The following is a 71,319-nucleotide window of genomic DNA, read 5'->3' on the forward strand; positions in this document are numbered from 1 at the left end:
ATCCACCAACAGGATCTTTTAAATATTCTTTCGGTTGGTGCTAAGGACAGAACATCTGTGTCCTCCCGCCCCCCAAATTCATATGCAGAACCTTGATTCCTAGTATGATGATATTTGGAAGTGAAGCCTTTGGGAGGTGATTAAGTCCGGAGGGTGCAGTCCTGACCAATGGGACGCCTGCGCTTATAATAGACCCCAAAGAGCTCCCTTGTCCCTTCTGCCTGGTGAGGGTAAACTGACAACTTGGCAGTTTGCAGCCAGGTTCTCACTGGACATAGAATCTGCAGGGGCCCTCTTCTTGGACTTCCTAGCCTCCAGAACTATGAGCAATAAATTACTATTGCTTCTATGCCATCTAGTCTATGGCATTCTGTTACAGCAGCCTGAATGGACCAACACAATTGGATTCAAACTCAGGATGACTGCCACGACTAAAACAAATCCAAAATCAATGGGTCAAAATCAGTTGTTTAATTCATGAGGCAGTTAAAGAAACGTGCATTTGAAAGGATATGATACAAAAATGAAACTGAAAGCTCAGAAACTTACAGAGGAAAAAGAAAAAACTAGAAGCGTCAAGCCACGGCGCACCTACTGTTTTGTTGAGCAATATGAAGGTGGCACAAGAACTCACCATAATTCACCTTGTTTGTTTTCAGTGAGCAGGGACATAGAAAAGCATGTCTGAGGCCTAAGGCCATAGGTTCTAAGCGAAGCCCTCCATTCTCCTGGATCCCATCTGCTGGTTTTTTGTCAAAGCCTGAGGTTCCTCCAGTCACCCTCGACTTACAGTTTCGTTTTACTTTTTCTGTGAGCAGCAGCTGGGCAGAGAATTCTTCTCCCTTAGTCAAGCACCAGGAAAGGGAGTATTTGTTTTATCTTCACCTGACAAATCTCACTTCTGGAGTGTTCTTTCAAGCAGTCATAGAAGCTGGGTTGACACTGGCAGGGTGGGATTGCATGGTTTCTACTGAATGATGACCAAATTGCCGGAAGTCACCGAGCAGTGGAAGCTGGGTGTTTTCTATTTCTCAAGGCCTAAATTCAAGGAATCTTAAATTCATGTAGTCTTCCTATTTAGTACATTTTTTTTTTTATTGTTACACAGATCTACTCTAGAACTTTCCTCAAGGGAGAAATAACTAAATTCTGTACGGTCCTGCCTCTAATTATTATTAAGTGACATGAGTTTTTTTCTCACTATAGTTATGAGTCATGATGGTTTGGGGTCATGGTTAAGGACATAGACCCTGAAGCCAGAATGTCTGGGTTTGAGCAACCTTCTAGCTGTGCGACTGTGAGCAGGTTATGTGCTGGTTTTCCTCACCTGCCAAATGGGGATAATGTGTGATTTTTGCTCTATTATTATTGCCTCAGGTCCACAAGACAGAGACCCCATTATGAAGGAAATGCCCAGTGCATCTCTGAACTTCATCTTTAACTCTTGCTGATCAGAGGTCTACTTGTTCCTGACTAATAACTAGTTAAAAGAATGTCAATAAGTCCACATTCTCTATTTTCTTGTTGTTCTGTCTCTTTCCACAAAGTCTTTCTTGTTTCATCTCTCTCTCTCTCTCTCTCTCTCTTTTAATAAAAACTCTAGCAAGGTCTCCAAGAGCCCATGTATTTTTTTTTTTTTTTTAAGATTTCATTTATTTAGGACACCTGGATGGCTCAGTTGGTTAAGCATCTGCCTTTGGCTGAGGTTATGATCCCAGGTTCCTGGGATGCAGTCCCACAGCAGGGACCCTGCTCAGTGGGGAGTCTGCTTCTCCCACTACTTCTCCCCGCTGTTCATGGTCTCTGGCACTCTCAAATAAGTAAAATCTTAAAAAAAAAAAAAAAAAAAAAGGAAAGAAACAAAGAAAGAAAAGAAATGGGTTATTTAGGAGCAGGGGGAAACTAAGTATCAAGCAATCCAGCAGTTGTATTCCTGGGCATTTATCCCAGAGAAGTAAAGACTTATGTTTGCAAAAAACCTGTACATGAATGTGCATAGCAGATTTATTTGTTACAACCGTAAAATGGAAACAACCCAGATGTCCTTAAAAGGATGAATAAACAAGCTGTATATCCATACCATGGAATACTACTCATCACTATATAGAAATTAACTATCAGTATATCCAACATGGATCTAAAGAGCATTAGGCCAAATGAGAAAAAACAACCCCAAAAGGGAATATACTAAAGATTCCATTTATACAATATTCTTGAAATGATGAAATTATAGAACACAGGAACAAATCAGTGCTTGCCTGGGAGGGAGTGAGGGTGAGAAAGGAGTGGGCATGGCCATAAAAGAGCAGTATGAAGGGGGCACCTGGGTGGCTCAGTGCTTGAGTGTCTGCCTTCAGGTTAGGGCATGATCCTGGGGTCCCAGGATGGAGTCCTGCATCGGGTTCTCCTTGAGGAGCCTGCTTCTCCCTCTGCCTGTGTCTCTGCCTCTCTCTGTGTGACTCTCATGACTAAATAAAAAAAAATCTTAAAAAAAAAAAAAAAAAAAAAAGAGCAGTATGAAGGCTGGGATGTTCTGTATCTTGACTCTATCCTGGTTTTGATATTATACTGGAATGTTGCAATGTTACCACTGGGGGGGAACCTGAGTATAGAGTAAACTTGGTCTCTGTATTATTTCTGTGTATTTTGTCAACTGGATGTGAATCAGCAGTTATCAGGAAAAAAAGCTTCTGGAAAACTATTTGTGAATTTTTATTTGCCCTTTCTATTTTATTTTCCTTGTGGATTACTTTGCATATTATATATATTATACCTTTTACTTATTATTATAATTCTACATTGTCTCATTTTTTCTAAAAAAAAAAGGATTCTTTTAAGCTGGGTACCTTTGTTACATTTAGAAGAATACGAATATATACAAATATAAACACACGGTGATTTCCCCTGGTAGTTTTGACCTACCTTTTCAAAGTTCCTCTATCTTTACTCATATTTTTAATTTTGTTTGTCATCTATTTTAGTACTTATAAAATCATAAAATGAGGAAGGGGCAAAGTTGGCTTTGTACAAAGTTGTCTGTCAGCATGTATTAAAAGCAATGTGTTCAGGAATGGAGGCAAAAACCTCTCACCAGAAAGCCTTGAATCTTCACGTTGACCTTGATCTCTGACAGTCAACAGCACTGGTGGTCTGAGCTATATCAGGGCTCGGGCTGGATCCTGGGGAGCTCAGTGCTGTGCCCCAGCTGGGAGCAGCAGCACCCACCACCACCCTGCTGTAGCAGAGGCCCGCGCAGCAGCGGTGAGAACTCCAGGTGTTCCCTGGCAGGTTGGCCACTGGTCTGAGGGCTGGTGCAGCAGGTCAGGGTCACCCCCAGTCCTGGTTCTGTCCTGGGAAGTGGGTGGGCAGAGAGCTGGGTGACCGGCTACTCATGCACGCAGGCACTGGACCACCCTCTGGAGTGCTCACAACAAAGAGATTTCGAGGGAGGAGGGCAATAAGAGTTCATGGATTTGTGAAGGTTCAATTCTGGCAATGAATGTCGAACAGTTTTCCAAACAGTTATGGTTGCCCTCTGTCATTACCACCTCCATCACCCTTTGAATTTCTTTTTATTCTGGTGGTGTGAAAGGGCATCCCATCTCGGGTTATTTTGCCCCTTCAGGATTTTTTACTCCTATTCTTCCACATTTCACTATGAGGCACCATCTTCCACCCACAGCTTCAAGTCAAAATCTCCAGTCATCCTGAATTCCTCTTCCCTCCGTTCACATGAGTAGGTCCTGTTGGTTCCACTTCCAAAACACATCTTTTACACTCCATCTCCACCACTGCCTCCATGGTCCAAACTACCGTGTCTCTCAAGGCTCTCACAGATCTCCCTCTATCCCTGCTAATTTGCATCCCCACTCAAGTGCACAAGCAGAGACCATGACCTTCCTGAGACATAAGTCAAATTCTGGCATCCCCTGTTGAGAAGCTGGCTCCTCTCTACCTCCCAAACCTCCCGTTTACTAGATTTCAGCCACATGAGCATAGGTGTCATCTTTGACCATGTCAATCCCTTCTGCATATGCAAAGGAAGGCTTTCCCTCAGGATGACTGCCTCACTCTATCCTTTTAGGACTCAGTTCAAAAGTCTCACCTCCATGGAGAGGTCTTATCTATGTTAGGACCCCACACCTAACTACTGCAGCCACTTACTCTTGAGTATCACTGTGTTTTTCCCTTCACCGCAACTCTGTAAGATAATGGGAGATTCTGGTGTTCATTCATAGTTTGTCCATTCCACCAGAATATAAGTAGACATAAGGCAGACATTGTGTTATTTTTATCACAGCTAAGTTCCCAGTACCTCGCAGAGCATCAGAGAAGTCATTCAATAAAAGTTTTTGAATTAATACATAGATAAAACCATTTCTTTATTTTTTAAAAAAAAGTGTAAATGTGGCTACCACAGCATGAAAACACACCAGAAGGTATGAGAATGACATGATAAGGATTCACTCATTTCAAGCAATGACATGAATTTCACACGAAGTCAGATGAACACCTTCCCTCAAATATAATGAGCATTCCTGTGGGCTCACTTGCTCTGGGAATAGTATACATCTATAAGGAGTATGTTTTTTATAAAAACAACAACAACAACAACAAAAAGATAGTAGAACTGAAATAGGGACATTCAAGGAAATGAATAATGTTATACTAATCATTGTTTATAAATCCAAGTCCTAATCCAAAGTATGTTACAAAAGGGAAGTCAAAAGTAATGTTATTTTTATACCTCTCACACAAACAAAACTTCTAGAAGAGCTGAGAGCCTGGGAATTTTAAAGCTTTTGCACAAGAGGCAGGAATTTTATCTTTTGAACGAGAACAAAAATCTTAGGACACACAGAAAGCATGGCTTTTAAAAACTGATTTTCACAGTAATTATTCTATCCATTTTTAGTAATCTTTATATTACTTTTAAGCATATCAAATTAATTCATGTATTTCCCTGTTAATAAAGAAAAGGTACATTCACAGAATTAGTGCACTTAAAATAAAAAGTAAACAAAGAAAACAGGAGACCTACAGTCCATAACCTCTTTAAGGCCAAGTTTGATCACCTAAAAAAACAAACTTTTGCTGATTTTACAACTGTTCTCATTCTTCATGTTGCAAATATGGCTGGTTTAGCAGGCCAGCTTTTTAGGGCAGCCTAACACAGGATCATCCAAAAATATGCTGAGACTTTCAGGATGCTGTTATAGAGTCCATGGAATTTTGTGTGTAATGTTAAGAAAACCTTTTCAACTTTGACGTTCACCCCAGGAGCATCCATCTCCCAATGGGTATCGACCCAGGACTCTTAAGGCTGGATTTCATCAGGTAAGAGGGCAGTCCGTTCCTCCTCTGTGCCCAGGATATTTTCGAGCTTAGATCTACATTGAAGGAAAAAAGCACAGAACCTCAATATTCCTCATCTTAAAAAAACAAAACAAAACAAAACAAAAACCCAATACTACACTCTACCTTCCCCCTCAAATGTATCTACAAAGTAATGAGGCTTAGAATGCCCAGAAATCTCCTGACTGGAAGAATGGGTAGGAGATGGTTATTTCTTTTCCACTCCCATAGGCTGATTTTTAAAAGGTAAAAGGAATTGACCATACCTTCTTCTCTGTGAGTGCTCCCACAGATAAAACAAGCCCATTGTCACTCCCTTTAACACAAGTGAAGAAGACTAATTAATGTCAATTCTCCAAGTCACGTTTCTCCACAAATGTAAGGAAGATAAAAATAAAAGACTGACTACTCACGCTTGTCATAGCCCAAAGACCCTGTACAGCAGCTGCCCATTCAAAACCAATTTTCTCATACAGAAATCCACCCAGGGTTGGTCCTAAGAAAGCACTAACAATGAAAAGGAGGAAGAATATTAAATAGAATTTTTTTAAAAAATAACTACTTCCTAAAGTCTGCAACGATCCCTGAATCATGATCTTCATTAAACTGCAAGTAGATGTACTAAGGACAAAAGCCAATTCCTGGACAGAGCACTGGGTGGAGAAAAAAACAGTATCTGAAAATAAAGATGTCCAAAGTTTTTAAACAATTCTAAGGATGCCTGGGTGACTCCGTGGTTGAGCATCTGCCTTCGGCTCAGGGCAAGATCCCAGGTCCCGGGATCAAGTCCTGCATTGGGATCCCCACAGGGAGCCTGCTTCTCCCTCTTCCCGTGTCTCTGCCTCTCTGTATGTCTCTCATGAATAAATAAAATAAAATCTCATAAAAAATAAACAATTCTAAAATTATAATAACTGTTTCTGAAAATTTTCACAAAAATTTTTAAAAGTGACACACCCTCAAAAGAATCTTTATACTATTCTCTCTCTGCTTCTCCACATTTGTATTTAAAATAACTTAATTCAGTACATATATATATTGAGATATACTATACAGTACCAGCACACAGCTATCCCTCAGGTACAGCAAAGAGTAAAAAGTAAATGAATGAAGAAATGAATAAATTTTTAAGACTTGAGACATGATCCTATTAAAAAGATTTAGAAAGAGAACTTTAAAAAGACAAAACAGGGACGCCTGGATGGCTCAGTGGTTGAGCGTCTGCCTTTGGCTCAGGTAGTAATCCTGGGGTCCTGGGATTGAGCCTCATATCGGGCTCCCTGAGGGGGGCCTGCTTCTTCCTCTGCCTATGTCTCTGCCTCTCTCTCTGTGTCTCTCATGGATAAACAAATAAAATCTGTTAAAAAAAATTTTTAAAAAGAAAGAAAAACATAGAAGACCATTTTGATGATGTTTTAAGACCACTGGTATAACCACCGACCTGGGAGCTGGAGGGTATGGGTTAGGACTCCAACTCTGCTCTAAATGAATTAGGTGCCTTTGGGCAACCCACTGGACTTCTCAGTATCAATTTCTTCATGGAAATGAAGATAGTATTTTCCATCTCGCAGGTATGAATCAAATGTCTACTCACCCAACTGACCACATTGCGCTGAAGAGACCTGACACAAGTCCCAAGGTACTTAATCCCTCTTCAAAACCATTTTCACTGCAGAGACACAAGAGTAGATCTGCTATGAAAGGGGAAACCTACATGAAAGCAAAGAGTATGTGACAGAGAAGTTAAAATAGATTGGAAACGATCTGAACAAAACCAACAGCCAGGACACTGCATTTCTAATATGAAAAGCTAATCTAATTCGAAGGAATTTTCATAGTTGTGTTTCCTCCATGGTTTTCTAAAAAAAATTTTATTGCATATATAAAGCATGATATTAAGAGTCATGACCCATTTGCATGAAGTCTCATAAAAATATATAATTAATGAAGAAATTCTTAAAATGAGATGAACATGCAAAGAGAATAAGGAGGAACTTCTGGAAAACACAGAGGCAGCTCCTTATGGCTCGGAGAATTGTTGCCTTGAGCCAGCAGAGCTAGTGCCATTCTTCCCGCTCCAGTTCACTTGGTGTTCTTCATTGTCATGCCTACTAAACAAAAGACTGGTGGCCACCTGACAAATGCCTGGTGTGATACTGTGATTTATAATGAAAAATATATATTTGGTCTTCCTCCTATTTCTAGCCAGGAGTCCCCAACACCCTTGGAATTTCCTAAGTGATGAAAGCAATTTCAAGTGCCTGTGGTTATGTTTGTGAAGTGAGTTATAGGGGCTCCTTGCCAGAAGAGTCAACCATGTAATTAGAAGGTAAGAACCCATTCCTCCCTCTGAGGAGGAAACAGGCGCTGGAGGTTGAATCCATGGCCAATGGTCATTGACTGAATCAATCGTGAGTATGTAATGAAGTGTCTATAAAAACCCAAAAGGATGGAATAAGAAAGCTTCCAGGGTGGTGAACCAGAACCCTTTCACATACATGCCAGCATGCAGGAACCCCAAACCCCACAAGGACAGAAGTTCCTTTGATCAGGACTTCACCCTTTGTCTCTTTTCATCTGGCTGTTGATTCATATGCTTTTATCTCTTTTGTAATAAACCAGTAAATCTAATGAGTACACTGGTTTTGTGAGCTCAGTGAATCACACTAGCAAATTAATTGAATCTGAGGAGATTGTCATGGGAACCTCTGATTTCCAGGCCACTCAGTCAGAAGCACATGTAATAACCTGGACTTGCAGTTAACACTTGAGGCATAGGGCAGTCTAGGGGACAGAGCCCTTCACATGAGGGATCTGCTATTCTCTCCAGGTAGATAGTATCAGAACTGAGTTACATTGTAGGACATCTACTGGTTCTGGAGAGTTGCTTGGTGGTGTTGGAACCACCCTCATCCCCCAACACACTGGAAGTGGTACAAGAATCATTTCGCCTGGTCATTGTATGCCCTCGTATCGACCTTCTCCATGAGAAGGAAACATTGCTCAGGCCTTTCCATTGTGCTTTGGCTTTTCAAAAGTAGATGTGGTCCTAGGCATAAGCCAAGCCAAGCCTCTATCCACAACTCATTTTACCTATCACTGGATTAATATTACCATATACTGTCATTGATATAGTACTATTGTATACACTATTTATATCACAATATTGTGTGATATAAAATCATGAAGATTTGGTCTTGTGAAAAAAAAAATCCAGCATTCTACAAAACTGAGAAATTCAAGAAAGTGTGTGATGCCCCCTGCTATTCACAACACAGTTCCTCAAGCACAGAAGTAACTTACTATGCACAACTGAGGATCTCCGGGATAGTTGGAATTATACTCATCCCAGCAGAGATGCCGTTTAGGACTAATATTAGCACCAGCAGCCAGAGCTGACTGCAAAAGAGTTTTGGAGAAAGGAACAAAACAAAACAACATTAGCATGCTGACAAGACACAAGCTTCATATTAAGGCAGGCAGGCTGAATCCCAGGGCAGCTTGTTTCATAGAGCACATGACTGGTCTGTCTCATTTCCATCCGACCCCACTTCATTCAGTGACAGCGCCCTCGAGCTCCTTTGGTGGTAGTTTGGTGGTGGTATGGGGGGACGAGTGGGAATCAATTCACCACAATATCTCAGTTCCTTTGGTCACACCTATCACATGCCTAGAGTCAACATAAGAGGTTATCACCATACGACATCTTCCCAAAACTGGCTAAATATTAATGTTGCTCCTTCAATCACTTGGCTTTGAAATTCAATTGACTAAAGAAAAAAATGGCATAAAGGGAAGTGGCAGGAAACAAATTTTGCTCCATTTCCTGCACTGTGCCACATACTTAACATCCATTTCCCCACTGAACAGCAATATCCTGCCAACTAAAAACTATGATCACCTCCTTTTTTGTAGGGAAGACAATGCAGGCTGCTGGAAAGTAAATGATTTGCCCAAGTTCCCATATCTAGTAAGTGGCAAAGGCAGGATGCAAACCCAAATCTGAAGGATCCTGAAATCCTTTCTGTTTCCATGTTACACTCCATCCCAGAACTACCTGAAAAGCTTTAAGCACCTTTTATTTTAGCAAATAAATTACATTTAACAAGCTCTAACAAGCAGCGACTACATGCTAAGAATGATATAGACAGAAAAGAGGGTCGCCCAGGTGGCTCAGCGGTTTAGCACCTGCTTTTGGCTCAGGGCATGATCCTGGAGTCCCGGGATCGAATCCCACATCAGGCTCCCCACATGAAGCCTGCTTCTCCCTCTGCCTGTGTCTCTGCCTCTCTCTCTTTCTCTCTCTCTATGTGTGTCTCTCATGAATAAATAAAAAGTCTTAAAAAAAAAAAAGATTTGATCCCAGTCTCAAGGATCAAGAAGGAATAGACAAAACAAAAACATATTGTAAGAACTGTCAGCTAAAAGTAGCAACAAATGCTATTTTTAAAATAAAGTACAAACAATCATGCAATTGAAACACAGAGGGAGAAGCATCATTCTTTTCATGTGATACAGATTTTAGACATTTCTTTTTGCTTGTACCACTACCTCCTAGTAAGGTAAAATACTGTCAGTCTAACAGACAATTAACTGTAGTACTAAATCAGGTAATTTACTGAAGTAATAAGGTTCAAAATACAGAGCCATGGCAGCATCACACCAAAAATTTCTTTAATACCTCTTAATGCTATTCAGCCAAAAATACAGAAGGAAAAACATTACCTTTTAATGTGCAAGACTGGTATAGGTCCTAAGAGCATGTAGCATCCTGCTGTGATTATGTTTCCCCAAACCAGAAACCATTTCCTTAGATGCTGGTAAAGAGAAGGACAGTCAAAAACAAACAAACAAACAAACAAACAGACAAAAAACCTCTTGGAGTAAAGCACTTCCATAAACAAAGCACATGCAAAAAAATCACTGAAGAACACAAGCCATGGCATGAAAAAATCCAAATACACTGAAAAAAAAAAACCAAAACTTTACATTTAAGAGACAATAGGTACATGGCAAATAAAAAAGCAAGGACAATATACCCCAAGAACATACTCTAAGAACAAGCATTCCTTGGGAAGGGAATGTACTGTAGATTTTGCATATGATGAACAATTCCAAAAATAACAATTTAAAAAGCAGTCACAAGGAACCACCTGGTAGATGCAATACCTGAAACATTCACATTATTTAAAAAGTACCCAATAAAATTATTCCTTTTAAACTACTTAAATGCAGGCTGAAAATTCTAGGGGCAAGAGATCTGTTCAGTGACAGAAGATTGTCTTAAATGGGAGTTTTTCTGTTCAAAAAGTCTAATCCAATAGTTTGTCAGCAACTTCAGCACAGACCCCTTTTTTCCCAGAAGAAGCAATTAAAAGTGAATTTTCTCAGAGCGATGGTAGGTTGGAAGACACTGGAACCTCTTTATTGACTCCAAAAATTGAATATAGAATTTAAATGTTGTTGCCCTTTAAAAAAAAAAAAGATAACATAGAGGTGATGGTTGTGTTAATTAACTAGATGGAGAGCACCCTTTCACAATGTATTTAGATCTCAAATCACCATGGTGTAAGTTTTAAATATCTTATAATTTTATTTCTCAGTTATACGGTAATAAGCTGAAATTTTTTAAATTGAATATCAATTCTAATCAATGGACCTCTAGAGTTCCAGAGGTACAGTTCCAGAAAGCCATTGGTCCAAATATACAGGAGTGATTCTTAAATGTAGATTCAGTGTACATACTGGCATTTTATCACTTAGTAGACCAAACAATGGCGAAGAAATGGCGTAGGATGATGCCAAACCCAGGAATACCAGTCCCACATAACCAGCTGGTAAGTTAAACTGTAAAAGAAATTTTGTGTTAGAGTTATATGATTAAGTAATTTTTAAAATAAACATAAACCTTTTCTGGCCACTTCTTCAGTTCTTATTATCTACCATGAGCCCACACTTCCTAATTTTGATCTTACTTTTATAAATGGATTTCTTTTCCTATAAGGGGAAATAAAAACCTTACCAGAGGTCAAAAGTCCAAGATGTCTTGTTTTGTAACATTTGATTTTGAACGTACAACTTAGCTTCTATGAATCATAGCACTTTTTACGTGTATACCAGTGCTTCATCAACTTTAGGGCACATTAGAATTACCCAGAGAACCTGTTAAAAGAGGTTCTTATTTGAAGCAAAGTGCTAACATGCCTTGGTTCAAGGGATGGAAAAAAAAAAAAAAAAAAAAAGAGGTTCTTAGACTTCAGGCCTAGAATTTCTGAGTCAAAAGGTATGGGATGGGGCCAGATAATTTGCATTTTTTATGTAGGCTCCATGCCCAGCATAGAGCCTAACATGGGGCTTAAGTCATGATCATGAGATCAAGACCTGAGCTGAGATCAAGAGTGGGACACACCTGACTGGGTGAGCCTCCCAGGTGCCCAAGGAATTTGCATTTCTAACAAGCAACCAGGTGATGCTGAGAAGTGCACTGGTATAGTATCCATTTCAAAGGAATGCTAATATCTAATTAAAGATGATATATACATGACAAAAGGCTTTTCACACAGTAAGCTACCACACAACTCTGATACTGTTACTACAGCCAGCATGATACAAACACATTTCTTTGCCTGAGTTGTTCCCACCTTCCTTAATTTCCTTAACTAATTTTCTTAAGTAAGCCCATGAAATCTAGGGCCAGGCCCTAAACTCATAGTCTCCACATTTATCTTTTTGGGTATTTCAACATACACAAAACTGTCTCTAGTGACTTCAATGAGCTGTGTTTCTGGTAACTGTGCTTTTGGAATACCAGTACCTCACAGAAAGTCAGTTATGGGCTGCAATGAGAGTTCTGCCTTTATAAACACATATTAATTCCTCAGTATAACTATCAGGTAATGTACTTTACCACATTATTAATCATCTTTTTTCAGAAATATCTAAGAGCAAATTTCTACAACATCCAAGTTTTAAATTCAACATTTTCCAGCATTAAAAAAAAAAAAAAAGATGGAGACAGACTCTTGACTCCTTTCTAACATCCCAGATTAATATATTCCATAGTCATTTAATTGTATGTAATAGCTGAAAAATTAAGTGGACTCAGAGGGGATCTGTTAGAGAGAAACATTAAATGAGCTACTGAGTCCCCCAACTGTCTCACTGGAATTTGAACAAGTAGAGGAAAGTATCCTTGTCCAGCAGCCAGGGTGATGCCCAAGCCAGACCTATGATCACTCCAGCAAGACTTTGAAAAGGAGACCAGTATTTGGGCCACTTAATGAAAAGCTTCTTTCGTTTACCATGAATCAGACCCCCAGTCACAGTAATGTAGCAGAGGGAAGGTTACATGCTACCCAGGTATGCAGTTCTTATCATGTCTCCTTCTCACAGCCACTCAAGAGCTCTTTCCACCAAGCAGGGCCCCAAAGCAAGCAATTATACCCACCTTCTACAGCGGAGAGCTCTTTGACAATCAGGCTACCTACCTTCTCCAGAACAAAGAGAGACAGTGTAGGATCAAGGAAGCCAAAACATGAGCTGAGTGAGTTGATGACAAAGGCTATGAGTGCAACCTTGGGTAAAGTGATGAGTTTCCAGAATGAGTGTTCGCCTGGATCTGAGTCTTTGGGTAAAAATTTAAAAAAAAAATTAAAAATCAGAGTAATTAAAATTTTGACCTATTTTGAAAAGTAAAATTGCTAAGGCCATCTTTATCTGGTAATCAAAATAACCGCACCTCTGAGTTTGCCTCAAACTGCATATTATCTATATTTGCATATAAATTAAACCTAAAAGCCACATTGAGTTTCCTTAAAAACAGTTTCTCAAATTCATAAAGAATCAACTGGAAGCAGACTGAGAGGAGAAGGGGGGGGGTCTTAGGTTATTAGGTTATACCTGAAAAGCAAGTGAGGCCTTCCCTAGATGGGATAGAGAATACATAAAGTTAGATTTGGTGCATGGGAAGAGCCAGAAGCTTTACTGAGGAACCATGCGTGTATGCTGTGAAGGGATCTGAATTCATCACAGAGCATCAGTTTTTTTTCTGATAGCAAAGAAAACACCAGATTGAAAGGGGGTGCTACTGAATCATGCATAAATTATATTGGAATTCATGGCCAACGGAGCACAGACCTCACTTCTAGCATTCCCCTTGCGGGAACCCAGCTTCTTCACTATTCCCAGCAACAGGAATGTCATGACTCCTTTCTTTTTCTCCTGCTAATCTGTCAAATTCTATTCACTCTGTAAGGTTTGGCACTGGCCCACAAATTTTACCTTCCTCTGTTTCCTACCACACTTCCAGTCTCTACCATACATTTTAGCATCTAAACTACATTTCGTTTTACATTGTCTGGTGATTTTCCCGATTTCCAGTTAAGTTATTGAGCAAAATCTTTGCTGGGTCAGGTGCCATGCAAAATGTGGGGCAAAGAAAGGCAAAGAAGACAAACTCAGCCCCTGTCCTCTCAGAGAAATTTCAGAAAGGAGTGGAGAGAGCTAGGACGGAACTAGGAGGGAACCTTTTGGAGCCTATAAGAGGACTGTCTTAAAACAAACAAACAAACAACAGGGAAAGCCATATAAAGAAGGCTTTCCTAAAGCAGTAATATCTACGTTGGTGCCCCAAGCATGAGCTTAAGATGAGCAAGTGAAGGAAGAAAGAATTAGCCAGGCAGATTATTCCAGGAATGGTACATTCCAAGACTCAGAAGTCAACAAGACTTTTCTGTGTTTGAAGAAATGAAGGGAGAGAAGCAAAGCTGGAGGATGGAGACTGGAGCAGGGGGCACCAGCAGAGTGGAGAGAGATCATAATGTAGGCACATGTTTATGCAAGACTTTGTAAAATACACAGGGAAACCTGAGAAACTGCTAGGGATTCCAAACAAGGGGTAAGAATCAGAGCTGTGGTTTAAAGAGACCTCTCTGTGGCCTTGTGAAGAAGGGAGACAAGGGGACCAGTCTGTAGAGGCAGGCCAGAGATGATGGTGACCAGGTGTGGACAAGGAAGCTCTTCGAGGGCGAGGATCAGCACCTGAATATCCTCATTTCTCCAAAACACCTGCCATGGTTCATCATTTAATTCTTGGTGAATAATGATCCAGTATGGATCAAAACACAAAAAAGCACAAAGAATGGTTCAAGTATTTTGAGTCAGGATAAATTTAGACTTGGTCAGGATACAACAGATAAAGTTAAACCATGATGGTAGTTTCTCACTCATCAGCCAAATATTGAACAGTGAACTAAATGTGAGCACAGTCCAGGATGCTCAACTACAGAAGGTGTGCAGTTAGACGCAGAAAGAGGACAAACACCACCATATGGCTTGGTGCAATAGCGCCAGAAGGGAGACTTCATTTGGTGTGGATTTTTAATAGCTTATTAAAGATGTTCATTAGTTACCTTTGGATACAAATGACAGAAGATCAATTTTAGTCAGTTATATATTTTTGCATAAAAAAGGGGCTATGGATTTACGGTATACGATAAACTATTATGGCAGAAATGGTGACCTTCTCTAAATCCAAACTGGGAAAATTGAGAAATCACAACGGGAATATGTAAGAACATCCAAAGAAACAAATAATGAGTTTAACCAGAGGAAGAAGCCCAAGTAATGAAAACCTATGGTGATATCTACTTCAAGATACATATAGCAGAATCACCTGGGGAGCTTTTCCAAGCTACTTGGGTTCTCTTTCTGCTCCCCACAATTCTGATCCACTCTTTTAGGGGGGCATGACCCCCTGGTTGACTACACTGCCACAGGAAGCTACTGTTAGAGGTGGGGAAGCAGGGAAGGAAGTGGAGTGCCCATTAGGTGTGAGGGGGCAGCGAAAACACTGATCCCTGCAGCACTACCGAATCAGCATTTAGTTGGGTGATGGAGAGGGTTCAGAAACACTTCCCAGAAAAGGCAATACAAAGTAAGTTTTGAAGGATGAGGAGGGGTCAGAGCAGATGGGATGGGGAGAGATTTCAGATCATGTGATTCTTCTACTGAAATCTCACAACAGCTCCTCATGGCTTTCAAGATAAAGCTCTCATTTCATGGATTTCGGGATTTTTAATAAGAGGATTGGTATGTCCATGACTGTGTTTTAGAAATATTTCTTTAGAGCAGGACAGAAGATTGGACTTGGTGAGCAAATACAAAGGATGAGAGAGCGGGAGGGACTAAAGTTGACTTTCAAATCCCCAAAGCTAGAGCCACATTGTCTATGAGTCTAGAAGGAGGCAAAGGAGTGGGATAGAACCTTGTAGGACACAAAATTTATCAATATCATCAAAATACAAGAAAAATTTAATTCTCTAGCTTCTATCCATAAGCTCTCCCCAAACACTAATTTTAACAAATATTCCTTAATAGGAACACCTAAATCTGTATGCACAGTCTTAACATTAACAACCTAGGAGATTTTTTTTAATACCAGTTTTCCATCTAAATAGAAGATCCTTCCACAGATGAACAGCAATTCTACCAAACCATTTTGTTCCTGAAAATATAGCTAACTGGGACTCTGTTAAGTTCAATGAAAATGCTAGGAGATTTTAATCAAGGAATAACAAAAATGAAGAGAAATAACTGCCAAGTACCCAGGCTGATGGCAGTCAAAGGGGGCTGCAAAACATACCACATTGTGGGGGGTGGATAGGGAGGAGATGAGGAGAGCAGACCAGGACTCCAGGAGTAACAGATGTTGGGGCCAGTCCAGCACCTAATCATAGAAATTCTACCTATCTTGTCCTACCATTAGTTAGTAAGTCTTTTTCTCTAGAGTACAGGGTTGACATGACTCTTGTCCCCAATGCGTGAGACTCTGGCCTGGGGCCAGTTTCTTGATTATCAGTCCAGTGTTCATCTGTGAACCAAACAACCAAGACGCTCGGCTACGGAAACCACTGTCTTACATGTAGAAAGGTGACAAGCGCCACCCTGCGTTTCAGGGTGGTATTGCCTCTCTATATTCTCTAGCTCTCTCCTCTCTAGCCTTCACGTTAACTCTCTAGCTCCATTCCCTTCATCACCTGATAAGGGTCAAATGCCAAGGATGTTACTAGGCAATCTCACTGTAGTAAGAATAGCCCTGGCCTGGTAAATTTAATCCACAGAGAAGGAACTATCAATGAACCACATGTACCTGATGAGGACACCATGCTCTGTGCCTTCCTGACTGTGCTGACTCTGGCATGTTCCTCACAGTGATCTTGGCAGCTATGTGCATGGAGCTGTTACAAGACAGGTTGATTCATAAGGGGCATGAAGGTTTGAAGCCAGGGTGACCCCTATCACTGCCCAATGTAGCTCTGTGTCCTCCCACCTGGGACAACCACTGGGAAGAAGGTCTGACCTCGCCCTTCTGCCTAACGGCCTTCTGAGAAAGTATTACCATGTGCAGCATTTGATAACCTGTCATTTTGAATACTTAATTAAGTCCAAGAAGATCTGGTGGGCACCTCATATGGTGATGTTTTATGATGAGGAATTAAATATCTGTTTAGTTCTAAAGGTTAGAAAGAATTTGTGATATAAAGAAATTCATATAAACTGCCTATAGCAACATTTTTGAAAAGACAGTAAGTTCCTTCAGGGTGTTCTACAAATCTATTATTGATTACATAAAGTAAAAGTACTTGTTAAATTGGCCTCCTACAAAGGCATAAAAATACTTAAATTTCAGATTCTTAAAGTGAGTAATAAATGCAGTCTTACCATAATTAGGTAAAATGTACATGTTGAGTGGTATCATCAGCAGAACTATGCATCCCAGAAAAATAAAAGGCACCTCATAGCCAAAGGATTGATACAAGAAGCCACCTAAAGGAGGCCCTAACACTAGTCCCAGTCCAGAAAAAATCTCAAGACTTCCCTAAAAATGGGGAGGGGGGGAAAGAAAATTGAGTCAATATAGTTTGTTTGAAAAATTTTAACAAATAAAGATTTAATGGACACTATCTGAAAAAAATTCTATCCACTTCACAATATACACACACAAACCCACACAAGCCCAAGATGAGCCAAAAACTTACATATACACATAGAAATACTAGAAAAATAAAATATGGCAGATTTTTTCTGGTTTGTTTTTTAATCCTTATGGTGGGAAATTTTTCTAATTGTAACATAAAACTCAGATGACACAAAAGAAAAAATTCATAAATCTGGTTACATGAAAATATGAAAAACAATGGTTAAGTACATCAAAACACAAATGAGGAACAGGGAAGAAATACTAACAAAGGGCTAATTTCCCCAAATATATCAAGAGAGCTAATACTAATCAGTGGGGGGGGAAAATGAACAACTCAACAAGAAAATGAGCAAAATGCTATAAGCAGACTCTTGAGACATAAAACAAAATACAAATAGCCCTTGGGCATGTATAAGAAAGCTCACTCTCACTTTCAAAAGAAGCACACGGTTAAACTACAAGACACCAGTTCTTACCAATCACCTATTAAACACTCTGCTGCAAAGAAAATGAGGAGAGCAACACACTCGTACACTGCTGGTGAGTGAACAGAAAAGGTAACTTGTCAAATCTATTAATATTACAAATGCATATACTCTCTGACCCAGAATGCTATTCCCAGGATTGAATTTATGGGTACAGTTGTAAAGATGTGACATGGCATATGTGCACGCTTATGTGTTGTAGCACACTGTTTGCATCAGCAAAAGATAGAGACAATCTGAATACTTATCAACAATCTCAATAGACTATGGATGTATGTCACCTCCATACAGTGAAGTACCACATATCGCTGCTAAAGGAAAGTAAAGAGTAAGAAACTCTTCACATACAGGCACAGAATGATCTTCAGGATCACTGTTAGTATATCAGCAAAGTCTCAACATTGTAGAGAGTATGGTACCACTAGTGTAAAGAAAACAAAGGAGGAAGGAATCACGCCCTGTGTATGTGTGTGTACATGTTCATACATACATGGAATCACTCCAGAAGGAACCTATAATCACTGTGCCTTCTGGGAGAATGATTTTGGACTGCATGCCTGGATAAGTGTGTCTATGAAGGTGAGGACAAATAATATACAGGATACATTCATTATATCCTGTATTTCCTTTTGCAACTTCTGAATTTTGTACTGTATAAAAAAAGTCTTTTTTGTTAAAATTAAAATAAACAAAACAGTGCTATGGAAAATATTTTACTATTAAAAAATTCTTATAAAATTGCACCATTTTAAATCAATCTAGTCTTCAGCAGATTGTGGCTTACAACTGTATATCCTCAGATTTTACAGAGGACACAAAAGTAGTCTGTTGAAAACTTTCAATTTCATAAAGAATATAAGAATTCTACATTTAGGGATGCCTGGGTGGCTCAGTGGTTGAGTGTCTGCCTTTGGCTCGGGGTATGATCCCAGGTCCTGGGATCCCTGAGTCCTGCATTGGGCTCCCAGGGGAAGCCTGCTTCTCCCTCTGCCTGTGTCTCTGCCTCTCTTTCTCTCTGTGTCTGTCTGTATGTCTCTCTCTTTCTCTCTCATGAATGAGTAAAACCTTTAAAAAAAAAAAAAGTCTACATTTAAGTACAGGGAAGCCATCCAGGTCAACTACCATGTTAGGTGTATCAGCTTTTGGCTGCAATTTTCATATAGAAACGTGGTACGGTAACATGAATATTCCCTGTTAATCAGAAAATTGATCAAATGGACTATTGCTGTCATCACAGGAATTTCTTGGGCAGCACTTTCCAGAGCGTCCCACAAAACAGCAGTTCTTTAAGAGTCAAAAAGTGTTTCCATAGTCAAACTGAGTTGTGGAAAATTATATAAAATATCTTTACTACAGGATTTCGCAGAGCCTTAATACACTCATGTGAACTGGCATCTCTAAGCTGGAGGACAACAGATGTGTACTCCTAACATTTCACTCACAAAACCTTGTTTTACAGAGCATGTCAATGAACTAGTGTTCTTCTGAATCATTTTTGTAAAATGTGTTTCTGGGAAATGTAAGCATTACACCTGTCACAGAGGCCATTCCTGCATGCCCAATGGCTAAGGAACCCAAAATGAACCTAAGCAGCTAGCTGGCTATAGATACAGATATTTAACCAAAATTGGGAAGAAATAATTATCTAAACAGCAGTGTATTTAATGGCCAAAACTATAATATTGAGTAAATACGGGCATTCTTGGTACTAAGCTGATGAGGTCCTAAATTCTAGAGGACAATGATTTATTCTGAGGGTTGTATTTGGTCTTACAGACAAGCCACAGACCCTTTACGAATGCATGGGTCCGGAGGAGAGGCCAGAAGACAGCCTGCTTGGGTCAGAGGCAGTAGCCAAGAGCTGGGACAGAAATCTGGTATGTCACTAATCCTAGGTATTTAGCATCTAGCCAATCTACGAGAATGTGTGTCAGTATAATGTTATCAAGTGATTGGGGAAAAAGTAAGAGAGCATGCAAGGCCTTCAAGATCTCTACGATTCCTTCCATGAATCTGGAAAATTATCAGGGATATGAGGGGAAGGACTCTCGTGTAAATCAAGCGTTTGACCATTAGGGATAACTCTTCTAAAGCCAAGAAATGCTGGCAGCTCAGTTTCAGCCTGAGCTACAGAGAGACAACAAAATACTACTGGGGAACTTATTTTGTTTTGTTCTTAATGGCAAAAAGAATACTTGAACCACATTTACCTGTCAAACTGCTCATTCAGGGGATTCTAAGCGTAGGAAGAGATCTAAAGAAGACTAATGATACTTTGCCGACAGCCTGCTGCTGTAAGTAGTAATTGGGTTAAAAAGGTAACCGAAACACAGAAAATAGAAAAAAGTAGATCTCGAAGAATGGATGTCAGCATTAACTTGGATAGGGCAAATATTTTAGCCTACACTAAGAGGAAAATAGGAAACGTGTATGAAATACATACCAACACCGTAGCCACACTATTTGGAAAAGCCTTTGCAAGAATGGAAAAAGAAGCAGTTATTGCTGCCGCAAAGCTGACTGCATCTGCCATTCTCACCAGAAAACACATAGCAATAAAAACTGGTCCTTTTGGAACTTGATCCAATACACTGAAAGAAAACAAGGCAATTTTCAAATGCATGGTGGGAAAAACAGTAGTATCTCACCCATAGTCCTTACAATAAATCTCTTTAGAAAAGGTTTTTTTTTTAGTTGTTTTGTTATACTTTCAATAGAAGGGAATTATCTCTCTTTTTTTTAGTAGCAATCTGAGTCATAATGACAGTTTAGTTGCCCTTTTGTGCTGACATAATGGGCCCTCTACACAGTAACACTAAATTGGCTTTTTGAAATATGTAGAATCACTCTGACAAGAATATATACAAAAGAAAGACTTCTTGGTCTCAGGTATGCCACAGTGGTGGAACTCAAATCTTTTAAAAAAAAATGCAGAAAATAGATGACCCCCCACTTCCCCTGCAAAAAAAAAAAAAAGAGAGAGAGAGAGAGAGAGAGAGAAAGTCAGCAAAAAGAAAAAAAAAAAGTTTAATATGAAGACTTCCTGGGCTTACTTCATCATTATCCCACCATACTCTTTTCATTTCTCTATGTTCTCCCAAGAAGTTGTGTGGGCTCTTCCATACTATTTGCCACTACAAGGCTGGTAAAGGATGCTAAACCTTAAGAACTTGTGAGCTGTTTTGCCTCTGGCACTTATTTTCTCTTTTCCAGGAAATAGCAGTGGAGGGAACCACAACACAAGGGAGCACATGACTCAAGCCTGGCCAATCAGAGCATCCCCCACCTCCAGTGCAGGGATGGGTCACCACCAAGATCAGGCCAGTGGCTCCATTCTGTGAATCTACTGGAAGCTAGGAAAAGTGAGGAGCTGCTGGGCAATTCTTCCTATGGATGCCGCTGGGGAATTCTTGCTACCACAAGGGGACAGTTTGTCCAAGAACAAAGCACAAGAAGAGGAAAGCAAAACCAGGAACTTGAGAAAGATTTCTGATTATATTATTTTAACATCTGTATCCTGATGTGCTCCAGCTGATTCTTTAATGCACTGTGTGCTTGAGCCAAAACATATCCGTGACTCAAAAGAGTGAATTAGGTTTCTGTCACTCACACTGACAGAAGTCCTAATGGACAGATTCAGAAGCCACTTAACATTAAGTCCTTAGAAGACTCCTTCCTTTATTTGTTCTATCCTCTAAGCACCCAATTTCCTTCACCCATAGCTACATGTTGAGCATGCAACAGACAATCAACAGTTCTGATGGATTTTAAAAATCCATTAACATTTTAAACTGAAGGTAAATTATAAAATCTGTTCAAGCTCCCAAACGTACTGGAACATGACTTACCCAAAGAGAATTGTAACTCCTCCTGAGACAAACATTCCTGCTACAAACATAAATTTTGCTCCAATCTGTACAAGCTGTAAGAAATGTCAGAAAAGAGGGATAGATTGATGACTGTTATGAGTCTACATCCACATAAACAAATCCACTGTATCAGAACATACAAGATTTGGGAAAGATATATACAATTAATATAAGATTATAATAATTAAAGGAATGACAACATACATCTCTTCAAACATGGAAGAAGTGGAAAATCAATCAACTTATTATGGTCAGAAAAAGACCAATCCCATACAATCTCACTCATATGTGGAATTTAAGAAACAAAACAAATGAGCAAAGGGGAAAAAAGAGACAGAGACACAAACCAAGAAACAGACTCCTAACTCTAGAGCACAAACTGATGGTCCCCAGAGGGAGGTGGGGGTGGGGAACACGGGTGAGATGGGGGTGGGGATGATGGAGGGCACTTGTGAGGAGCACCGGGTGTGGTACGAAGTGTTGAATCACTGTATTGTGCCCCTGAAACTAACATTACACTAATGTTAACTAATTGGAATTCAAACAAAAACTTAAAAAAAAAATCAATCAACCATAAGAACAGAACAATCAACAGTAGCATAATTCAAAAAATATAATGATAGCTATTTCTGTATCAATAGAAATTCTAGATTGATAAATTAGAATAACTAATTATGAACATATAAAAATTAAAATGTTCTTTAATACTTACATATTTTCCAAATACCAAAGATGCCAGCAAGTCAAACAAAGCATAACATCCAAAGATCATACCCGTAACTGTATTGCTGACTCCTTTCTTCTCAGCCTTTAAAGAAACAGGACAGGAACAAAGTTTGAAAGACAAATTCTCATCCATGTAGAAAGATAGAGCTATTAGATCAGAGCATTGTTTTATGGTAACGTTTATCTACATAGCAATTTCACAGATTGTCATTTTATTTTTTTAAGAGTTTATTTATTATTTTTCTGAGAGAGAGAGCACAAACAGAAGGGAGGAGCAAATTCCCACCTAGCAGGGAGCCCAGTGTGGGGCTCGATCCCAGGAACCTCAGCCAAAGGCAGACACTCAACCGGCCAAGCCACACAGGCACCCCCAAATATTATCATTTTAAAACAAGCAGAATGGGGAAGGAAGGGAAGCTATAATAAAATCATTTCTGACATGAAAGCTATTCACTCACCACACCCATAAAAATTGTTAGCTTTATAATCTTGAGAAAAGAAAAACAGAACCGAAGGCAATGCATTTCATGATTTCAAAAATAAATTACAAGAGTGCCTGGTGGCATAGTCAGGTAACCATCTGTTGATTTCAGCTCAGGTCATATTCTCATGGTCATTAAATCAAGCCCCACACTGGGGCTCTGCACAGGACATAGAGTCTGCTTAAGATTCTCTCTCTCCCTTTGCCCTTTCCCCCACCCCTATTAGCATGCTATAAATAAATAAATAAATAAATAAATAAATAAATAAATAAATAGCTGAAGTAACCATGCCAGCATGGTACTGGCATAAAGATAAGCATATGGAATAAATTAGAGAGCCTAGAAATAAACCACACAGTCAACTGATGTTCCACAAACAATAAAGAAAGGATAGTCTCTTCAACAAATGGCATCGGGAAAACTAGATATCCACAAATAAAAGAATGAAATCAGACCCCTGTCTTAACCTACTCACAAAATTGACTTAAAAAGACTTAAATGTCAGACCTGAAACTATCAGACTCCTCAAAGGGGGATGCTTCTTGACATTGGTCATGGCAATGATTTCTTGGATTTGACACCAAAAGCTCGGTCAACCAAACCAAAAGTAGATAGATGAGGTGAGAAGTCATCAACTGATAAACCAAAGAGAGAGGCCTGAACAGACCTCTCCCCCCCACCCCCACAGTCCTCAGAAGGAACCAACCTTCCCAACACCTTGATCCCAGACTTCTAGCGTCCAGAACTGTTAGACAATGAATTTGTTGTTTAAGCCACCTGGCATGTGGTACTTTTGTTACTGCAGCACTAGCAAACTACAACAGGTACCTCAACGGGAAGATATGATCATAGGAGTCAAAGAAGACATGGAAAGAAGATGCACTGGTCAAGTCACATTATCCACGTTCTTTGCTTAATGGATCTAATAAGTATTTAATCCTGGAGTCTGGCATTATTTATATAATAGCTTTGCAACTAACATTTATTTGGACTCTCACTATGAGCCAGAATCTCTATTAAGTGCTATTTTACATGTTTTCTAAAAACAGTTAAATGAGGGATGTATTTTTGGCTGGCTACATTTTACAGATGAGGACACAGACTTGCAAAAGTTACACAGGAAACCATGATGGTTTCCAACCTGTGCAGGTTCCCACACTCACTATGGAGATAGGATGGTGACTTCAGATATCCTAGAATCACATTCCATGGCAGCAGCCAAATATCACTTTTGGAATGTGGATCCTGCTTCACATTAGAAAAGCAAGAATAGCTATTAAAAGCAATTTCTAGTTCACATGTTATCCTGTGACAAAGAAGGAGGGTGCCAGAAAAAGGATGAGTAGAAATAGGAATCCTGCACCAGAATTTAAAAAGAGCCCTATTTTTCCTTGGTCTCATTAGCTCTAGCTAATAGAAAGGATACATGCAGGAGGAAAGGTAAGTTTTACCAGCACATGTGGCAACCACAAGGCTTTATTTTAATAAAAAGTGAAAAGGATCCTAGATACTCTTTGTATCTAGGTCTTTTTTTTTTATTTTTTTTTTATTTTTTTTTTTTATTTTTTTTTTGTATCTAGGTCTTTTAAAGTTAGAATGCTCTCTCCCTGCCTCTGTCTTCAGCCTTCCCTCCTGTAAGCAAAAAAAAAAAAAAAAAAAAAAAACAAAAACTAAATCAAAACTTAAAAAGCACAGCATAGGGAATATAGTAAAAAATACTTCAATAACTGTAGGGTGACAGACGGTAACTATTTATTGTGGTGACCACTATATAATGAAGAGAATTGTATAATTGTTATGATGTAGACATAAAACTAATATAACAATGTATGTCAAGTACATGTCAATTTTTTAAAAGATTGGAAAAATTATTAACAAAATAACAAAACACAAATCTACAGTCTTGTTCTTCTTTGTATTCCACTAAGGAGAAGCTAACGTTAGTTGCTAGCCAGGAAATACCCTGCTAACTGGTTGCTCCAGTTACTCCAGGTCCTCTCTGTCCTAATTACAGAGGCTCAACCTATCATTATATTTTCCAAAACCCAAAACTTATAGGCTACTCAGTCTTGTTCAACTACCTCTCTTTTTTCTTTTCTTTAGCTTTTATGTATTTATTCATGAGACACAGACATAGGGGCAGAGACATAGGCAGAGGGAGAAGCAGGCTCCCCGTGGGGGGCGGGGGGCGACTCAGGGATCACGCCCTGAGCCCAAGGCAGCTCAACCACTGACCAACCCAGGCGTCCCTTGTTCAAATATCTCTGATAGCTTCTCGCTGACATCTTTGGCATAAATGGAAGGACCCTTGCATTCTAGCTTCCCCTGCCTCCCCAGATTTGCTCCTGTGGAACTTCTCTTCCATCCCAGGCCCAAGCCACATCAAGTTGTCTGCTTTCCTCACAGAGAACATGCTATTTACTTTGCCTCTGTTGTTCGCCCCGAGAACACATTTCTCAAGACTCACCTTGGATTCATCCTGTGAAGTCTCTTTCCACACTAGCCTTTTTCTCCCTCCCTCACCACCCTCACACATGACAAAATTAACCATTCCTTTCTCTTAAGAGTCTCCTAACAATCTGAACAGCCTTTTGGTGAAGGGTGCCCAAATACTCTGCAACTTATGTTTTTTTCATATTTTCTCACTCCCAGTGGATTGACAAGAGAGGTAAGTTTTCCAGATCTCTTTTTTCGCCCTAACAGCATCCAATGCCTGCATGCCCTGGAGGGGGAGGCCATTAACCCTTCCACTCCCATTCAGTAAATAGAACTAAATCAAACTAGTCACTGAACTTCATCAGGAACGTGATGAGATCCTCACTACTCTGCTATATTCTGGATTAGCTACAGATACCAAATGCAATAAATGTGTGCAAAAAAACATTGAAAACTAAAGAGCACTGTAAGGGTATGGAGTCACACTGTTCCTCTAGCAAAGAAGCCATTTCCATCCTCCTTGGTAACACAAAAAACGAAGGGCTACACAAGATCAAGGCAGTTAGAGGACCCAGAGGGGTCAGTGCAATTAGACCTGAGGCTTTGGCAAAGAGTACAGGGTAAAACGCAACTCAGCCAAGCCAGGACCATTTCTTCCCTGTTATATCCCACCCACGTCCAGAGTTCGTGTGGATTCTCTACAAGTTAATTCCCCCTTGAGTCTGTGTCATGACTGTTGGGGCCCAGCGGGAAGGGAGACTCCTCAAGATGACAGATACCCCAAATGGCTGAGGTTCCTGTCCACCTCCACTTGGGACGCCAATGGACCAGTGACCTGCTGACAGCCCGACGCAGACCCTCACCTCCCCTTCGGACTTCCCCAGCCGGACCCAGTGCCCTTCAAACCCCAGAGGGGGAAGTCACCTGTGGCTGGCCGAACTGCAACCCTCCCTTTGCAGATGAGCCGACCAACAGGAAACTGTTCTGCCCTGCAACGTTGTGGACCCCCCCACCTTGTCTCGGCCCGACTTCCCGACTCTCTCTTTCCCCCGTGGGTCGGGGAACCTCGCCCGACGGGGCCTGCAATACAATCTGCTCTTGGACCCTCGCTTGCCTTGGCGGTCTCATTTCCATTTAGTTACTAAAAAACCTAACAATGGCCTGCAAATCCACACAAAAGGCAACGACTGGAGGAGCTAGCCGATATTAACCAGAATTCCTTCTTGGCACCGACCACTGCTACTAGATTCCGTAAAAAATTCAAGCCAGAAAAAGGGATTTGCTGGGACCATGCCTTCCTAATTCCAAAATACTACTAAGTTAAAGACTCCAGGAGAGGGATCCTGGGTGGTGCAGTGGTTTGGCCCTGCCTTCGGCCCAGGGCACGATCCTGGAGACCTGGGATCGAATCCCACGTCGGGCTCCCGGTGCATGGAGCCTGCTTCTCCTTCTGCCTGTATCTCTGCCTCTCTGTGTGTGTGTGACTATCGTAAATAAATAAAAGATTAAAAAAAAAACTCCAGGAGACAAACTTCCCGTCTTAGCAAAGACCTTTTGCAATAATGCTAAAATCTCAGTTACTAGACCACCCCCTTTGTTTTGGTGGCAGAAACCAAAGATTTATCAAACTACATGGTGACAAAGCAGTCCTCAGAAGGTCAATTATATTTAAGTGAGTTATCTCCCAAGAGGATTTTCTTTCTGACTGGATTTTTTTTTTCCCCTCTGGCATCAAGTATTCCATCAGAAGTCTTTCTGCCGTGGATCCCTGGGTGGCTCAGCAGTTTGGTGCCTGCCTTCGGCCTTGAGGCATGATCCTGGAGTCCCGGGATCAAGTCCCGCATTGGGCTCCTTGCATGGAGCCTGCTTCTGCCTCTCTCTCTGTTTCTGTCTTTTTCTCTCTCTGTTTATCATGAATAAATAAATAAAATCTTTTTAAAAAAAAGTCTTTCTGCTTACCAAAGTTCTATGCATCATGTTTACTAAATGCAGATTTGTATATTTTACACACCATAAAATGAAATAATTCATAGGGCTTTTTAAAAAAATTAAAGTCCATAAAAATGTCTCACCTCCTTGGGAAAAAAGGGTCCTAGGATAGAATAGCACATCATAGAACCCAGGTTAATGGAAGCTGCTGATATCAGTACAAAGAATTGTTCTCTGGAAAGCTGTCTGGGTGTCTCTCTTGTATTCCCCAGAGAGTCATCACCTTAAATGCAAACATGGTATAATTACAGGCATATAATTGGGACTTTTGATTGAAGTTTCCAAATGTCACTTCTGTGCACTCTGAAGATAATGTCTGCAGAACTAAGGGCTATTTTGAACACAGCACATTTGATCAAGTGTAACACAGAGCTTGTACATCACTACTATTTTGAAAACATTTTCAGGGCAGAATTTATCAAACCATCTGATCTGTTTTGCCTTCTCTATTTCTTCCACCTTTAATTCCTTCAAGAAGGATGAGGCAACAAGGAGATCTCTACAGTATAATTTCTCAAGTCACCAGCTTCATATGCCACATGAGCTTAAAATGTTCTAAGCAGGTCATGGTAGCTGCTCATTAGGCAGTCTAGGTAGTACTGACGTTAAGTGAAGTGTGAGGAAAAAACAAGCCAAAGCATTCAATTGGGGAATGAACACTTAGGACGGTTTGCCCCTGGAAAGTCATGTCTCACGAATACGTAAATCGATACATATTTTACACTAATAACTAGCCTTTTGCACTGATTATTTCCATACTTATGTCCAGGGCTACGTGTTCACTTAATTTAAAGACAATAGGTCAGTTACTCAATTTCAAATATTCATTTTTAAATTCAACAGCTTGAGAAGAAAGAAATGTAGATATGAGAACTTTACTTGGTTTGCTCTGCTTTCCAGAGGTTGCCACTGCAGTCCAGGAAAAAGAAATCTGTGCAAGATGAGGAAGTCTCCAGAACCTCTCTAAGGCTTCTGGAGTAAGGGGGGAGGGAACCAAGAGAAAGTTCAAGGGGCCCAGCAGGTGCTCCAAACGTGGAGCTTCACCTTTGTCTAAGGGCATCCTCGTCCGCACGCCCAAACCCCGGCACCGGGAAAGCCGGGAGGGGCCTCGCCGGGGCCTCCACGTCAGGCCCGCAGACGGGCCGAGCTCAGAGCCCAAGCCCACCGCCCGCCTGCCTCGCCGAGTCTCTGAAACTGACCGAGCTACAGCGAATTCGATCGTGGGCAGTCAGGACCCACGCCACTAGGGGTGTCCCCCCGCACCGCCTCGGTCACCTCTGGGGGGGCGTGGGCCCTCTGGGCCCCCCGGCGCCTCCATGCGCGGCTCGTGCACGGGCTCCGGCGCCGCAGCTCCCCCGCTCCAGGCCCGCGGACTCCGCCTCGCAGGAGCCTCCGCCTGGCGGCGCCCGCTCAGCCCGACCTCGGCACCGCGGACGCGGACGCGGCGGGGGCGGGGCGGGGCGGGGCCGGGGGCGGGGCGGGGCGGGGCCGGGGCGGGGCGGGGCGGGGCCGCGCTGCTGCCGGTGGTGGTTTTTTTTTTTTTAAAGACGCAGGCTGCTATCCTGACCCCCGCCCTGGGACAGGCTGTGCTTCTCATTCCGTATCGGGTGAGGTGGGGGAGGACCAGTCTACATTCTAAGTGGGTGAACCCCCTCGTTTAAAATGAATAAAATGCTTTTCCACTAAAGGTGAGAAAGGAGACTTCTGCAGACACAGAAGAGGCCGCCACCGTACTGCCCCCTCACAGCCTGCTGCCGCACACTCAGAAGCTTCACTCAACCTCACCTTATTCACTATTTGGCAACGACTAATGTTTGAGGCCTGGGAAATTTTTGATTTGAGATCAACATGAAATTCAAAGAACTATTGAGTTACCACTTTGTTTCAGGCATTGTGAATTCAAAGGTGAGCAAGCCCCACCCAGCCTCGAGGAGCGTACCCCGCCCCCTAAGGACGCCCGCTGATAATGCATCGTAGGGAGGAGTCCTGGAGGGAGGAGCGCTGCACCCTGGGGAGTCCGGGACGGCCTCGAGAGGGAAAGGTGTCACCTTGCGTCTTGAAGCTTATGCAAAAACTGCTCGGGCAGGTTGGAGCCCTTCTAAACAGAAGGGTTAGTTCTAGCGGAGGCTCCTTCAAGTATCTTTTCAGAATCTTTATGATCTTACCTCCACCAGCTTCTCCGACTTTATTTACTTTACATTCCCTCTCCAGTCTAATATCAAGCCATGAAGGACAATTTTTTTTTAAATTATTTCTTTGATGATTACATTTCCTTTTTTTTTTTTTTTGATTTTTATTTATTTATGATAGTCACAGAGAGAGAGAGAGAGAGAGGCAGAGACACAGGCAGAGGGAGAAGCAGGCTCCATGCACCGGGAGCCCGACGTGGGATTCGATCCCGGGTCTCCAGGACCGCGCCCTGGGCCGAAGGCAGGCGCCAAACCGCTGCGCCACCCAGGGATCCCTACATTTCCTTTTTTGTTCTCGCTTTCTGGACTGCTCCTTATGCAGATATTAGGTCATCCAGAGTGAACCTCTTATTTATTCATCTTCTTCTCGTCTACTTTTCAACTCTTCCTATTCTTGCTCCATCTTATAGGAATTTCTCCCAACTTTATCTTCCAAGTCCTACAGCTGAATTTTTCATTTCAATTATCATTTATTTCTCTCTATCCCTATTCCCATTCCCCCATCGGCAGTCATTCTGGCATGGTTTAGTGGTTTCTTTTTTTAAGATTTTGTTTTGAAGTAATCTCTACACCCAGTGTAGAGGGCTCAAATTTACTGCCCTGTTATTAAGAGTCACATTCTCTACTGGCTGAGCCAGCCAGGTGCCCCAATCTTGCATATTTAAAACAAATCTTTTTTTTTGTATGTATTTCCATAAGATGTATATTCTTGTTTTGCACCCATCTATTTTTTATGTATATAAAGTGTACCGTGGTATACATTCATATTCCTAACTTTCTCTCCACTTCCATTTTCTACTTCCTATCTTCCGTTTACATGTTCAGTGTTACAGCTGAAAATACTATTATATTAGTTTTCTGGGGTTGTTGTAACCAATTGCCACAAAGTTGGTGGCTTAAAACAACACAGCCTTGTAGGCCAGAAGTTCAACATCAATTTCACTGAGACAAAGTCCAAAAGGATCTCAAGATCTTTAACTTAATCATCTCTGCATGTTCCTTTCTTTCAAATAAGATAACGAGTTCTAAAGATTAGGATGTGGACATATCTTTGGGAGACATTATTAGCCTACTGCAAATATCCATTCATAATTTTATATACTCATCATAGACATACGAACACATTTGGAACCCTTTTATTTATAAACTATAATGGAATATTTTGTTTAAATGCTACTTCCTCAGGGAAGTTTATTCTTGGAGGATCTTTTTATCGGATATAGGAATATGGGGAGAGAGTTGTTATCTTTCAGCTTCTTCGGGACATGATTCTACTGATTTTGATCTCTATAATTTCTCATGAGAAATCAGTATAATTTTGCGTGTTACATACCTTTTTATTTTCCTGGCTGCTTTTTGGAATTTTCTCTTTGAGTTTCAATGGTTGACTTGTATGTGTCTAGGTATGCATGTATTTTTTTTCAAATCTGTATTTTAATTCTAGTTAGTTAACATATGGTGTAATATTGGTTGCAGGGGTAGAATTCAGTGATTCATCACTTTATGTACAACACCCAGTGCCATCACCCACTTAGCCCATCCCCTGCCCACCTCCTCTTCATCAACCCTCAGTTCTCTAGAGTTAAGGGTCTTTTATGATTTGCTTCCCTCTTTTTACCCCTTCCTTTGTATTCATCTGTTTTGTTTCTTAAATTTCACATATAGTGAAGTCATATTGTATTAGTCTTTCTCTGACTGATTTATTTCACTTAGATAATACACTCTAGCTCTACCCACATCATTGCAAATGGCAAGATTTCATTCTTTTTGATGGCTGAGTAATAATCCATTGTATCTATATATCATACCTTCTTTATCCATTCATCGATTAACAGATATTTCAGCTCTATGGTTTGGCTATTGCTGCTATGAACATTGGGGTGCATGTGCCCCTTCGAATCAGTATTGTTTGTATACTATGAGTAAATACCTTATAGTGCAATTGCCGGGATGTAGGGTAGTTTTATTTTTAACTTTTTGAGGAACCTCAAAAATTTTGCATTCCCATTAAGAGTGTAAGAGGGTTCCCCATTTTTCATCTCCTCACCAATATCCGTTCTTTCCTGAGTTGTTAATTTTAGCCATCCTGATAGATGTGAGGTGGTATCTTATCATGGTTTTGATGTGTATTTCCGTGATTTTGAGTGATGTTGAGCATTTTTCATGTTCTTGTTGGCCTTCTGGATGTGTTCGTTGGAAAAATGTCTGTTCATGTCTTCTGTCCATTTCTTAACGGGATTCTTTGTTTTTTTGGGGTGTTGAGTTTGATAAGTTTTTTATAGATTTTGGATACTAACATTTTATCAGATACCGTGGTATCTGATAAAGTGGTCATTTCCAAGTATCTTCTTCCATTCCATAGGTTGTCTTTTAGTATTGTTAACTATTTCATTCACTGTGCAGAAGCTTTCTATCTTGATGAAGTCCCAACAGTCCATTTTTGCTTTGATTTCCCTTGCCTTTGGAGACATAACTAGAAAGAAGTTGCTACAGACAAGGTCAAAGAGGTTACTGCCCGTGTTCTTCTCTAGGCTTCTGATGGTTTCCTGTCTCACATTTGGGTGTTTCATCCATTTTGATTTTATTTTTGTGTACGGTGTAAGAAAAGTAATCCAGTTTCATTCTTTTGCATGTGGCTGTCTAGTTTTCCCAACATCATTTGCTGAAGAGACTGTCTTTTTTCCATTGGATATTCTTTCCTACTTTTTCAAAATTAGTTGACCGTATAGTTGTGTGTCCATTTCTGGATTTTCTATTCTGTTCCACAGACCTATGTGTCTGTTTTGTGCCAGTGCCATATTGTTTTGATGACCACAGCTTTGTAATATAGCTTGAAGTCCAGAATTGTAAAGCTTCCAGCCTTGCTTTCTTTTTCAAGATTGCTTTAACTGTTCAGGGTCTTTTGTTGTTCTATACAAATTTTAAGAGTGTTTGTTTTAGCTGTGTGAAAAATGCTGGTGGTATTTTGATAGGGTTTGCATTAAATGTGTAGATTGCTTTGGGTAGTATGGACATTTTAACGATATTCATTCTTCCAATCCATGAGCATGGAATGCTTTTACATTTCTTTGTGTCCTCTTCAATTTCATAAATATTCTATAGTTTTCAGAGTACCTCTTTTGGTTAGGTTAATCCCTAGGTATCTTAGGGTTTTTGGTGCAGTTATAAATGGGATTGATTCTTTGACTTCTTTTCCTGCTGCCTTTTTTTTTTTTTTTAAGATTTTATTTATTCATGAGAGACACAGAGAGAGAGCGGTAGAGACACAGGCAGAGGGAGAAAAGCAGGCTCCACGCAGGGAGCCTGATGTGGGACTCGATCCCAGGTCTTCCAGATCAGGCCCTGGGCTGAAGGCGGCGCTAAACCACTGAGCCACCTGGGCTGCCCTTTTCTTGCTGTTTATTTTTGGTGTATAGAAATGCAACAGATTTCCACATGTTGATTTTATATCCTGCAACTTGGCTGAGTTCTTGTATCAATTCTAGTAATTTTTTGGTGGAGTCTTTTGGCTTTTCTACATAGGTCAGCTGCAAATAGTGAGTTTGACATCTTTCTTTTGATTTGGGTGACCTTTTGTTGTCTGATTGCTGAGGCTAGGACTTCTAGTAGTCCTTTGTTGAACAACAGTGATGAAATGGACATCCGTGCCATGTTCCTTACCTTAGGGGAAAAGCTCTCAGTTTTTCCCCATTGAGAATATTAGCTATGGGTCTTTCATATATACCTTTTATAATATTGTGGTATGTTCCATCTATCCCTACTTTGTTGGGTGTTTTGGTCAAGAATGGATGCTGTATTTTATCAAATGCTTTTTCTGCATCTGTTGAGAGGATCACGTTCTTATCCTTTCTTTGATCAACGCGGTGTATCACACTGATTGATTTGCAAATATCGAACCATCCCTGCAGCCCGGAATAAACCCTACTTGATCAAGGTGAATCATTCTTTTAATGTACTGTTAGATTTAATTTGCTAGTATCTTCTTGAGGATTTTTTACATCCATGTTCATCAAGGATGTTGGCCTAGCATTCTCTTTAGGGGGGTCTTTGCCTCGTTTCGGAAAAAAGCTGGCTTTTTCCAAACTCTAGAATGAGTTTGGAAGTTTTCCTTTCCTTTCTATTTTTTTTGGAACAGTTTAAGAAGAATAAGTATTAACTCATCTTTAAATGTCTGGTAGAATTCCTCTGGGAAGCCATCTGGCCCTGGAATTTTGTTTGTTGGGAGATATTTGATTACTGATTCACTTTCTTTGCTGGTTATGGATCTGTTCAATTTTTCTATTTCTTCCTGTTTCAGTTTTGGCAGTTTTTAAGTTTCTAGGAATTTGTCTATTTCTTCCAGATTGCCCAGTTTGTTGGCGTATGATTTTTCATAATATACTCTTATATTTGTTTGTTTTTCTGTGGCATTGGTTGTGTGTGTGGGAGGCGGGGCACTGTTACTGCTCTGGCTCTTAACCACACTAGCCCTATTAAAAAAGGCACCTCCTAACTCTGGGAAACGAACTAGGGGTGGTGGAAGGGGAGGAGGGCGGGGAGTGGGGGTGACTTGGTGGCAGGCACTGAGGGGGGCACTTGACGGGGTGAGCACTGGGTGTTATTCTGTATGTTGGCAAATTGAACACCAATAAAAAATAAATTTATTATTTAAAAAAAAGGCACCTGCAGAGCCTCCACTGTGTGTACTGTGCTGCTCCCTGAAATCCATCTGTCTTAATGGGAGGGGTGAAAAATGGGGTTGGCCCACTCTCTTCCTCAGAGACAGATGTTCACAATCACTGCTGTTCAGGAAACCCCCACAGAAAAGCAAACAATCTCCTCTCCTGTGTCCCAGGAGTCCATCGGATCCCTGCCTTCACCCTGTATCTACACTGTCCCCCTGCCTGGTGGCACACAGTGCTCCTGTGTTTTATCTCAGGTGCATGGCTGGATTTCAAAACTCCAAATTGTAAGGACCCAGCATGGTGTGGACCCAGGCCAATCCTCTAGGGGATGGTCTGTCCTTGCTGTGGTTGGTACTGGTTTGTCTGCAGAATAGCAGTTGCCAGACTGCTCCAGGACTTGGAGTTTCTGCTAAAGCATGACAAAAAGCTGGCTTCCAGGTTGGCTATCCTCAGGCATCTCTTCCTGTATGCTAATAAATGGGGCAGTTCAGTGGAGCCCTCCCACTCTTTAGTTCTCTGAGAGGCAATGCTGCTTCTCCCAGACACACTCCAAGAAGGGGAGAGCTATCTCTCCCAGCATGACCCAGGGGATCCTCAGAGGATGCTGTCTACTCCCCGGTTTCTGTCCTCCTTCTCCTTCCCAGAGCACTGCTGTGGCCACCAGGCTTGACGCTGGTGATGATGTGGACTTCTAAAACTTCAGCCCTTCAGCTCCACTGCTTGTAAAAAGTTGCAATAATCAGCCCCTCTCCCTTACCCATTGGTTTTCGGAAAGTGTTTTTCTTATGCAATCCCCTGAATGCTGCTTTATCTTTCTCTCTCTCTCCTCTGTGATCAGGGCTTTTGCTTCTCCAAGCGCCCATCATTCTTTTCTCCCCTAAATCACATCACTGCACCTCCTACCTTCCACAGTGTGGCCTCTTTTCTCTCTCTAGTTGGCAGTTTATTCTCTCAGTCCTCAAATGATTTCCTGGGTGTTCAGAATGATTTGATAATCATCTAGCTGTGTTCAAGGTTTGAAGCAAGCATAAAGTCCTTCTCCACCATCTTAACTCCTCCTTCTCTCTTATTCATACTTCTTGGGGTTCACTGAACTTCTTGAATTTGTAAATGTATGTGATTCATCAAATTTTGGAAGCTTTTGGACATCATTTTTCAAATATTTTTCTATCTCATTCTTTTGTCTCCTTCTGGCAATCCAATTGCATGTGTGTTAGAAGTATGTATTTAATTATACATATGTTAGGTTTTTAAATTTTGTCCCGCAGGTCATTGCAGTTCTATTTAGTTTTTTCAATTCAATAGTTTTTCTCTCTGTTCTTCAGTTGGATAATTTTAGACTGATCTAGCTTAAAATTCACTGAATCCTTCTTTTGTCAACTTTAGTCTACTGCTAGCTCTTCCAATAAATTTCTCACATTTTATTTTTCAATTCTAAAATTTCTTTTGATCCTCTTTTATAGTTTATGCTTTTCCTATTTGCTCGTTCATTATGAGAATTATTATTATTTTATTTTTATTTTTATTTTTTATTTTATTTTATTTTTTTTTTAAAAATTTTTTTTTTTTAATTTTTATTTATTTATGATAGTCACAGAGAGAGAGAGAGAGGCAGAGACATAGGCAGAGGGAGAAGCAGGCTCCATGCACCGGGAGCCCGACGTGGGATTCGATCCCAGGTCTCCAGGATCGCGCCCTGGGCCAAAGGCAGGCGCCAAACCGCTGCGCCACCCAGGGATCCCGAGAATTATTATTATTTTAAAGATTTTATTTATTTATTCATAAGAGACAGAGAGAAGCAGAGACACAGGCAGAGGGAGAAGCAGACTCCCTGTGGAGAGCCTGATGTGGGTCTCCAGGATCAGGCCCTGGGCTAAAGGCAGTGCTAAACTGCTGACAACACCCCCCCCCCCCCCCCCCCCCCCCCCCCCGGCTGCCCCGAGAATTATTATTTTACATTCTTGAGTACATTTTAATACGTGCTAAAATTCTAGTCTGCAATTTTAACATTTCTTAAAAGATTTTATTTATTTATTCATGAAAGTCACAGAGAGAGGCAGAGACAGACACAAGCAGAGGGAGAAGCAGGCTCCCCGTGGGGAGCTCGATGCAGGACTGGATCCCAGGACCCCAGGATCACACTCTGAGCTAAAGGCAAATGCTTGGGATCCCTCCCTGGGTGGCGCAGCGGTTTGGCGCCTGCCTTTGGCCCAGGGCGCGATTCTGGAGACCCGGGATCAAATCCCACGTCGGGCTCCCGGTGCATGAAGCCTGCTTCTCCCTCTGCCTATGTCTCTGCCTCTCTCTCTCTCTGTGACTATAATAAATAAATAAAAATTTAAAAAAATTAAAAAAAAAAAATAAAGGCAGATGCTCAACCACTTAGCCACCCAGGCATGTTAAAATTAGTTTAACATTTTGATTATTTTGGACTCAGTTTCAATATTGCCTTTTCTCTTGTGTAAGAGTCATGTTTTTCTGTTTTTTTTTTTTTTTTTTTTAAAGATTTATTTATTCAGAGAGAACGAGAGAGAGGCAGAGACACAGGCAGAGGGAGAAGCAGGCTCCATGCAGGGAGCCCGACGTGGGACTCAATCCCAGGTCTCCAGGATCACATCCCAGGCTGCAGGCCGCGCTAAACTGCTGGGCCACCAGGGCTGCCCTTTCTGTTTCTTATTACATGTAGTAGTTTTGTATCATATCAAGGGCATCATGAGTAATACATTGCAGGGACTTTGGATTCTGTTGGTTTCTTTCAAAGGACACTGATTTTTTTTTAAATGTCAAGAGTTAAACTTTGTATCTGTTTCACCCATAGGAAGTAGCTGAAATTTATGTGCATTTGTTTAGCCTTGGCAACGTTGCTAAGATTCTGCCCCATGAAAGTGTGGGTCAAAAGCCAGCCAGAGATTTAGGCAGAGTTAATATGTGGAATGGTGGTCTTCTTTTTTGGAGTCTCTCTTTTCCGGGATTTTTCCCCTCCCCTCCATTTCCAGTAGCTGTGGTTGCTCTAAACTCTGCCCTCTAGTTTTCCAAGAAGTAAAACAAAATTTTGACAATTAGTTACCCCATGTGGCACTGACTACGGTCTGTCCTTATACTAGAAGCCACAAAAATGGGAGGTTAGCCACTGCCATTTTTTTTCAAGTGTTGATCATCATCCTCATTGTCTGCCACCCCCTCAAGTTCTGTCTACTTTTGGTTACTGTTCAGTATCTTTAGGTAGTTGTCTGAAAAAAATTTTTTAGGCTTACTTTTGTTATCTGCAAGGTAGTTAGTCTTACAGAAGTTCCTAGTAGTTGTATTTTATTTAACTAATAACCTATGCTGGGTTGAGTGAGAAATCTCCAGATAGTCAGTGAGTTTGAGAAGCACTGCCTTATAAAACTTTTCACGAGCTGCTATAACCAAGATCCCTAAAACTATCCTGTTTCTACCATTCCTCAAACCTGATTGTTCAGTAAACCCTCTAATTCTCTGAGCCGTTCAATACTTTATCAGTAGATGCATTTTTTTAAAATGTTGGTCATTCAGTTGTATGCAAAGAACTGTAAATGATACAGTATTACCCAGATTTTCTACAATGAGTATGCTTTCTTGTCCTAATATAAGAAAGCAACTACTGGGGATGCCTGGGTGGCTCAGTAGTTGCACATCTGCCTGATCCGCTCAGGGCGTGATCCCTGAATGCCTGGATCAAATCCCACATCTGGCTCCTCACAGAGCCTGCTTCTCCCTCTGCCTGTGTCTCTGCCTCTCTCTCTCTCTGTGTATCACGAATAAATATAATCTTTAACGACAACAACAACAACAAAAAGCAACAACTGTCATTTACAAATAAGGAGATCATCTATAACTTGGATACACAAGAGGGAAGTTGGCATCAGCTATAACTCAGTGTCATGTGCTGAAGTCATATGATACCAGAAAATGGATACAGCGGACTGCCAAAGTGTTCAGCATTTACTATTATTAAAACTTTTGTTGCAAAATGATAGCATAGAATGTCCAAATAAAAAGAGTCTTTAAGAACATCTCATTCAATTCCCCACTATATTTTGCAGATGAGGCACTTGAGGATCAGAGACTAGAAGTGTTTTGACCAAAGCTACACAATGAAAAATGATAGAGGAAAATCAGCATAAAGAATTCTTGAATCAACAGTCTGCCCTTTAACTTCATTGCTGGGGTTAGAACTGGTTAGGTGACTAGGAGTTTTTTCTCTCTCTTTTTTTTTTTTTTTTTTTTTGAGTTTTTTCTCTCTTTATTGCAGTTCTAGTTCTAAGGACGGGAGTGGTCCTGGCTTTATTCCAGTGGTTCTCTAATAAAAACTGCGGTTATCAAACACATTTTAGAGCATCAGGATCCATTTTTCAAAAGAAATGTTACACAGCAGCAGAACTAGTCTAGAGAAAGTAACATTGGAGTCTGGAGTCCTATAAATTCAGGTCCTCCTTATATCCCAAGTGAATGCATTTAACATGAATTTAGGATTTGTTCTATTAGCCACTACTCTTTTTCATTTATAAATTAGCTATGTTGCTGATTTATAATTAGTTTATCAATAAATTTTAAGTATTATCTCTAATTATCTTCCTCAGTATGGTTTAGTTCCCACAAATTCTGAATCAGCCCCGTAGCAAGCAGCCACAGCACCCAAAAGGCTCTGGGCAGCATCTGGTAGCAATTAAAACAAGGACTTAGAAAACATTCTTAGTAAGACTTATGAAAAGGTAGATGAGCATCGCACAAAATCCTCAAAATATGTAAGCTGTTAACAACATAGGCTTCTTATTTGGCTTTTCAATCATCTAGCTCCATTCTCTCCTATAACCATTTCCCCCTTAATAAGCTAGGTTTTCCAATTAAAGTCCTTCCTTACATATGAACTTTACAAGCTATGACCCGCTGCCTTTATTAATTTATTCCATTCTTATTCATCTAGTTTCTTATATTCATTTCCATTTTCTTCCCTCTTACCAACTTTTATTTCTCCTTTGATTCTTCCCTTGAAATAATAGAATTCTATCTTCTCTGGCCCAAACCTTTCTTCAGCTACAGCTAATTTTCTACAGTATATTTAAAGCCACATACTACATAAGGCAAGACTAGACCTATATGTTCCTGAGCTGCAGCAGGAATATTTCCTGAGTTTTATCCTATTTCTTAGCTACCATTTTCATCCATTAGGCCTATCTTCTATCCCAAAAGGTAGGGACATTTTAAACATTTTCAAATTAAATGTGTTTTTCTTTTAAATGTGGTTTTCTGGGATGCCCGAAACCTGCCACTAATTCCCAAGAGATGCTTATTTATCTAGCTCTAGTTCTGTAGTTATCTGTAGTTCTCAACATGGCTTTCTTTTAGGTATGCCATCTACTCAGTTGCTCCTTTAAAGTGCTGGGCAGTTTAGGGCAAGAGAAAGTAACATTTAAGAACCTTTCTATATGTTTTCATATGAAGTTCTCTATAAGATAAATAACTATATTTACAGGCACGGTGGTAAACACTTTAAACAACCATCACATTTAATCCTCACAAAATATTATACTATTATCAAGATTTTGCTGGCTCAGAGTAGTAATTTGCCCAAGGCCACAAAGTGAGCTAAAATTTGAACTTTGCTCAGCTGCTCCCCACCACTGGAAGATAAAAAATCTTTAATGAGGCCTAGCCCAGCTTCTCTTCCCAGCTCTGGTCTTCTTGCTATTCAATGCAAAGATCTTTTCTGTCATTTAATGTGTCCTGCATCTCTTCTGACATCTGTTCTAGGCTGAACTGTGTTCACCTGAAACACATATGTTTAAGTCCTAACCCCTAGCACCTTATATCAAGACCCTATTTGGAAATAGGGTTGTTCTAGATGTAATTAGCTAAGATGAGGTCATACCAGAGTAGGGTGAGCCCTTAATTCAAGCTTAACTGGTATCCTTGGGGTCAGTTAAGCATTGGATTTTGGCTCAGATCATGATCTCCGAGTCCATGGGCTCCCTGCTCAGTGGGGAGTCTTCATTTCTCTCCTCCTATGGTCACCCCACACACCTCTTGTGCTCTCTCTTACTCACTCTCTCAAATAAATAAATAAAATCTTTAAAAAAAAAAAAAGATAAATGGTATCGGGATGCCTGGGTGGCTCAGGTTTGAGCATCTGCCTTTGGCCCAGGGCTTGATCCTGGAATCCGGGATCAAGTCCCACATCAGGCTCCTTGCATGAGCCTGCTTCTCCCTCAGCTTATGTCTCTGCCTCTCTCTCTCTCTGTGTCTCTCATGAATAAATAAATAAAATCTTTTATAAAAAGATAATTAATATCCTTATAAGAAAAGAAACATTTAGACACAGCTACGGAGGGAGAGAACATCACATGAAGACAGAAGTATGCTGCCACAGCCAAGGAACACCATGATTTCTGGCAAACCTCCAGAACCTAGGAGAAGGGAATAAATAGATTCCCCCTCACAGCCTTAGAAGGAACTAACTCTGCAGACACCATGATTGCAGGCCACTTGCCTTCACAACTGTAAGACCATAACTTCTGTTGTTTAAGTCACCCAGGTTTTGATACTTTGTTATGGCAGTTGTAGCAAACTAATAAAACATCTACACTTAGGACAGGAACACAAGTTTCTACGTTCTTTTTCTGCCTCACACTGCAATACTACTCCCTTTCTCCATGTATGCAACTTTTTAGCACAGTGAAGTAGATCCAGTTGCATTGTTCCCAACTTCAGATGTGAAGAGTTGTTGAACTCTGTGATCATCCACATTTGGGCAATCCTTCAAATGGAGAGGGGTTGGAACCATGAGATTTAAAGTCCACTGCACTCAAACACCAGTTTTTGCATTTATTAGCTGTGTGACCTTGAGCAACTCTCTAAGCTTATATCCTTACTTTGTTCAAGGGGGCTAATGCCACCACTACATATAGGGTCTCAAGGACAATCAAGGGAGAAAATATAATAATTTTAAAATAAAAATTATTATTTATTGTTCCTAAAACAAACTTTAGAATTTACCTTTCATGGGTATTTCAGATGCACATTTGTGTACTTTCTAGGAGTATTATAATGTGCTGGTATAAGAGTGACTCTGGCCTTTAGTCTCTATGTAGTATTGTCTTCCACTTTTGGCGATATCTAAAATGGAGAGGAGGTAACCTGAAACAACCGAACAAGGAGAATTTATATCAAAGAACCCTTGAGTCACCTCAGGGTCCATTACATTTATTCCTAGGATTAGAAACAGCTATATGCTAGAACTTCAGAAAAATATGTGGGTCTGGTTCTAAGGAAAGAAATTTACAAATGATAGAAAAGATACTTAGAAGGCGAAATATTAAGGTATAGGCCCATGATATCTGAGTCTACATAAAAGATTACCAGCTGCTAGAAGACAGGTAAGAACAACATAAGATGCACTTAATTGTTTTCCTCTATATAGATACATTGCTTAGAAATGATTATTTCCCCCCCTTATGTTTCTTGAGTATTCACCATATTCTCTGCCTTCTATCTAAGATTTGTTTTGGGGGAAGGAGAGGGGAGGAAATCTTAGATGAAATCTAATGCTTAGCACATTAACTTTTATTAACTTTAGATAATTAGAAATTGCTGAAACCACCAAATTCTTTCTTGAAAATGCGAGTGTAGTATGATAACTTCCAAAAAAGCCCAGGAGGGTATTAGAAAGCCCTCTCCTTCTCTCTCGTCCTTCCTTAGAACCCGCTCATTTGTTGTTTTCCCATTTCAAATGCTGCCGCAGCCTCAAATCCATCTTCATCTTTCCACATCACCCCTATCCTGTAAGCCCCATGCCATTTTGTACCTTCCCTGTGGCCTTTGGATATTCAAATCTTAACCCTCCCACAACTGTGAGAGTAGCAGAAATAAATCTCATTCTTGTAAACTCTGCAGCTTTTAAAAAATAAATTTATTTTTTATTGGTGTTCAATCTGCCAACATACAGAACACCACCCAGTGCTCATCCCGTCAAGCGCCCCCCTCAGTGCCCGTCACCCACTCACCCCACCCCCCGCCCTCCTCCCCCTCCACCACCCCTAGTTCGTTTCCCAGAGTCAGGAGTCTCTCTCCCTTACTGATATTTCCTGCTCATTTCCCCTCCTTTCCCTTATAATCCCTTTCACCATTTCTTACATTCCCCATATAAATAAAGTATACGATGTTTGTCCTTCTCCGATTAACTTCCCTCACTCAGCAGAACGCCCTGCAGGTCCCTCCACGTGGAAGCACATGGAGGGTGTCCGTCGTTTCTACGGCTGAGGAGTATCGCCCGTGCATAGCCCACAGCTTCTCTCTCCATCATCTTTCGGCGGACGCCGAGGCGCCCTCCACATCCTGCACAGCCACATCCTGCAGTTTCAAAGCAAACGTCTGAAAGGTGACTGAATCAACAGCTCAGCGAGCAGCCTCCGAGGATGAGCTACCGACAGGAACCAGAAGCCCGACACTTCCCTATGAGAGGTCCGCGAGCATCAGACACAAGCGACCTGCACAGCCGTGTCCAAGCCCAGTCCCCTGCGCTGCCCCCGCGTCCCCTGTGGCCGTCCGGGCCCGAGCACACGGCTGCGCGCGGACTGGCGCGGGGGCTGCTCGCGAGCGGCGGGCGAGGAAGAGACCGAGGACACGCAGCCGCATTTCGTGTGTTTGCGTTTTGAAATGGAGGCAGGGGAACGGCTGATAAGCGCGAAATCCAGAATGCGGCCTGCCCCCGGCAGAGCGCGGTCCCGGGCTCGGGGCTCCGGCCCCTCCCCCGCCCGCGCTTCCCCGAGGCTCGGTCCTCGCCACCGCATCCGTCCTGCGGCGGGCGCCCCGCGGGCGTGTCGGAGGCACCCGCCGAATCCTGTTTGCGCGGGATCACGGACTTAGGGGACGATGCACCGTCAAAAAAAGAAAGAGGACGACAAACCAGGGTCACCTGCAGAACGACATTTAGAGGGACGGGGACGAGAAGGGCGGGCGCGCCGCGCGGGAAGGCCCAGCTCGCAGGGTCCACGGAAAACCACGGCGCACAGCGGCCCAGGCACCGGCGGCGGGGCCGGGCAGGCGGCGCAGGAGCGCGCTGGGCCTCCTCGCGCGCCGTAGGACGAGCTCTCGGGGCCTCTCGGGGCCTCCGCAGGCCACGCCCCCGGCCGGGAGGCCGAGGCGAGGCTGCCCGCGTCGGTGCCTGTCCGGAGTGCTCCGGCCTCAGAGCCGCCTCCACCCGGAAGCAGAAATCCTCGGGCCTGGCACCTCCGGAGCCAGCCCCGGCAAGAAAGGCAGCGCACATGCGCCTCGGGGCCTGGGCAGCCCTTAAATACCGGCCTGCGCGCGCCTGCGGCCTCTTTCTCTGCGCCGCCGAGCCGCGCGGAGGCGGAAGCTGCTGGTGAGTCGAGCGAGGTGGGGGTAGGAGCCCTGCTCCTGCTGCTCTTGGTCAGGGTCGGGTTTCGGCTGACTTACTTAGTCACCTGGTGTTTGTGTGCGTCTCCGTTACAGTGCAGTCAAGATCCGGCTACACTCGTAACCCACCGCCATGGCCGAGGAAGGGTGAGGCCGGGGCGTCGGGGGGTCGGGGCGTCGGGGTCGTGGTGCGGGCTCAGGGGGGCTGCAGCCCCCAAGGCCACCTCGCGGGGGACGGAGCACAATTCGCTGGCGGTTTTGACTTGGTTTGGTGCGTTTCAGCATCGCTGCTGGAGGTGTAATGGACGTCAATACCGCTCTGCAAGAGGTGCTGAAGACCGCCCTCATCCACGACGGCCTAGCACGTGGAATCCGCGAAGCTGCCAAAGCCTTAGACAAGTACGTGTGTCAGTCTCAATACTGTGGGTTGGAACCGGAGCAAAACTGCAGCCGAGGGAAGAAAGCGCGAAGTTCATGGTGTTAGCACAAGAGTTCTGAGTGACATCGTCCTACAGGAAACCTAGGAAAAGGTATCAGAACTCGGATACGTACAGCCCACAAAGCGGTGGGTTCCTGTTTTGAGTGGGAGTAAGCGTTTGACGTTTTAGCCAAAGACTACAGCGTTTGGATGATGACTTGAATCGTCGGATACCCCTTCACTCTTGATGAGTGAGACCTGAGCAGTCTGACAAACCTGTAGGTTGCGGGACTAATTTCGCTTTAAAGGACAGCTAGGAATCCTCATTTGGCAGTTTGCAAAAATTGAAGTATGAGGTTAAAGTGGGGAATTTCAAGCTATTGTGGAAGTAGCTGGATTGTTGGGAGAATTCAGAAGGTAGTAGCTATAGAGGTGAACACGTGAGAGACGCTGTAGATATATCTGCTTAGTTTTGGGGCTAGTTACGTTGGCCAAAACAACTGCGTGTATTAACGATCTGAGCTGAATTTTAGCGCACTTTAAGAAGTTCTTAAGTAATTTTAAGTCTGTTCAGCTCACTTTGGTGTAGACTGGCCACTTGAATCCACTGAAAAGAGCAGTTGGAAGCCCTTCAAGTCCTGGTGTGACTCCCCTGCAGTATTTGTACAGTGGTGCCGCGCGGTATTGTGTTCCTGGGCCAGTAACCGGTAACAACTCTTAAGCGTGGTTAGTTTCATACAACAGCTTTTAAACGTGTATCTTTTCTTGGCTTGCAAGAAAGGATGACAAAAGTTTGTGAACTGATGGTACATAAACCTAGTATTGGGGAGTTACTGAAAGCTTGATCCTGTAGATGGATATGTGCTCTTTAACAGGTTCTGCAAACTGAAGGAGTTGTATCTTCCAGTGGGTGTTGCTTGTTTGGCCACTGTAGTCGTTGCAAAGATACATACCTCCCTTATGAAGTGCCAAGAGAGTAGATTCAGACCTGAGATTAAGATTTCTCCTATTGGATTTTGCATTTCAGGCGCCAAGCCCATCTTTGTGTGCTTGCATCCAACTGTGATGAGCCTATGTATGTCAAGTTGGTGGAGGCCCTTTGTGCTGAACACCAAATCAACCTAATTAAGGTAAGTTACCCATTTAATTTGATTTATCTGAATTGTTAAGAGATACCTTAGTGTAATGAAAATTGAGCCACTTAGAGTTGTCTGGATTAATGCTACTTTATCCTATCAGTAAATTTTGTAAAGAGAGTCCCTGCTTAACTGGTGTGGAACATCACATAAACTTGGTATGTTGGACTGTGCTGAAGCTAGTTACGGAAATGTTATATTCCTGTGGAATTGCTAATTTTGGGTGTTGGTACAGAGTGAGAGCATATTCTAGGTGGTATTGGTGCTGTACATGATGACAACTGGCTCCCTCTACTGAACTGCAGTGAGGAAACTGCCATGTCACCCTATCTGATTACAGCTACCTTTTGGGTCTGATTTATTGTCAGTATTCATTTCTGGCAACTAATCCAGTGATTTTTTTCTTTTAATTCCACTCAATAGGTTGATGACAATAAGAAACTAGGGGAATGGGTAGGCCTCTGTAAAATTGACAGAGAGGGAAAACCCCGTAAAGTGGTTGGTTGCAGTTGTGTGGTGGTTAAGGTAAGTCTGTATTTTTCTCTGGGATGAATGTTGTGCTGGGAAGCTGCGTGTGTAGGGTTTTAATTGTTAAAAGTCAGGAAAGTCAAAGAAATTTGTGATTTTCAATATTTAAAATCCCTTTTCTACCTCTCAGAAAAGGAAAATAAGCTGCAATTAAGCCAGCCAATGAATCTGCTTACCTGAATATGTTTCTGCAGAAATTTAAAAATTGCTGGCGATAGTAATGCCATGTTACGAGCCTTAAAGACACTGAAGTCCTTAAGGTCCCTGAAAATGGCTATAAGAAATTTTAGTGTTGGGAAACATTTTCCTAAGACACAAGCTAACTTTAACTTTGTAAAGCTTCACCATAACTAGTGCTAACAACTTGGTAGAGTTTCTAAATGTTTAAAAAATGGTTTTTGTTTATTTTTTTAGGACTATGGCAAAGAATCTCAGGCGAAAGATGTTATCGAGGAATACTTCAAATGCAAGAAATGAACAAATAAAAAACTTGGTTTTTGTTCCTCACCTGCTTTTTGTTTATTTGGGGGCAGTAAAATAAGGTCTCTGTTAGCAACAAACAAAAGATAATCCTTGTAGAATTAGCAAAGTAACTAACTGGAAACCTGCTACCTCTCCTGATTTCTAAAGGAAAGCCTACTCCAACCACTCAAGTGTGGGTAACTAAAAACAATGACTTACAGATAGCCTTGCAGTGATTGTGACTGCCAAGGTTTCCTAGATGTCATTGATCAAGACTAAGGCTAGGCAGCCTAGGACCTAGAGGAAATGGGCCGAGGCTGGTCAGTGTGGTTAACCTTGGCAGTCCTACAATTTGGCGGCAGGTTGAAAAAGTTGAAGTCAAACTGCAGTTATGGGCAGGATTGGATTTAGGGTATGGGACATAGTAGAGGATGGCCAGAAGTGATTAATAACTGGACATGCCTATTAGAAAAGGTCTGTCCATGGGGTTTGTTAACCCTTGGTGTTAGATAAACGCTAATTAAGCACAGAGGCAGGATGTGCTTTGATACGCTCAAGTCTCAATCCCAGGGAAAGGTGATTACCCATGTATTTCAGGCCTGGACCAAGTTACTGTGAGCATGAATTAGCCACGTAGGATTAATAGTGTTGTAATCTTAAACCCTGCCAAATTGCTGCCTGGGGCACTTTGAATCTCTACCCTAGTTTCCCAGTATTGCTGTTTAGTTAAGGGGGCACATGTGTGAACTGGAGCCAGATCTGGTTTTGAATGCTCACTTGTTGAATAAGCCCTTTTCTAAAGCCTGCCTTTGGAGAAATAGCCTCTACCATCCCTGAAAACTGCTGTTCTCTGCCTGGTAGATTTACTGTGGTGGAATGAATGGCCTCAAAAGCTGTATAGAGTTAAAGCCGTGAATAATGTACCCAGGGGTTCATCTACCATTAAGTGTCAACCTGAGCTATCGAATTTCTAAGCAAAGAGCTTTCTGTTGCTCTGAGTTCTGGCTTATGTCAACATCTGTGAAGCAAACCATTTTTTATTCTGTTATCTGGCACTGTTGGAAGATGTTGATGGAATAGCAAGAACCTTTACCAACTTTGAGGCTTAATGGTTTGGGGGGTTCTGAAGTTCATGCTAGGGGGAATGGCCAAGTATAGCGCTCTTCATTTTTTTTACTAGACTCCCTTTTGAGGGTAGTATGGAGAAAACTAAAACTGCTCAGTATTCTGTTGTCCCGCTAAGATAAGCAGTGCAGCTTTTTTTTTTTTTTTTTTTTTTTTTTTTTTTAAGATTTTAGTTATTCATGAGACCTAGGCAGAGGAGAAGCAGGCTTTATGTAGGAAGTCTGATGTGGGATCCTTGGGTCCAGGATCACACCCTGAGCCAAAGGCAGACCCTCAGCCACTGAGCCACCCAGGCATCCCAACATTGTTTTTTGATCTTTGCATCTCCATTGTCCTCTGGGAGAAAACCCAATCTCTTCAAGGAATACTCTTGTCCTTGATACAGCTTTCTCAAAACAGGTACTACCCTACTGTGGCTGTTACTCAAAATCCTGCTACTCTGGATGATACATCCATGCTCTCGTTTGCTCTTGGCTTCTGTCTTCTACTAAAGGTCAGTGTGACCAAAAAGACCTCATATGGTCAAATCCAGTTGCATCACAGCGTTTTCCTCTTCCCTCTTGCTGGGATTTTCTCCTATAACTTTGCCATCCATAAATGAGTGCATCCACACTTCCTCTTCAGTCTTTTGTTTCTCCCTTTGCACTGTGTTAGAACCAGAGTTGGGCTCTGGCCCATTTCTATGCAGCCTTCCTGGTACATTCCTGTAGGTTGATTTCCTTTTATTTCTAAATCAGTTATTTTTGAACAATGGTAGACAAATGATACATTCTAGGGAGCGCCTTGTGAACACCCACTTGAACAAGTTTTGTATGTTAAAGTGAACGTAATCACCCTAAAATGTTTTCGTTAGAGAAGTTAACTAGCATATCAGGCTCTCTACCAAGCGTTCTCTATTTTCTTCCAATTTTCAAGGCATTGGCATCTGGGGTCCTCTGCTCCTGCTTCTACCTTGTATGGTCTTCAAGCTCTTTGCTGCAGTAGCCTTTCCGCTAACTGATGCTGTGAATCACTGCTCACTTCAGGTAACATCCACACAGCTCGGAGAGCAGGAGTTTGAGCTTTATGCTTGAAGTATAGTTTTCCCTACCTGGCAGTCTACTTCAAAACCCAGTTTAAGTGTAACTTCATCCCTAATGGTTGTGACCTGTCTACAGCTTTCATGGGATTCACAGCGGAGCTCCTCCATGCTGAAGTACCAAGGCAGAAGCAGCTGTCTTCGTTTTTTACTGGGAAAAATAATTCTGTGAAACCAGTTGGTCTCAGAATCTTGACCTCTCATGGACCTAAGCCAAGCACTTTATACTGTTAACTGGCTCCTATGGTCAGTCAGTGAGACCTGGACATTCCTGTTCACTTTGGCTATAATAAGAAACCTCCAAATCAAAGACCTCCCATTTTCTTTGTCCTTACCTCTGTTTTTATTTTTGCTTGGTCTTGGTTTAATTAAAAATTCTATTACATGTATTTTTGGTAAGCCACTTTTAAGTGCTTTTAAAAAAGAACCAGGACATCCGCAAAGGAATTAACAGGGCTGTATTAAGTCAGTGTGTTAAAAAACAGGAATTTGTTAGTAATATTTAACTAGATTGTGGAAGCAGTGAAGCCATTATGCAGGCAGAAGTGTTACAAGTCCTAGAACAGTGTGGGAGTATCAGTTTGAAGACTAATCTAGTCCTTAAGATGGAGCTTGAATTTTTCTTTTTAGGTGAGTATACGTATAGAATTAGGTTCTGTTCAAGGGATATGTTTAAGCATTTAATACTTTTTGCTGTACTCTTGAGACCTAGAGGAGGAAGATAAGGATATTTAGCTAAGGAGGGGAAATAAGGGGACAGCTTTCATGACTCCAGGTTGGTGATGGGGCAGGCCTGGGTTGGTGATGGGGCAGGCCTAGAGGGGTGAGGCATTGTCTTCCCAGTCAGGGTCCTCAGCTCACTCTACAAGCCAGAACAGAACTTGTAGGCAGTAAATTCCAGAAAGAGCAGTGGAGGCATCATGGCTCCACTGATGGTTAAGGAGAGAAGCCACTAGGCTCACCTTCCTGTAGAGAATCTATTGGTTAAAGTATGACTCATTTCTGGTGGCTGGCCAGGTGCTGGGGGGCAGAGGGATCATGGAGGTCAAAATTGAAGATTAATCTTTCAAAGGGTTGTATTTGGGACTTGGGTTACATAGTCTTGCCTCAGAATGTTCACAAGGATTTGGACTGGTGCTTGCTCCCGAAGGGAAAAAAAATTGTGAGTCCTTTTAAAACCTGGATTATGTTTCAAATAGCACAAGCACACCTAAATTCAAACTGCTTTATCACAAGAAAGGTGTTTCAGCCAGCTTTTTTTTTTTTTTTTTAAGATTTTATTTACTTATGAGAGACATAGAGAGGCAGAGTCTTAGAGGAGAAGCAGGCTTCCCATGGGGAGCCCGGTGCAGGACTCCATCCCAGAACCCTGGGACCATGCCCTGAGCTGGAGGCAAGATGCTCGACCACTGAGCCACCCAGGTGCCCCTCAGCTAGCTTTCTATCTGAAACCTGTATTACCTAACCACAGTCTGCTGATGGAAGTTGCATTACAATTTGGCTTTTGCTTGGAAAGACTTAGAAATGAGGAAGGTGATCTTGAGGATTCCTTATCTATACAAAAGGGACAATTTTCTCAGCTTTCTCCTGGTTTGCATGAAGCATCCCTTCAGTATGCCTTTGCTTTTGGTCTTTGACTATCATCACTGCATTCCGAATTTGCTGATTTCCACAGCAAATAGGCTTTGGAAAGAGAAAGTGCCAAAGAGGGGAGAGAGAAGTACTATTACAGGTAGGAAACCGATCTCTTTCAAGTCTCTTTATGAACTAAACTGGATGTGAAATATGTAGAGGTAGAGACACTAGTGATCATCCTGTAGTCCTGACAACCCAAGAGGTTGTATGTTAATTTCTCAGTTTTTTTTTTTTTATTAAGATTTTATTTATTGGGCAGCATGAGTAGGTGGGGAGGGAGCAGCAGACCCCTTGCTGAGCAGGGAGCTTGATGCGGGGCTCTATCCCAGGATCTCAGGACCTGAGCCAAAGGCAGAGCTCAACTGACTGAGCCACCCAGGTGCCCCAACTTCTCAATTTTTGATGATAAAGGAAAAAAATTGTACAGCATCAGTTCAGAATGCCCGTAGGTAAGAGCACTCATTTATTGTCTAATAATAATAATGATTAAGTAAAATGTATAATTAATGGGATATCATGGTACCTAAAACATAGACAATATGAAGGACATTTGTTAATGTATTTTAAAAGAATATTCAAAATGTACAATAGGACCACATTTTGTAAAAACAATAACAAATATAAGGATATACAACAAGGTTTTAGTGGTTTCTGAAAAGGTGGATATTTTGGTTTACCTTTTGCTTTTTTTCCTTCAACATGTATTGCTTTTGTAATAAAACCTATTTAAGGAAATGAGATAATGGTATAGGGCTCTCTTGGGGTTAGTATTAAGTACCACTAATATACAAGTTAAAAAGAATAATGCTTTGTGAACAAGTGCATTTATTTACTTGTCCAGTAAAATTGGGTAAAACACAAGCTTTAAAAGGCTGAACTTAGACTTAGCCAGCAGAGGGCAGTAAGAAGCTGGTGCCTGGTGAGGGACCTGTCTGCAAACCAGTCAGACAAGCACTAAGGACAGTGTTCCTTTCCACAGCACTTACCCTAACATCGAACAGAGACAAAACTAGCGTGGCCCCTGCACAAGGATGACATGCAAATTCGTGAAGCAGCAGTAACTATAGCAGGCTCCCCGTAGGGAAAGCTGCTCCCGCTCTAATATTGTTGGGCTTTAGTTTACTAGTTAGGCTGCATTCACTTTTTGCCTTGCTATTGCAGAATCTGCGATCCCTGGCCAGGGAGGTTGTTTTCCTTATGTCCCCGGAAGCTGTCAGTAGAGGTGACTGCGGTTATTTTTATATGCAACTAAGAAATTGAAACTCTGCAACACATTCCTGGAGGAAAGTTTTGAGTCCATAGTTGTATGCTTCTGTTAAACTCCTCTTCCACTACACTGAGATTTGTCTAGAGTCACCTGAAGGCCAGAAGGTTGCAGAGTAGGCCGATTGTGGAATATGGGCAGAATTTGGAGAGTATCACGGCAATAGATGTATTTTGGAGATTACAGTTCACATGGTAGCTCCATGGAAGCATTGACTTTGTTCTGTGCTGTGTCTCTGGCCTTGAACAGTACTGATGTGGTAGGCACTTGGATATTTTCTCTTGGATAAACAGATTTGACCTGCCTATCTGTATAGTAGGTTAGTTAATTTGTGGGTTTTCTTTACGGGCTTAAACTCCACAGCCTCTTTTGCTACTTCAATTTCTCATGTTCCTTTTATTCTGGCAACAACAGTGAATCTCTCAGGGTGGGCCTCTTTTAGACTAGAACGGTGCCAAGCTGTCTCAGCCTCCCTTCACTCCAGCTCCACTCTTGGGAGCAGGGCAGAGAAGTGTATTCTATCACAATATGGGGTACAGAGCTCTAAGAGTCTGAAAAAATCATTTAAAAAGCCACTTTGAGACCTGGGAACAGTAAAAAGTACTTGAATTCAGTGAAACTATTTTTACATTGCAATAATTTCTTTTTGAAGCCTGTTTATTAAGACACATGCCAACAGCACAGTATTGTACAAGTGATGTGAATTAAACCTTACACAAATGTAGTATTTGCCTTTTTATTTTTCCTTCTCTCAACGCAACTGCCCCCAACTAAAATTTACAAATGGATATAAAAATCCTGTTTGTACCTGGTTGGCTTATTAGAGAAATACTGAGTGAAAGGCCTGTGATATTTCAGTGCTGCTACCAGATTAAAAGTAACAAAATGCACATAAATAAATATGAGATTCATAACAAAAATAAAATATTAACATACAAAAGGCTACAAATTAAAAGCACTGTTTTCACTTTTGGATTTGATGTTCAGATATGCTTGGTGAGTTCCAGAGATCAGCAGGTGTTTTGCTAAGTGGGTGCATGTTGCGCATTGCTGGGAGGTACTTGCCCACACATGGATTATAAAGTGATGCAGTTATGCCATTATTTCAGGAGGGATTACATGTATAATTTTTAAGAAGAAATTAGAATCTTTTCTAACCCTGCCCACAAGTTGCATTTTGGAAGGCAGCTATGATCACTATACCGCCAACACTACACCACCAACTGCATTGTGATACCAGTTCACAATTTTATATTCTAAATTTCTGACATATGAAGAATCTAGAAACTTTAAAACATGAAAATGATGACATGTATAACATGAGCCATGCTGAAGTGCAGAAGCAGAATTCAGAGCCCTATACAGAGAGGAATCAATGTATATTAAATCTTTCAGATTTTAAGTTACTGTGGTCAAGGCATAAAGATCATCCTTGTTATGACCTTGACTGTGGCCTACTGTTGTCATAAGAGGCGGGCTCATTCAAAGCACTGCAGGGAGCCTGGCTGCCATCTGCAGTGCTGGGTAATAGAATGCAGGACCGAGGTAGGTGTGGCTGACATTCAATGGCAACGTGATATTTGGGCAGCAGTAAAAATCAAACAGGTAAGAAATGAATTGGTCTTCAAAGAGGCTTCTCTGTTTTAGTAAAACCACTTAGTGCTTTTCTCAAAGCTTGAGAACAATGGGTAACAGTTCCTTTAATGAAACAGAAATCTGCCTGAAAAATGCGTCTCAGGACTTTCCAGCATCATGACAATTTGAAATAAGTGTTCTGTTCATTTGTGGCAAATGAAGGTGACATTTTGAAAGCAAGCTGTATTTCTGGGGTTTGGGGGATAGAGAAGAAGAGGAAGGAGGGGGCGGAATGGGGAAAAAAAATAGAGATAGGAAATGAAAGAGGGAGGTGTAGGGGGCCAAGGGCAGACTGCCCCAAGATGGGAGATTTCAGCATGAAGATTACTTGAGTTAAAGACCACCAAACCTTAGTAGATTCAGGAGAAGCTCTTTACTTCCCCCACAGCCATCTGAAAAAAAATTATTTTTTAAAAAAGATTTTATTCATTTTAGAGAGAGGGAGAAAGAGCATGAGCAGGGAGGGGCAGAGCAGGATGAAGAAGGAGACAGAATCTGAAGCAGACTCCACACTGAGCGTGAGCCCTATAGGGAGCCCATCATGATCCTGAGATCATGACCTGAGCCAAAACCAAGGGTCTAGTGGGCAACCGGCAACCCACTGAGCCAGCCAGATGCCCCCATGAAGGATTGAGATGGAGGACCTGCTCCAGAGAGGGAGCCATCACCACAAATAACTACACTATAATGTGAACTGGCTATGGCAGACAGGGAGGAGTTCAGCAAGGCCTGTCTGATCAAGCTCATCCCCAGTGTCTTCCCTTCCCCAGTGGCCCAGCAAACATTCGTTTACCAAACATTTACTCTTTTCCATCTTTCTGTGAATTGCATTCCTTCCCTTTGAAGTCCCAGACCGCTACCCCCTTCTCCTTAATTCAGAATGACATATAGACCCAATTTTGCTGGTCTTTGGAATTTCTGTGTCTGTGTGGATTCCCTGTACATATGAAATGAAATTTTATTTTCTCTTGTTAATCTGTCTTTGGTCAATTTGATTACTAGTCCAACTGAAAGGATCTTGAAAGGCAGAGGAAACTGTTCCTCCCAGACAGTGTGAATGAGGAGGTAGGTGGAAAGAAAGAGAAGGAGGAGGTGGGCATGGGTTGGGGAGAGAAGAAGACAAAGAAGGAGGGCTGGAGAGGGAGAGAAGAGTATGTTTATGTTATTATAAATTAGTAGGAAGCATTTATTAATTTACTCCACAAATTATTTTCTTCAGTTAAAAAAAAGAGAATATCAACATTTGCCTTTGATTTTTGGAAGGTCAGTAATAACGTTATAAATCATGAGTTAAAAATACATATAAGGGAGTAGAATATCAGCTGACCACTTCCACTTTTATTGCATTGGCTTGAACTCCAGTAGTTGTTTTCCCTGGTGTTCACAGTCTCAACTGTAATTATGTTTTATTGAAATGAAAGTGCTCATAATCATTGCCAGTCCTCAGACTTGTGCTTGTGTGCTAAAAATGTTTTCTCTGAGCAGCAAAATAAAAAAAAATATATCCTACCTATATAGGTTAATTGTATCTTCCTTGCAATGCATTGAAATTTGGAGGTTGACAGTCAGTTTGGATGAAAGATGCCAACTCTTCTTATTTAAGGAAAAAGCACATTTAATAACATTTATATTGCTTTATCTAAATTGAAACATAAATAACCAAGCAAAATCCTCCCAACATACAAATAACATGTAACAAAAACGGGAGCACCTGGGTGGCTCAGGCCATTAAGCATCTGCCTTTGACTCAGGTCATGATCTCAGGGTCCTGGGATTGAGCTCTACACCCAGGCTCCATGCTCAGTGGGGAACCTGCTTCTCCCTCTCTCTCTCTGCCCCAACCCCCCCTCCCTTGGGCTCTCTTTCTCTCTCTCTCTCTCAAATTAAAAAAAAACAAACATGGAACAGAAGCAAAACATCTGTGTAGGGTTGAGTGTGTGGATATATAAACTGTTCCTTTTAGCCCTGTAATTCTGATTCTTTGATTATTGCCTGTTACCTTGATAATATGAGTTAAACAACTGTGCAAGGAGTTAACAGACCTTTTATTCTATCATTTTGTCATTGTAGGCAATTCCCAAATTGCTTCGTGTCTGATATGAGTCCTTTGAAGGGGGTCTACCAGCAAGGGACTCTAACATCATTCTGGGCTCTATTTAAGACTAATTTAAAAAAAAAAAAAAGACTAATTTAGTGCAAAAAAGAGTATATTTCTATTATACCTATCACGATCACTTCCTAGAGTTAGCTTATTGCTAAATGATATAAAATTTAGGGAAGTTTAGTAGTCTACACAATGACACAAGTGATCTTTTTTTTTTTTAATTTTTTTTTTTAATTTTTATTTATTTATGATAGTCACAGAGAGAGAGAGAGAGAGAGAGGCAGAGACACAGGCAGAGGGAGAAGCAGGCTCCATGCACCGGGAGCCCGACGTGGGATTCGATCCCGGGTCTCCAGGATCGTGCCCTGGGCCAAAGGCAGGCGCCAAACCGCTGCGCCACCCAGGGATCCCACAAGTGATCTTTTTAATACTATCATCTAAAGTAATCATAATGGCAATTGTGGTACATTATTTTCTGACTATCAATAGCTACCTTGCCTCTGTTACCATTTACTGGTTGTGTTACTTTTTTGAAGTGACTATGTGTGCTGAACAAAATGTGACCTTGCTACTTTCTCCTTATATTTCTGGAGAAGATGTTCTCTTGCCCGGAAAGAATTGGGTCTGGAGTTCAGGCCTGAAGTGACGAGATTTTTTCCCACTGCAGACTCTACTTGCAGTTAGAATCTGAACTTTTAAGATAGAAGGACCTGAGAAATGGTCTTGTTTGATTCCCTCATTTTCCAACGGAAAAGATAGAGTCGCAAATCCTAGGACATGCCCCAAGAAGCCTTTGGATATGTGTATAAACTGAGAGATTGGGATCCTTGGGTGGCACAGCGGTTTGGCGCCTGCCTTTGGCCCAGGGCGCGATCCTGGAGACCCGGGATCGAATCCCACATCGGGCTCCCGGTGCATGGAGCCTGCTTCTCCCTCTGCCTGTGTCTCTGCCTCTCTCTCTCTCTCTCTGTGACTATCATAAATAAATAAATAAATAAATAAAAAACTGAGAGATTATCAGATTTGTCAGTTTGTTGAAGATTAAAATATTTTGTATTTAATATACATAGGATTGTTTGTCAATTAATGTGTAAGTGAAAACTATCAGTGATGAGAACCACAAACATCCTATAAATCCATAAACACTTCTTAGAGCCTGAAAAAACAGTTAATGATGGCAATTTAGTCGGCTCCTACAAGAGGAATGTATAGATGTGGAAGAGTGTTTATACAAAACTGAAATGTACGTGCATAATCTTTCACAAGTCATCCTTTTGCAATGCTCAGCACGTTGAGTTTGTCCATGCACTGTTTTCCTGATCTGCACTTGTTCCATATTATCCAGGCCAACAACATGATATAGAGGAGCAATGTCTCTGGAACCAGAGATCTACAACAGAGACCTTTGTGGGGCCCTCAGAACATAGGTGAACCAATAAGTTCAATGATGTGTCTTTTAAAAAAAGATAGAAGGGAAGGGGAGCTATTGGTTCAGAAAAAAGTGATTTGAATAAAACCCATCTCAATGTGAATAATGAGAATGTATTTTTACAAAAGGTTACAGCTAGTGTCTTTGCCTTGTCATTAAATAAAGAAATAAGCTTTAATTTTCAGAAGCAGTTATAAATAACTTTAAAGGAGGAGGATTGCCATCTATAATTGGTAAGGAGAACTGGACTTTTCTTTTTAAAAATGGTCCTGGATTAGGTGTCCATTCTTCTAATATACTGTTGGCAGAATGTTGCTAATATTTGTAGAGAAGAGCCTACCTCTTAATGATCTCTTTAAGTTATGGTCCAGAGACTTAGATTCTTATCCTAGACCAGAATGCAGTTCCCACCCAAACAAATCTGGGGAGACAAGTACACTAATACATCAGGTGTTAATGGTTTACATGGCAATAACAAGAGGGAAAGAAAAACTAATTTTTGAAGATATGAAACCCTCCAGGTATGTTTTCAGATTCTAAAGGTTAGCGATGAAAAGAAAATCTGCAAAGTTTATGTACCTACTTGTTTCTGTAGTTTGGTAAAACTCCAAAATAAAACTAATTTTTGTCAATGTTGACTTGTCTTCTACCTACTGTCATCTCTATGAGGGTTTCTGAATTTGGAATCATTGAAGAGAAATCAATTTCCTGAGAACACGTTAGTTAATATTAAAATTCAACATACGTGATTGTTATTTTTAATGTTTTAAAATGCTTTATTCGTGTTTGCATTGAAAAAACAGATCAAGGGATCCCTGGGTGGCTCAGCAGTTTAGCGCCTGCCTTTGGCCAAGTATGTGATCCTGGAGTCCTGGGATCGAGTCCCGCATCAGGCTCCCTGCATGGAGCCTACTTTTCCCTCTGCCTGTGTCTCTGCCTCTCTCTCTCTCTGTGTGTGTGTGTCTCTCATGAATAAATAAATAAACTCTTAAAAAAAATAGTAACAGGAATTACTATTTAAAAAAAAGCACATCAAAATTTAGGTCATATGGAAGCAATATTTAGAAAACTCAGAACTACTGATTTAATGTGTAGATAAAAACTCCCAAACTTCTCTATAGTAACTTATATCTAAAACATACCAAATTTAAAACAAGATTACTATAGCATTGCCACTTTGAATGAGAGTGGTCTTAATCTACTGGCTGAAGAAATGTATGAAAGAGCTAGCATTCTCTAGTTGGTTGGGTTTGTCCTTTGCAGGCCTTTGCGTTCCTTTGGAGGGTGATTTCATTACATTCTACGCAGTGAACAGGAGATGGCAGCATGACTTCAGACGTTCGAGAAGAGGCGGCTAATCCCTTCTGAAAAGAGGAGGTTGGAAGATGGAGAGCAGAGTTCTAGCAGCAGGTGCTACAGTGTGTCTATCAAGCAAGATACATAGGAAACAAATGTGAAATAAAACTGTTTAATGCCCCTGAATGCTGCAGATTTTTACGCATATTTTCCAGTGTAATAGTCCCTTCCTTTGTAAAAATGAAATGGGTCAGATGTTGAGCTTTTTATGGCATTTAGAAAGCTGTACAAGCCTAGCGAAGAACTTGGCTCTACAGCTGTGAGATTTCTAATTTCTGTTTTTGTTTTGTTTTTTTTATGGAGAAGTAATTTTCTAAGAACACTAAACATGTATCTTCCTTATTTCTTCTCAAGTTTCTAAACAGAGTTTAATAATGATGGACAAGGAACCTGGATCTCAGGTCCATAAAAAGACATAAATGCACAGAACTGGAACTGTTACTCTGTTTTGCTACAAGGTTAATGCAGGAGAAAAGCCATTAGATTGGTAAACCCATGTGTCTCCAGGTCTCAAGACCTCAGCTTCTTTTCAGTATTCAGTTTGGTACCTTTCTTGGAGGAGGCAACTTCAAGGAATACAAACATGTAATGTGCAACCTGGATATATCTTACTGACATACTTAAAATGATACATATTTGTAAATATATTTACATACATTCTATATATAATTGAACTTGGAATTTCTCTCTTCAGGAATTTCTTTTAACCAGCTACTGGAAGAGTACCTGGAGAATCAAAATTTATTGGCTTTATGAACAAAGAAGAAAAAACAAAGGCCTCTAGAAAAGGTTTTGTGCTACCTATGGGTAGGTCTTTTTACTCTGGTTAGGAAAGAAAAGATTCAAAGGATCATTGGAAATTGGAGAGTTGAATTCCAGCTTTAACCTTCATTTTAAAATTCTATACTTAGGGGTGCCTGGGTGGCTCACTTGGTTGACCACCTGACTTTTGATTTTGGCTCTGGTCATCATCTCAGGGTCATGAGATCAAGCCTGTGCCAGGTCCATGCTGAGCAGAGAGCCTGCCTGGGATTCTCTCTCCCTCTCCTTCTGCCCCTCCCCCTGCTCATGCTCTCTCTGGCTCCCTCTCCATAAATACATACATACATACATAAAATTTTGTTTACTTAAGAGTCTTATTTAGGAGATATTTTCAAAAATGCTACCTTTTAAATATGGATTTCTATTGCTCATTTTCATTAACCTGTGAGCTTTAATCTCCTCATGTCTCCATAGGGTCTGCTTTAGGCAATGCTTGGTTTTTGTTGGTGTGGTTATTTAGTTTTGTTTGTTTTGTGTTTTGTTTTTAGAAAGCAACCCTTCCACAATGGCAAATTTTGATCTGTGTGTACTAAGCAGAACATTTTATTAATACGCTCTCTTTCCATTAAAATCCAAGGTTAACAAGTACATATATATAGCTTTTATGGGCTGACCAGAGACTCAAAGGTGAACTTGAAATTTAGTCTACCACTTGGCAGCTTATGTCACTGACAGGGTTACTATATCAGAAATAATGGCTTGAGTGTGAATTTGAATAAATGAAAACCATAGATGTTTAATCATAACTCAGGAAGAGGTTTATCCTAGCCTCAATTATGTAGTAGGAAGGAATATCTAACCTTAAAACCCAGGCCACCTTTTTCAATATGTTGAGCCTCCTCATTAAATAATTGTGAACAAAAATACTGCTAGTTTTCATCCCTTTTGATGTACTAAGAATTTAGTTCTTAAGAACTTTAGGATGAGATTTGACAGAGGTTTTTGGTGTGTTTGTAGGACCAACCACTGGGCATCAGATTGGATAGTAGAAGTTGACATGGTGTTCATCATCAATTCATTTGAAAATGAGAACTCAGGGGAACACAATCACTTAAAGTGTGTGTGTGTGTGTGTGTGTGTGTGTGCGTGTACACGCATACTAGTTGTTTCAGCCCATATTGGCCTGCATGTGAATCCTAGCTTTGCCAGTGAGTCATTGTGAGACCCTAGAGAAATCATTTAGCTTATATAAACCCCAATTCTTTTTCTCTAAAATAGGAATACTAATAATGTCTTATAGATTTTTATTTTTTTTATTTTTTTAAAAGATTTTATTTATTTATTCATGATAGAGAGAGAGGCAGAGATACAGGCAGAGGGAGAAGCAGGCTTCATGCAGGGAGCCCGACGCGGGACTCGATCCCGGGACTCCAGAATCACGCCCTGGGCCAAAGGCAGGCACTAAACCGCTGAGCCACCCAGGGATCCCCTGTCTTATAGATTTTTAAAATTAAGATCAGATGAGATAATATGTGTAAAGTGCTTAGCCGTGTTCAGAACATAAATGGTGGTGGGTTAGTATGATGATGATACAGAATTATCACAGAAAATTATATGCATATATACAATACAATTAGATTACTTTTTTCTTTGCAAAGCCCTTGGCTATATAAAGATAGTTTTAAAATCTGTTAAAAAAAAAAAATTAAAAAAAATCTGTTAAAAACTTGGATATCCCTTAAGGAATAGGTTTATAACTTTTAGTTACACAGTGCTTGAGACAATTTATTTGTGTAACCTTCTCAGAAAAGTTTTATAAATAGTTTCGAAGGCCATGGACTTTATTAGGGTCCCAGTCCTAAGGGGTTCATAGAAGCTGGTCTAAAGATTATTTAGTAAGTAAGATTATAGAAAACTGTTCTGCCTAATGGGAGTTTATGTCTTTCAGATTCCTGCTCTTGAATTCAGCTCTCAACTCTGGGTTTGTGCTTCCATAGATATCATGCATGTTAAGAGCATTGGTTGTAGCTATGTGGAGCCATTCCTCTGAACAGCATTTGTCAAGGAGGACATCCATTTCTGCATACTACTTAATGTCTGCATGTTCAATACAATGTGTTACTTTTTTTTTTTAAGATTTTATTTATTTATTTATTTATTTATTTTAAAAGATTTTATTTATTCATGAGAGACACACAGAGAGAGAGAGAGAGAGAGAGAGAGAGAGAGAGGCAGAGACACAGGCAGAGACAGAAGCAGGCTCCACGCAGGGAGCCCAACGTGGGACTCGATCCCAGGTCTCCAGGATCACGCCCTGGGCTGAAGGTGGTGCTAAACTGCTGAGCCGCCTGGGCTGCCCAGATTTCATTTATTTATTCATGAGAGATTCAGAGAGTAAGGCAGTTCTTATGCTCGGAGGGGCCATAAAGAATGGAATGTATCACAGCTATAATTTTATAATTCTTTCATCTTTGTCCTCATATCCTTCATCATGCTCACATAGCAAAACCCCACCCCTGCTTATTACAGTACTGTTAATTGAATACAGGTTAATACAAGTGAACCTGGTCCATTCCTACACTCATACAACTGAACACCATTGCAGAAAAGCATGCAACCAAACCAACTGGGTTCATGTTGCAGGCTGGAGGTTAGAAATTGTGGTGGCAAGTTGACATTCCTCTCTGATTATTTCTATTTTCTTTCAATGAAATAAAAAAGCAAGGTCACCAACCAGAAGAATCAAGATGAGGGAGGAGGTGATGAAAATTTGAGGTAGAGGAGACATTCAGGAGAGAGAGTAAATAGGCAAAGTATATGATCCCACATACTTTAGCTACTGTCACCCTTTCTTAATTCTCACGTAGAGCAAAACTCCCCAAAGGAGTATCTAACCTCCCTGTTTTCAGTTCTCCTTGCAGTCCATTTTGAAACCACTCCTCCAATCAGTATCCACTCAAAATTTCCCTGAAACTTCTCTCCTCAGGATCAGCAGTGAATCACTTGTTAAATTTAATGTTCACTTCTCAGTCCTTTTCTTGACTTCTTGGTAGCATTTGAGTTGATCACTCCCTCTCCTGTGAAGCACTTCCTTTACTTGTCTTCAGGTTTTGGTTGCTTCCTTGACTCCTTGGTCTACATTACAATTCTTCATTCTGTCTCTGACCAAAATGTTGGAGAACAGAGGTTTCATTCCCTGGGTCTCTTCTCTATCCACACTTACTATCTTGGTGGTCTCATCCATACTTTTGTGGAGGGCTTCAAATTTCTACCTTTTTAACAGAACTTTCCCCTGAACTCCAAATAGCCTACACCCGACTGCTCACCTGATATCTCTGCTTGGATGTCTGACAGGCTCCTCTAACAAGCTTCTCATCTTTCCTCAAAAACTCATTCCACTCCTGATTCCTCCCCACTGTAGTAAATCACAACTCTACCCTCTTAATTGTTCAGGCCAAAAACTTGGGAGTCATCCTTGCCTTCTCTCTTTCTCTTTTTCTCTCTTTCTGGTTCACTTCTGTCAGCCAATCCTGATGTTTTCACCTTCAAGATATAGTCAATAAGAGGTGATCTCTTTCCACCTTCATTGTTTCGTTCTGATCCGTGTCAGTATTATGTCCCACCTGGACAGCTGCAGTGGCCTTCTCACCAGGGTTCCTGTTTTTACCCTTGACCCCAATAATCTATTCTCCCCAACAGCACCCAAGGGAGCCTTTGACAACTTAAGTTATATAATTTCTTCTCTGCTTGAATTCCTTCACGGATTTTCATCTCATTCAGAGTAAAAGTCCTTAAAATGCATACAAGGCTTTACACTGTCTGACATAGCTATCTCTATGATCTTTCTCCTTTTTTTTTTTTTTTTTTCTCTCATTTACTTCACTTTAGCCACACCAAGGAGAGGCGCCAGCAGGGTGGGAAGCAGGTGAGGTTCAGGTGCTCAGACTGGGGCTCCATGTTGGTTCACCCCCATCCTTCAAGACAATCAGGGTTGTCCCTACTCTCTCTAGGGGTAGTGACAGCTTTCTGCTCTTGCTATTCCTGGGATCCTATATCATTCCTTGCTGTTCCTCCAAATGAGCTCACCTTTTAAATAAATAATCTCTTTATTAAACTCGGCTCAAATAATCTGAGTATGCCACTTACTTCCCACTGGGACTTGGACTGATATAGGGACACAAGATATTCTAGCAATAATTTTAGAGAGCTAAAGAGGACTGAGGAGATTACCAAGTGTCGTGTGGAATTTGTACATAGATGTAAAACATCTGAGGAGACTGAGGTTCAATGTAAAACACCCAGCAGAGAATACTGAGTTACATTTGCAAATAGAGGCTCAAGTAGCCTGATGTCAAGTGGTCCAAGTCCCTGCCAATCCCACAAAGGCAGGGAAATGAATTTGGATACATGTTCTTTCCTCAATATTAAGCTCCCACCAGCCAAAGGTTCAGAGAAAGGTGATGATAATAGTTTACCTTTTCTATTTCCTTGACATCTATACCCTCTAGCCTTAGTGTCTCCTTCATTGTTACATTTATTTAGCATGTCCTGTCATTCTTGTGTGATATTGATTTGCCAAATAAGATGAACAAACAGGCCATCACCAGTTCACCAGTGTCAAAATAGCTCTGAAGGGAAAGACATCTGTGGAGGATAAGTGAGAGGGCACTTAGGTGGACAGAGGGACCCAAAATAAACAGAAGGAAAAAAATAAAATAAACCTGAGATGATGCAGAATTTTGGAAACAATTTATATACCAATGCTGCAGTGGTAGAGGGACTTCTGGGAGAAAATCTGACGTTCATCTGTCTCAGAGATAGTGGTGGCTGGTCTCTCAGGGGATCAATAAGCATAATTTTTCCTATGTGTGTAGACTGATCTGCAGTAGTATTTGTGCGTATGCACAGTGCTCATAAATTGAACATAAAGAACAGATTATTATTTTTTCTATTATGTAACTCAGTGCAGCACCCAACAGAGAGCTTTGTATTTTGAACATGCAATCATTAGTTAAATGACTAAGTAAATGTTAATCTACTGAAAAGTGAGAGCCCAAAACACCAGAATATTAATACATTAATACTTTTCTTCTTATTTAACTGATTATTATTGTTTTTGAAAAGATTTTATTTATTTATTCATGAGAGACACAGAGAGAGAGATTGAGGCAGAGACACAGGCAGAAGGAGAAGCAGGCTCCACATAGGGAGCCCGATGCGGGACTCCATCCCGGGACTACAGTATCACGCCCTGGGCCAAAGGCAGGCACCAAACCACTGAGCCACCCAGGGATCCCCCATAACTGTTTATTGTTTTGGTTGGATTTGATTATGTTAATTGGCTCTTGTCAATTAATAGCCAGCTATTAAACCTATCAAAGAAATAAATACACTGAATATCTGTTTACTTGGCTAAAAGCTAATTGCTGTGATTTCTTTCTTTTTTTTTTTTTAAGATTTTATTTATTCATGAGAAACAGAGAGAGAGGCAGAGGGAGAAGCAGGCTCCATGCAGGGAGCCTGACGCGGGACTCGATCTCAGGACCCTGGGATCATGACCTGAGCTGAAAGCAGACACTCAACCGCTGAGCTACCCAGGTGTCTCTAATTGCTGTGATTTCAAACACCTTTTGGATCTCTCTCCCTAAAGGAGTTACAGAAGAATCTATTAATTTTTAAATCATTAACATACAGCCATTGTGACTTGTGTGTGTGAATATGAAAACTAAATGTTAATATTGTCAAGTTACTGCTCATTCTTTTTTTTTTTTTTTTAAAGATTTATTTATGATAGACAGAGAGAGAGAGAGAGAGGGGCAGAGACATAGGCAGAGGGAGAAGCAGACTCCATGCCAGGAGCCTGACGTGGGACTTGATCCTGGGATTCCAGGATCGTGCCCTGGGCTGAAGGCAGGCGCCAAACCGCTGAGCCACCCGGGGAATCCCCTGCTCATTCATTTCTAATTAGAACCTGAGTTGCCTTGACCACTTTTAACCTGAGCGAAAGTATAATTAATCTGACAGAGCAGCAAAAACCCAAAGTGCCTCCTGGATGAATGAGTAAAAGATGTGTCCCCAAGTGGAGCATCACTACCATCATCTTTATGCATTTGTGAATGCATATTAAATAATTCAAGTTTCAAATGAAGTTATTATAATTTTACCAATGCTCTATATTTGCCTTAAAAGCTAATTTTGTGCCATCTGAGTCATTAGATAAGAGGAAAATGAGGAAATGTATTTCATATGTTAGATTTAAATACATTTAAATTTTGGTGCAGCTTTAGGCTTGAGATGAAACTCTGGACTCCTGTAGAATTTTTTTTACATACTGTATAATAAAAGTCTGTAATCTGATACCTCACACATCTCCATTAACCTCTAACATTGAATTTGTTCTATCCTGATTGTTTTTTCATTGATACAAGTGTTTGGTGAGGAATTAAGGAGCTTTCCTTCACAAATGTTTTGTTTGATTTACAACATGTGGGGCTGTGATATTCCTGGTTAGAATATTTTACTGTTGAAATCCTTTTTTTTTTTTTTGTTGAAATCCTTAAAAAAAAAAATTAGTTGAATTCCCAAAGGGTAATGTGCATCAGTTCTATGTTAAGCTCTTTGTTCGGACTTATTATTTCGGTCTCCAAAATGTGTTTTCACTAACATAATTGTGCTGTAAATACAAAAAGTATATGTACAGCTTAAACATTTGGGAAGGCTTCTACAAGTTGCTTTATGCTGGGTAGTTTACTTTTTCAATAAAGGCATTTCTATTCCATACTCTACTGTCCCACAGGTTTCTGAAATGTGAACATGGACTCTGTAGGAATTCTATTTTTGGACTTAAAAAACACCTGCATTGCATGGTAGACAGTTTTCACTATTGTCTAGATGAGTGCTTTCTCCTTTCTTCCTTCTTGAGTACATGGACATCAGTTTCACCAGTTTCCCTTTGAATTTTATGTACCCTCCTTTGATTTATAGGATGTAAAGCTTCCAAGAACCAGAGTTAGGTGTCATATTCATCCTGTCTGTCTACCCTTCCTTCCTTCCTTTCTTTTCTTTCTTTCTTTTTTTTTTAAGATTATTTATTTGAGAGAGAGAAAGGGAGAGAGTGAGCAGGGGGAGGGGCAGAGGAAGAGGGAAAGAGAATCTTAACAGTCTTCCCACTGAGCATGAGCATTTGATCCCACCACCCTGAGCTCAAGATCTGAGCAGAAATCCAGTCAGATGCACAGCCGACTGAGCCACCAAGCATCCCCGTCCTGTATTTTTCATGCTGTTCCATTTTCTTTTTTTGACCCTCCTAATCACCTCTTTTCCTCCAGCACTCTGTAATTGTGAGCCATCAAAATATAGTGCCATCTTCAAGATGGCCCAAAGGCCCACGTCACTAAGACATATGCTCTGTATCTGCTCTTCCCGTTATGGAAGCCAGTAGCCATGTGTGGCTGTGGAGCACTTGCACTGGGGCTAGTCCAAAACAAGATGCACTGTAAGTGGGAAAAACACTGGACTTCACTTAATAGAAATAAAAAAGATGTAAAATATCTTATCAATATTGATTATGTGTTAGAATGGTAATATCTGGGGCTTATTGATTTAAATAAAATGTTTTAACTGTTTAAATCTTTTAAGAGATTTGAAAGTATTATTAAGATTTTTTTTCTTTTTCTGTTTGAGGCTACTAGAAAATTCTTTTAAAAATGTGACTATCAGAAAATGTGACTCACATTTGTGTCATGCATTATATATAGGTTAGACAGTACTGCTCAACATCAGTCTTTCTCAAATCTGGTTGCCAATCAGAAGCATCTAGGAAACTTTTAAAATCCCCACATTTTCTTGAGTTTTATTCCAGACTTATGAAATCTGGATACTGGATGTGGGTCCTGGGAATTTGTACTCTTAGACAACTCTCCTGATAATTTTGAGGCTGCCAGTAGGTAGAGCAGCATTTGAGAACGTCTTCTTCTTCTTCTTTTTTTTTTTTTTTTTAAGATTTCATTCATTTATTCAGAGAGACAGAGAGAGAGAGGGAGAGACACAGGCAGAGGGAGAAGCAGGCATCATACATCAGAGCCTGACGTGGGACTCGATCCAGGGTCTTCAGGATCACGCCCTGGGCTGCAGGCGGCGCTAAACCGCTGCGCCACCGGGGCTGCCCGCACTTGAGAACTTCTATTCGATGTGGCCCCTTTTGCTACCTCATGCCACACTTTTTGGTCTAGGTCCAATGTACTACAGGAAGTGCTCTTTTATGTGACTGGCTATGGTTGTGGGTAAATCACAAAATATTAGTCCCTACTGCTTCCCTTAACCTATTTATTTAGAACCCTCCAGGAAGGGGCTTAATGAGAGAGGGTATTTGTATAATGCTTTAGAAGCTCTTTTATCTGATTCAGATGGGACCGGCAATGGCCATTTGCTTTTCTTTCTAGACTTTTTTTGGGTTTAATTAAAAGAGTGGTTTTAGCTTCACAACAGAATTGAGAGGATTTTCCCATACATGCCTCCACACGTGCATAGCCTTCCTACTATCAGCATCTTCCTCCAGAATGAGACATTTGTTACAATCACATTTGACACATCATCATAATCTAGGTGCACAGTTTACTTTCAGATTTGCTTCTGGTATTGTACTGTTTACTGTAAAAATGCCATTTAAAGGGGATGGGGAGGGCAGCCCCGGTGGCTCAGCGGCTTAGCGCCGCCTTCAGCCCAGGGCCTGATCCTGGAGACCCAGGATCGAGTCCCACGTCGGGCTCCCTGCATGGAGCCTGCTTCTCCCTCTGCCTCTCTCTGTATCTCTCATAAATAAATAGAACCTTTTAAAAAAATAAAGGGGAAGGGGAATGATATATTCATATGTCAAACATTTTATGTGAACTGGAAAAATATATGCATAAACTCCAATATTAATCTTTTGATGTAGGGCCAGCATGTTTTCTTGATATACCGGTCTGCGGATTAGAGTTGTCTAGTATCTTTTATCCGTAAGCAAGATCTAAAATGCTTCCTTTACCATTTTCACTTCCATATCTTTAAAATGTAGAATGATCTTTTTTTAAAGAATGATCTTAAATATACTTACAAGGCAATCCATGTGCAGTGTTGCTTAGCTTATTGTGATTTTGTCTCAAATTCTGTAGTGTTATCACTTAATTTGTCAGAAATCATTTTTCCATCATTTTGAAGCATTTAACTTAGTTTCCGCAGAGATAACTACGGTGTGTTTTTGCTCTTACGTTTCATACAATTTATTAAATACAAAACACTGATAACAATTAGAACTGTTACAATCAGGTTCAGGAATAAACCAATTTGACTAATGTAAAGCATAATACTCAATTGGCTGGAGTAGGGCTTCTCAGGCGTCATCTGCTGTTGACAACATTTAGAATGCCATGGGCATCAGTATGTATGTTTAACAGAAGGAATGGATAGTATGGTGAATTAATCTGGCAAATCAGTTAATTGAAGGTCATTAAGAGAAGCTCTACTATAAAACATAACAGTAGTAATAGTAACTGATATTTATTGAACATTTACTATGTGCCAGATGTAGAAACTTTATGCATAATACCTCTCATTTGACCCACAAACATCCTTTGAGACATGATTTATAACTAGCCTCATTTTATGTGTGAGGAAATTGAAGTGTCCAGAGGTTAAATCACTTAAGGCCACACAATTTTAAGTTTGGAAATAAAATTCAAACCCAAGTCAGTCTGATGGAAGTGTCTGGGACCAACTTTTAGTTTCAAAAGCCTAACCTTGATGAGAGGGTTCATGCTGTCCTTTGCTGGAGACCTCACTTGGCCTGACATTGATCTATGGGACTGGGTCTTGACACTCTGCAAAGCAAGCAATTACCATAACAAATAACTTGCATGTGTGTCCTAGATTAGAGGACAACTCTGTAAACCTTCTTAGAATAGGAGGAAGCATCATGTAATTAATGTATCTAATGTCTTAAACCAATGAATAGGTTGAGTGTTTTGAAGCAAACTTTGCTAAAAATATTATTTGAGCTAGGGCCCAGGTTTCAAGGAGGTAAATAAATTTTTATCCTCATTTCTGGACACTATTATGGGATCCCGAAACCAGGTATTTATCATGCTGTCTCCTCTGGGGCGCTTTTCTTGGTGTGATGAATGTGGCTTCCTGGAAAGGCTGTTTTACACCAGCCTTGAGGCAGAGACCTTTTAGCTCAAAGAAAAATAAATTGGCTTCAGAAAAAAAAAAAAAAAATCATTGTCAACCTTTTAATCCTTCATTTTCCATCTTCTCTTTCCTGACTATGGTACCATGCATAGTTCAGTCTTCAGGGATTCATTGTTCACTTCTAAAAGAGCAGCAAGTGACCCAGATGTGTACTTTGAGTGCCTTTTATATGTTTTGTCACACCCATATTTGTATGTGATAATCAACCAAGGATCAAGTACCTAAAATACTGCCCCAGGCTATCTCTGACCCCACCATAATCTTCCTCCCTCAGGAAAGAGAGTGAGCTGCTTTGCCAACGTGTCATTTGGTAATATAATGTTTTTCCAAGAAGTTTTCTAGTGAGCTACAGCAATTTACACCTATTTTCTTGTCTTTGCGAATGAATAATGACATTTATTTGCTTTGAAGTGTAATTATGTCCAAAAAAGTCATTCTATTTATTTAGTGGTTCTAGATTTTCTAAGGCTTTACTTTCAAGCCTGCCACATTTGAACCACTTTTTTTTTCTAATGATTATTTTGATCTGAATGTAAAAAAGAAAAAAAAAAATCAAGCTGTGTAGTTTCCCTTTTGCCATGGTAAGAATAGTCAAAATTATTCTGTGAAAATTTCAGTTCATAAAAACTTGCTGCCAGGGAAGTGAGCAACTCTGTTAAAGCCTGTGACTCAATGAGATACAGATTGGCTGTGCTGTGTCACTTGTAATTAAAGATGTCTGGCTGCCAGAAAAGAAGTAGTGGCCATGAGTAGGTCCAAAGAGAATGAAATTTCTCTTACTTGAGACCTTTCTCTGGGTGTCTGTGAAACAATACTAAACGTGAGTTTTGTTTCACTTCAAAAAAGTTAGCTTTAAAAAAAATTAGCTTTATGGTGAAATCAGCTTCTTGATGAGAAGAGATTCTCTCCATGGTTTTTGCCAGAAGGTCTGCATTTTAGGATTGGAAATCAAATTGAATATCAAGAGTGGATGGGATCCTTGGACATGCCTTTATAGATGGACAAACTCAAATAAGTTGCAGAGGGCACTAGATAGATAGATAATGGCTCACACGTGCCTTTTAAAATAAATGCTATTTGTGTTGTAGACAAATGGTTCTCAAACTGTGCTCCTCAGAGCAGCAGCAGCAGCATCACCTCCATCTAAGGGAGGCAAATTCTCAATCCCCACCCCCATCTTCTTAAATCGTAAACTCTGGGGATGTGGTCTGGCAATCTAGGTTTAAACAATCTCTCCAGGTGATTCTGTACATTGATATTTGAGAACCACTACTGTACACAATTATTTTAGCTGGAAGGAAATTTTGCCAACATCTCTCCAAACTCATCGCTTAAAATACAAAGATTTGAGGTTCAGAGAAGTTCCATGATTTGCTTGGGTGTTAGTTTGTTCTAGGTTGCAAGGAATAAAGTCAAATAATGACCATTTAGTTTATGGAAAATTATTATAGGGATTTGCAGGGTGCAACACCGATATTAGTATGTGGACACAGGCATATCTCTTTCACTCTTTCTGTTATTTCTAATACTTCTGACAGATGACCTTGTCTTCTCTCCTACCTCACGGCTTCTGCTTGCTTACACTTTTCATTGCTTCCTTGCTTTTACTTAATGCCTTTTCTCTCCATTAGCAGTTTTGTTTTGTCATGTTTTTCAGTCTCTGCACCAATCCACAGTATCCCACTCTGTGTCTTATTCTGTAAAGTCCCTATGAAAGAGGATCTGGTATAAAATATGGAGTTCTGCTGCTAGGCGGGACTCTAACATCAGACCATCTCATTCACTCATTCACTCAACAGCCATGTATTGGTTCTTTGGGTCTTTTATTATTCTAGGCTGTAGAGACACGAGTGAAGAAGTTAACACAATATTTACATATCTGTGGCTCTTAAATTCTAGTTGGGAGGATGGAGAGAAAATAGATGAGGAATAACATTTATGGGACCACAATCTCTTATCTGTGCTTCTGAAATTCAAAATGCTTTTTGAACTGAAAGGTATTTCTAACTCAGTTGGCAGCAAAACCTGACTTGACTTGAACTTAACTGGCAGCAAAACCTGACCTGGAGAAAGGTGAAGCTATTTGTAGTCTTTGTTTATGGCTCTTCCTGTGAATCTCCATGCACGGCATTGTAGAAATATTAATGTTTGATTATGGGAGCTGATCCTAATGGGAAGATGACATAAAGTCTTTATAAAAATGTTTTTAAGAGTTGAATTCTGAAACACAACTAGTCCTAAGGATTTTGGTTAGGATTGCAGGCTTGTAATAAGGACTGGTCAGTGCTATGAGAAAAAGTTACTCAAGGTAAGAGGATAGAGAAAATGGAAAATGCTATACAGATTCTAAACACTAATGATTGCTATGATTCTTCTCAGCATGCATTCAACTCTGCAAAAAGTCACTAACACGTAGGGATGAGGAAATGTAATCACCAGGAGAAGATAAAGGGACTATTGCAAATAAATCATTCAAAAAACGTAATTTATAAACTTCTAATCAATTCTCACCAAGTAATTCCTTAAATATATTAAGTATTAAGTAAATTATGAAATCTTAACATTATGGCCTGATGTGGGAGGACATTAATG

At 40.8% G+C, this 71,319-nt stretch overlaps 2 protein-coding genes and 4 non-coding genes across 8 annotated transcripts; 5 read left to right on the plus strand and 1 right to left on the minus strand.

Moving 5' to 3' along the window:
- Window positions 1-4,355: 4,355 nt before the first annotated feature.
- SLC18B1 (solute carrier family 18 member B1) lies at window positions 4,356-28,763 on the minus strand. Of its 3 annotated transcripts, none has more exons than XM_041745069.1 (14): window positions 28,598-28,763; window positions 27,406-27,545; window positions 22,402-22,497; window positions 21,669-21,742; window positions 20,264-20,411; window positions 17,077-17,233; window positions 12,843-12,979; window positions 11,101-11,202; window positions 10,081-10,172; window positions 8,659-8,754; window positions 6,950-7,024; window positions 5,769-5,862; window positions 5,622-5,671; window positions 4,356-5,390 (listed from the first exon to the last, which is right to left on the minus strand). In XM_041745069.1, exons 1-14 carry the CDS (start codon window positions 28,638-28,640, stop codon window positions 5,318-5,320), a joined length of 1,377 nt encoding a protein of 458 aa, XP_041601003.1. In that variant the 5' UTR covers window positions 28,641-28,763; the 3' UTR covers window positions 4,356-5,317. The 3 variants fall into 3 exon arrangements, with proteins under 3 accessions (XP_041601003.1, XP_041601004.1, XP_041601005.1); XM_041745070.1 differs by having other exon boundaries at window positions 28,522-28,657; XM_041745071.1 differs by lacking the exon at window positions 27,406-27,545 and having other exon boundaries at window positions 28,522-28,654.
- Window positions 28,764-43,448: 14,685 nt separating this feature from the next.
- Window positions 43,449-46,157, plus strand: RPS12 (ribosomal protein S12). The gene is made up of 6 exons (XM_041746164.1): window positions 43,449-43,554; window positions 43,665-43,715; window positions 43,851-43,967; window positions 45,014-45,116; window positions 45,546-45,647; window positions 46,065-46,157. The coding sequence occupies exons 2-6, from the start codon at window positions 43,702-43,704 to the stop codon at window positions 46,125-46,127; spliced, it is 399 nt and encodes a 132-aa protein (XP_041602098.1). The 5' UTR covers window positions 43,449-43,554; window positions 43,665-43,701; the 3' UTR covers window positions 46,128-46,157.
- LOC121486002 lies at window positions 44,191-44,262 on the plus strand. The gene has a single exon (XR_005986487.1). It is a non-coding gene; the product is annotated as a small nucleolar RNA SNORD101 (small nucleolar RNA).
- On the plus strand, window positions 45,387-45,463 carry LOC121486025. The gene has a single exon (XR_005986507.1). It is a non-coding gene; the product is annotated as a small nucleolar RNA SNORD100 (small nucleolar RNA).
- On the plus strand, window positions 45,803-45,932 carry LOC121486013. The gene has a single exon (XR_005986496.1). It is a non-coding gene; the product is annotated as a small nucleolar RNA SNORA33 (small nucleolar RNA).
- A 4,756-nt stretch (window positions 46,158-50,913) lies between the features above and the next one.
- Window positions 50,914-51,016, plus strand: LOC121485983. Its single transcript, XR_005986472.1, has one exon. It is a non-coding gene; the product is annotated as a U6 spliceosomal RNA (small nuclear RNA).
- The last annotated feature ends 20,303 nt before the right edge of the window (window positions 51,017-71,319 follow it).

This window comes from Vulpes lagopus, chromosome 2, assembly GCF_018345385.1.
Source record: "Vulpes lagopus strain Blue_001 chromosome 2, ASM1834538v1, whole genome shotgun sequence".
Lineage (NCBI taxonomy): Eukaryota > Metazoa > Chordata > Mammalia > Carnivora > Canidae > Vulpes > Vulpes lagopus.

What these genes read in the sequence shown, in the direction of transcription:
- RPS12 (XM_041746164.1), top strand. An exon ending in GCTGCCAAAGCCTTAGACAA is followed by an intron (nt 43,968 to 45,013) that starts GTACGTGTGTCA and finishes TTTGCATTTCAG; the next exon opens with GCGCCAAGCCCATCTTTGTG. An exon ending in GCAGTTGTGTGGTGGTTAAG is followed by an intron (nt 45,648 to 46,064) that starts GTAAGTCTGTAT and finishes TTATTTTTTTAG; the next exon opens with GACTATGGCAAAGAATCTCA.
- SLC18B1 (XM_041745069.1), bottom strand. Translation starts at nt 28,640, where the DNA reads ATGGAGGCGCCGGGGGGCCCAGAGGGCCCACGCCCCCCCAGAG. An exon ending in GACCCTTTTTTCCCAAGGAG is followed by an intron (nt 22,498 to 27,405) that starts GTGAGACATTTT and finishes GTTTCTTTAAAG; the next exon opens with GCTGAGAAGAAAGGAGTCAG. An exon ending in GTACATTTTACCTAATTATG is followed by an intron (nt 12,980 to 17,076) that starts GTAAGACTGCAT and finishes TTTTACCCAAAG; the next exon opens with ACTCAGATCCAGGCGAACAC.